Source organism: Mobula birostris, chromosome 6 (assembly GCF_030028105.1).
Source record: "Mobula birostris isolate sMobBir1 chromosome 6, sMobBir1.hap1, whole genome shotgun sequence".
Taxonomy (NCBI): domain Eukaryota; kingdom Metazoa; phylum Chordata; class Chondrichthyes; order Myliobatiformes; family Myliobatidae; genus Mobula; species Mobula birostris.
The window spans coordinates 9726577-9787618 of NC_092375.1; the positions used below are offsets into that span (position 1 = coordinate 9726577).

The following is a 61042-nucleotide window of genomic DNA, read 5'->3' on the forward strand; positions in this document are numbered from 1 at the left end:
ATTAATAGGACATTGGTGAGACCCAATTTCAAGTGTTGCGTGCAAATCTGGTCACCTATCTGCAGGAAAGATATCAATAAGCTTGAAAGGGTGCAGAGAAAATTTACAAGGATGTTGCTGGACTGGGGAGGGGTCCTGAATTATAAGGGAAGGTTGAATAGGTTAGGACTTTATTCCCTGGAGTATAGGAGAATGATAGGAAATTTGATAGAGTTGTACAAAATGATGAAGCGCATAGGTAGGTTAGACGCAAGCAGGCTTTTCCACTGAGGTTTGGTAGACTGGAACTAGAGGTCATGGGTTAAAGATGAAAGGTGAAATGTTTAAGGGGAATCTGAGGGGCATCTTCTTCACTCAGAGAGTGGTGAGAGTGTGGAACGAGCTGCCAGTGGAAGAGGTGGATGCAGGTTTCATTACACATTTAAGAGAAATTTGGGTAAGTACATGGATGGGAGGGGTATAGAGGGGTGTGGTCTGGCTGCATTGAAGGGAATAGGCAGAATAATAGTTTTGGAAGGACTAGGTGGGCCAAAGGCCTGCTTCTTTGCTGTAGTTTTCTATGATTCTATGACTCTGTGACTATGATCCACTGCTCTTTCCTAATCGAATTCCTTATTCTTCAGACCTTTACCTCTTCCACCTATCACCTCCCAGTTTCTACTTCATCACACTTCCCCTCCCCACCCACACACCATCCCCTCACCTGGTCTCACCTATCATCCTCCAGTTTGCACTCCTTCCCCTCCTCCCACCTTCTTATTCTGTCTTCAGCCAGCTTCGTATCCAGCCCTGATGAAGGGTGTTGACTTGAAACATCAGCTGTTTGTTCCCCTCCATCAATGCTGTTTGACTTGCTGAGTTCCATCAGCAATGTTTTATGCATTGCACGACAAGATTTCTATAGCATCTGCAGAAGCTCTTGTGTCTATCATAACCTGCTTTTTTTGAATCCAAGCTCTATGAATTGAAGAATTACTATCTGCACTTCACTTTCTCTGCAATAATAGTAATGATAACACTATATTCTGCATTTTATTATTGTTTTCACCTTTATACAAGCACAATGCTATAATGTTTGGAATGATCTGCCTAGGAGGTATACAAAATAAAAGCTTTTCAAACCTAATTGCATGAATATCGATTTCTCCTTCCAGTAAAAGAAATCCCTCCCCCTTCCTCTATTCCCCACTGGCCTTCTACTTCTTCTCACCTGCTTATCTCCTCCTCCTGGGTCTCATCCTCCTTTCCCTTTCACCTATGGTCAATTCTCCTCTCCTATCAGATTCCTTCCTCTCCAGCCCTTTACCTTCCTACCGTCCTGGCTTCACCTATCACCTTCAAATCTGGCCTCCTGCCCCTCCCCCACCCTTTTATTCAGTCATCTTCCACCTTCCTTCTCAGCACTGAAGAAGGGTCTTGGCCCGAAACGATGGCTTTCCGTTCATTTCCATTGTTGCTGTCTGACCTGCTGAATTCCTCCAGCATTTTGTGTGTGCGCTGCTTTGGATTTCTAGTGTCTGCAAAATCTCTAATTTTTTTAAGCTTTTCCTTGTACACGTGATTATACTAAAGCAATTACTACCTAAAAGGAATACAGAGGAGATTTGGAAGAATGTAACCGGGACTCGAGGGACCGAGGTATGGAGGGAGGTTGAGCAAGCTGGGGCTTTTCTCACTGGTGTGGGGGAGAATGAGGGGGTGATCATATAGAACAACACACAAAATGCTGGAGGGACTCAGCAGGTCAGGCAGCATCTATGGAGAGGAATAAACAGCCAATGTTTCAGGCTGAGACTTCATCAAGGTTACACAAAGGTGTATGAAATTATTAGGGGCATAAATAGGGGGATTACACACAGACCTTTTCTCTGAGATGAGATTCAGGATTATTATCACTGTAATTTATTTATTTATTGGGATACCATGTGGAATAGGTCCTTCCGGCCCTTTGAGCCACGCCGCCCAGAAATCCCCCGATTTAATTCTAGCCTAATCACAGGACAATTTACAATGAGAAATTAACCTACCAACTGGTACATCTTCAAACTGTGGGAGAAAATCTGAGCACTTGGAGGAAACCCACAGGACGTGCAAACTCCTTACAGGCAGCGGCGGGAATTGAACCCGTGTCGCCTGTACCGTGAAGTGTTGTGCTCACCACTGCACTACCATGTTGCCCTATTGTGAACTTTGTTGTTTTGTGTCAGCAGACTGTACAAGACATTAATGTAATTTGCAATAAATGTAAAGTATAAATAAATAATGTAAAAAGGCAGCAAAATAGTGTTCATGAATTCACGGACTGTTGAGAAATCTGATGGTGGAGAGGAAGAAGCTGTTTTAAAACGTTGAGCGTGTGCCTTCAGGCTCCTGTACCTCCTGAGGGTACTAATGAGAAGAGGCCACGTCCCGGCTGATGGGTGTCCTGAATGATGGATGCCTCCTTCTTCGGGCATCACCTTTTGAAAAAGCCCTCCATGTTGGGAGGCTGGTTCCCATCATGGAGCCGGCTGAGTTTGCAACTCTTTGTGGCTATTCTTCATCCTGCCCATTGTAGTCTTCATACCAGGTGACGATACAACCAGTCAGAATGCTCACCGTGGTTCTCCTCTAGAAACTTGGTTGAGCCCATTTTGACATTACCAAATCTCCTCAATCTCCAAATGAGTGCGATCGAGGAACGGTCGCAGCAGCAGGAGGAGGAGCGAGAGGCTTGGGAGAGCGCTGAGCACGGGAAGCAGCTCAAGTGAGTGTGCTTTAAAAAGGAGCGCGAAGGGCAACTGAAGGGTTAAACAGTGTTGATTAGTTGATTAGAGGGAGTGAGCACTTGAGATAATTGGCAGGGACAAATAAAAGGAGGCATAACTGAAGAGGAGTGGCCAGTGTGTGGGTGGCTTAGGGTAGGAGTGGAGCTTTGAGGCTGAGGCTGAGGCTGAGGCTGAGGCTGAGGCTGAGGCTGAGGCTGAGGCTGAGGCTGAGGCTGAGGCTGAGGCTGAGGCTGAGGCTGAGGCTGAGGCTGAGGCTGAGGCTGAGGCTGAGCTTGCTACCAGTGAGGTAAGGCCAGGTAAGTTCCTTTAATTAATCTAATATACTTAGGAGTAGGTAATGGAGGCAGCAGTTAGGGCAGTTGAGTGCTCCGTATGCAGTATGTGGAAAGTCAGGGCGAGCACAATCGTCCCTGATGACTACACCTGTGAAAGGTGCATCCAGCTGCAGCTCCTGACAAACCGAGTTAAGGAACTGGAGCTGGAGCTGGATGAACTTCGGATCATTCAGGAGGCAGAGGTAGCAATAGACAAGAGTTTCAGGGAGACAGTCACCCCTAAAAGTCAGGAGGCAGGTATCTGGGTCTCTGTCAGGAGGGGGAAGGAGAATAGACAGAATGAGCAGAGCATCCCTGTGGCTGTTCCCATCAATAATAAGTATACCGTTTTGGATACTGTTGATGGGGACGGCCTACCAGGGGCAAGTTACAGTGGTTGCGTCTCTGGCACCAAGACTGGACCCTCAGCTCAGAATGGAAGGAGGGAGAAGAGAAGAGCAGAAGTGATAGGGGATTTGATAGTTAGGGGGACAGATAAAAGGTTCTGTGGGAGAGATTGAGAATCCCGGATGGTCTGTTGCCTCCCTGGTGCCAAGGCCCGTGATATCTTGGATCAAGTTATCGGTATTCTCAGGAGGGAGGGTGAGCAGCCAGATGTCGTGGTCCATGTAGGGACCAATGATGTGGATAGGAAGGAGGAGGAGGTCCTGCAAAGAGAGTTTAGGGAGTTAGGTGCAAAGTTAAAGGACAGGACTTCCAGGGTTGCAATCTTAGGATTGCTACCCATGCCACGTGCTAGTGAGGCTAGATGTAGGAAGATAATGCAGCTAAATACGTGGCTAAGGAGTTGATACAGGACGGAGGGCTTCATCTTTCTAGACAAATGGGCTCCAAGAAATCTGGAGCAACACACACAAAATGCTGGAGGAACTCAGCAGGTGAGGTTGCATCTCTGTTGAGGGAAATAAACAGTCAATGTGGACCAAACCCAGGAAATTGGGACCTGTTTAGATGGAAGTATTGGTCCTCATGATCTGTGGTGTATGACTCCATGATTCTAGCAGTTACCTGGAGCAAACAAATCAGTCCTAGGGAGAATGTGGAAACTCCACACAGTGACAAAGGGCAGGACCGAACGAGGAGCTGTGAGGGACGAACTGCCGGAGCACCGTGTTACACAAATGGCCGGACAATCTGGATAGAACTCTCTTACTCTTCTCCAAAACATTGTCAGCCAATGCTCTACATCTACCTGCAGAATGAGTGTTGCCAGCTGAAATTCACTCAGTGTTCACTTTATTAAGCACCTCCTTTACCTAATAAAGCAGAATTGAATGAATGTTCATAGTCTTCTGCTGCTATAGCCCATCAGTTTCAAGGTTTGACATGTTCTGCTTCAGAGATGCTTTTCTGCACACCACTGATATAATGCCTGGTTATTTGAGTTACCGTCACCTTCCGGTCAGCTTAAACCAGTCAGGCCATTCTACTCTGACCTCTCTTATTAACAAGGCATTTTCACCCACAGAATTACTGCTCATGGGACGTTTTTTGTTTGTCACACCATTCTTTGTAAACTCTTAAGGTCTGTTGTTCATGAAATCCCAGGGGATCAGCAGTTTCTGAGATACTCAAACCACCCACAATCATTCCACCCACAATCATTCCACCAACAATCATTCCACCAACAATCATTCCACAGTCAAAGTTACTTAGATCACATTTCTTCCCCATTCTGATGTTTGCTCTGAACCTCCTGACCATGTCTGCATGCTTTTATGCAAAGAGTTGCTGCCACATGATTAGCTGATTTTATGTTTGCAATAACAAGCAGGTGTACACGTGTACCTAGTAAAGTGGCCAATGTGTGTAATTGACATGTGGTGATTTACCCAGCCTAAGGGATTGATTGGTCATTGGCTGTAAACAGGGACATTTAGAACTTTATTCCCTGGACTGTAGGAGCATGAGGGGAGATTTGATAGATGCATACAAAATGCAAGCAGGCTTTTTTAACTGAGGTTGGGTGGGACAAGAACTAGAGGTCATAAGTTTTGGAAGGTGAAACGTTCAAGGAGAACTTGAGGGGAAACTTCTTCACTCAGAGAGAGGCACCGGTGTGGAACAAGGCCTGGTTATCACAAGTCCTGGTTGTGTGACCATTGATAGCAAGCACGCAATCTTTGAAGAGTATTGATAATGGCTGTGGTCACCAATCTTGCAAAGACATTGCACAGAAGGAGGAAACGGAAAACCACTTCTGCTGAAAAATTTGCCCAGAATAATCATGGTCGCTATGATCACCCATATCATATACCACATGGCACATGATGATGATGATAATAATTGGACAGGTACATGGTTGGAAGGGGTATAGAGAGCTATGGTCCAGTTGCAGGTCAATGGGACTAAGCAGAATAATAGTTTGGCACAGACTAGATGGACTGAAGGGCCTGTTTCTGAGCTGTGGTACTCAATGACTGAGAAACCCTCAGTAAATATTAGAGCCCTGAATTCTGACTGTAGTGGAACTGAAAAGGCAAGAATGACATGTTTACTCTGTATATTAAACCAAATTGTCTCTTCTGATTCCAAATGTACTTAATCATCTGGAATCCACAGGGTTTCAAAATTGAAACCTCAATTTCAGTCTGCACGCTGCTTTATGAATATTCCTGTTCCTTAACGAGATATAATTACTGATCTTAAGACAGCACAGTGGCTCTGCTAATAGAGCTGTTGCCTCACAGCTGCAGAGACCCAGGTTCGATCGTGTTTTCTGGTGTTGTCTGTGTGGACCATAAGACATAGGAGCAGAATTCGGCCATTCGGCCCATCAAGTCTGATCCACCATTCCATCATGGCTGGTTTATTATCCCTCTCAACTCCATTGTCCTGCCCATAATCTTTGGCATCCTTACTAGTCAAGAACATCCACTTTAAATATACCCGCAACACATGTCAAAGTTGCTGGTGAACGCAGCAGGCCAGGCAGCATCTCTAGGAAGAGGTACAGTCGATGTTTCGGGCCGAGACCCTTCGTCAGGACTCACTGAAGGAAGAGCTAGTAAGAGATTTGAAAGTGGGAGGGGGAGATCCGAAATGATAGGAGAAGACAGGAGGGGGAGGGATGGAGCCAAGAGCTGGACAGGTGATTGGCAAAAGGGATATGAGAGGATCATGGGACAGGAGGCCCAGGGAGAAGGAAAAGAGAGGGTGGGGAACCCAGAGGGTGGGCAAGGGGTATAGTCAGAGGGACAGAGGGAGAAAAAGGAGAGAGAGAGAAAGGATGTGTGTATATAAATAACGGATGAGATACGAGGGGGAGGTGGGGCATTAGCGGAAGTTAGCGAAGTCAATGTTCATGCCATCAGGTTGGAGGCTACCCAGACGGAATATAAGGTGTTGTTCCTCCAACCTGAGCGTGGCTTCTTCTTGACAGTAGAGGAGGTCGTGGATAGACATATCAGAATGAGAATGGAATGTGGAATTAAAATGTGTGGCCATTGGGAGATCCTGCTTTCTCTGGGAGAAGTTTAAATATACCCAGTGACTTGGCTGAATAGCAATGAATTCCACTGATTCTCCACCCTCCGGCTAAAGAACTTCCTCCTCATCTCTGTTATAAAAGCATGAGATGCATTCTGAGGCTGTGTCCTCTAGTCCTAGATGCCCTCACTATAGGACACTTTCTCTATCCTCCACTCTAGGCCTTTCAATATTCAATTTTCAATGAGATCCCCACTCAGTCTTCTAATCTGAAGCAAATACAGGCCCAGAGCTGTCAAACACTCCTCATTCATTAAACCTTTCATTTCTGGGAACATTCTTGTCAGCCTCTTCGGGACCATCTTGATGCCAGCAAATGCCCGGAACTGTGTAGCTTCAATGTTCTGTTTCCTCCCACACTTCAGACATAGAGTGTTGAAAAGACAATTGGTCACTGTAAATTGCCCCTGTTGTGCAGCTGAGTGGTGGAATCCAGAGGAAATTGATGGGAATGTGGTATAATAAATCAGCCATGATGGAATGGCAGAGCAGACTCAATGGACTGAGTGGCCTAATTCTGCTCCTATGTCTTTTGGTCTTATAGTCTAATTTAATTAATTAATTAGTTAGTGGTATATGGACTATGTGTGGGCAAATGAGTTTAGATTAACTTAGATTGATATTTTGGGCTGTGGGGCCTGGTTCCATGCTGTATAACTTTATAATAGTCCTGATGGAGTGTCTCAGTCCGAAATGTCGGCTCTTCATTCCTCTCCATAGATGCTGCCTGACCTGCTGAATTCCCTCAGCATTTTGTACGTTTTGCTCCGGATTTCCAGCACCTGCAGAATCTCGTGTGTTTATGATTCGCTGTCTCTGCGATGTCCGATTGCCTGTACTTCTAAACTGCCAATTTCAAACTAGATTAAAGCAAAAACAACACAGACACTCAGTCCGTAACAAAGTGTCGCTGCTGGATAATTAAGTGTTGGGTCCTGATTGACAACTCCGAGCACAGGGGTTGTTTACTTGGCCTGAAGATTCATTTAGCAGATCAATACAGGTTCATCTGCGAGGAGGAGCTGCCACTGAGGAGCAATGTCGTCATCTCAAGCCAATTTCCTCATCTTTTCTTTTCTCAATTGGAGTGACAATTTTAGAGGGAATACTTCAGTCACATTTCCAGACCACTGCCAGGAAAACTATTCCTGTTTATTTCCTTTAGCAACATGACAGGGCAGAATCAGAATCAGGTTTAATATCAGGTTTGAAATGTGTTGTTTTGCAGCAGCAATACATGATAAAAACTAAAAATTCCAATGAGAAAACTATAAATTACAGTGAAGTAGAAAGAGTAAGCAATTTCAAGTTCCTGAGTGCCAATAACTGAGGTTTATCCTGGACCCAACATATCTATGCAGCTACAAAGAAGGCATGACAGTGGCTATATTTCATTAGAAGTTTGAGGAGACTCAGTATGTCACCAAAGACACTCGCAAACTTCTAAAGGTATACCGTGGAGAGCATTCTAACTGACTGCATCACTGTCTGGTATGGGTGGGGGCACTGAATAGGATCGAATTAAGCTGCAGAGAGTTGTAAACTTAGCATTATCATAGGCATTAGCCTCCCCAGCATTGTGAATATCTTCCTTAAAAACATTGCTCCTGTCCCTCCTCCCTGATGGTAGCAATGAGAAGAGGGCATGAGGCTGAGGAGAGACAATCAATGCGGTTAAACTTTTACAAAGATGTAGATGTATTAGAGAATTCAAGCAGGAGAGAGAAAAAGAGGTGGGCAACAATGAATTGTTAGTCATAGAATCATAGCAGTAGTACTCAGATCACTAGAGTTCTTAGGAACTCACAAGCCTTTCCACCAGGACAAGGTTATGAATCACAGAGAAGTTATAGAATCATAGTACTGTGTACTCTATGCCCAACCAGTCCACGTCAAAATGTTATTCTGCCTAATCCCATTGTTTCACCATTAGAATAGTTGGATTTTAGCCTGTGAGATTAGGGTAAGGGTTGAAACTGAGGCAGTGTGGTGGCTATCAGACCTTAGAGAGAGCAGCTCTCTGGTGAAATGATATCGTATTTGTAAGTAGGATGCCGTGCACAATTCTGATTTGATGGAGACAGACGTGAGAAGCACGGAGGAACATCTGGAGAAACTTCTGAAATGCCCGGTTCGCTGCCGCTGCTACTGTGCGATCGAGAATCTCCAGAGGGGAGGCCCCAAAATCCTTGGCTTTGCCTGATGCTGGCAGCCGGGGCTGGGGTCAAAGCGCTTGGCAGAGACAGTGCTCGGTGTCGGAGGCTCAAAGTTTTCGGACGAGTCAGAGTCGGACTGTGGTCGGGCATGGCAGGGAGAGTTTTCTTCCTTCTCCTGTCTGCGTAAGATGTGGGACTTTCGAGAGACTTTGAACAGTTTTTACTATGCCCATGGACTGTTCTTCATCACGTTATGGTATTGCTTACACTGTTGTAACTATATGTTATAATTATGTGGTTTTTGTCAGTTTTTCAGTCTTGGTCTGTCCAGTGTTTCTGTGATATCACACCTGAGGAATATTGTATCATTTCTAAATGACAATAAAAGAGGACTGCATGTCCTCATAATCTAATCTAATAGAAAAAATACTTGCTGATGATGGACACTGACGTTGTTGGGGTCTGCTGTAGCTGCACCTTGTCCCACAGTATCCAGTAAATGAAAGCAAGAATAATTGAATCCCAGAGGCAGCACTATGGCACAGTTAGTAAAGCCTTATGATGGGTGAAGAAGTCTGTGAGTTCGTGAGATCCCGAGAGGAATGCTGTGTGGAGTTTAGCCACCTGGCGTTTGGCCCCTGGTAGGGTCACTCATGGCGTTAAGGTCAAGGGGAAGATTCCAGACAAAGACCGATCCAACCAAGACCTCAACAATGGAGGTGGCAGGAGATGTTGGCACATCACAACAGCAGTGAAGGCGGAGGAAGGCAGCAGCAGTGAAGGTCCAATGCCATCTTGCATTCTGTGCCACTGCACCCTGACCCCAGGACCGCGTGGTGGCTGCCCGAGCATCAGCCTCCCCACATTAAACAAACTCACGCACAGGCATTCTCCAATAAGGGAATAACCCCTTCGGAGAACATCATACTCGACTCGAGTGATCGCTCTACATAGCTACTGTTTCACAATGCCTCATAATTTAAGACAAGGTTTGATAGATTTTTACATAGTCGGTTAATTAAGGGTTATGGGGAAAAGGCAGGTAGGTGGAGATGAGTCCATGGTCAGATCAGCCATGATCTTATTGAATGGCAGAGCAGATTCGACGGGCCAGATGGCCGACTCCTGTTCCTATTTCTTATGTTGTTATGCCAGAGACCCATGCTGAACCTGACTTCCATGCAGATCTATGCTTGAACCTTAGGGCTTCAGCTTCCGGACTTCCAATTAACCTTTAGGTTTACATCTATGATATTGACCCCTGGACTAGCCTCAAACTCTGGGCTTGATGACTCACAAGCCCTCGTACTTCCTGCTCACACACACCTGACGTGGTACCCACTGATCTGGAACAGCTTGACACCTACGGGTATCACTTTGTCACCCATCCACGTCTCTGGCCTTTAAGTGAGGAGGCCTGGACTCTGGCCTGATCTGTGACTCCTCAATGTCCCTGTCCCTAAACACTCATCTGATCTCTATCTACCAACATCCATATTCCTAAACCCCAAAATGACTTCTAACTCCTCTCTCTATCCTCAAAACCATCGCTAAAAATTTAAAAAACAACTAAATCTGAGCTCCGATCTCCATGGCAACTGCAATTCAGTACTGCCAACGAAGAAAAATGAATGAACTTATGGAGTGACCTCCATCTTGTTTTAACCGGGCCTTTCCATTACATCCAGAAAGCTTACAGCAAATAATAGGACCCAGAACAAATTTTTTTCTGCTTTGGGGTGAGTTTTTAAGGTCATCTGTGGGTCAAAGATGTGAGCAATGGTTAGAGGGATGGCAAAGATATAAATTACACTCAATCCAATGAAAATCTAATACATTATAATGAAGTGAGGTCATTGAAGATGCAGGTACGATAAGTTAATGACCCTGTGAGGGATACTCAGTGCAACAGGAGATGGCAAAGAACAGTGTCGCTATGCTTCATCCTGTGTCATCTATCTTGTTCTTGGGGATCAATTTCTCTGACAGGATAAGCACTGAGTCTGCACACATGGGAATAAAACACACCAGGGTTTCAATAAAGAAGTTTGTATTGACATAATCCCTTTCCGTTTTATCATGATCTGCTTATTGTGGTAATACACTCAGAGGCCACTTTATTAGGTATCTTCTGTGCCGAATAAAGTGGCCTCTCAGAGTATTTCTGTGCGTTTGTGGTCATCTGCTCCTGTAGCCCATCCACTTCAAGGTTTGGCTCTTCTGCACACCACAGGTAGAAATAATCCCATGAAATCTGCTGCTTGGCCCTCACCTATCCTTTATTCACAGTCTAATAGTCATAGTCATATTCATACTTTATTGATCCTGGGGGAAATTGGTTTTCATTACAATTACACCATAAATAAATAGTAATAAAACTATAAATAGTTAAATAGTAATATGTAAATTATACCAGGAAATAAGTCCAGGACCAGCCTATTGGCTCAGGGTGTCTGACCCTCCAAGGGAGGAGTTGTAAAGTTTGATGGCCACAGGCAGGAATGACTTCCTATGACGCTCTGTGTTGCATCTTGGTGGAATGAGTCTCTGGCTGAATGTACTCCTGTGCCCAACCAGTACATTATGTAGTGGATGGGAGACATTGTCCAAGATGGCATGCAACTTGGACAGCATCCTCTTTTCAGACACCACCGTCAGAGAGTCCGGTTCCATCTCCACAACATCACTGGCCTTACGAATGAGTTTGTTGATTCTGTTGGTGTCTGCCACCCTCAGCCTGCTGCCCCAGCACACAACAGCAAACATGATCGCACTGGCCACCACAGACTCGTAGGACATCCTCAGCATTGTCCGGCAGATGTTAAAGGACCTCAGTCTCCTCAGGAAATAGAGACTCCTCTGACCCTTCTTGTAGACAGCCTCAGTGTTCTTTGACCAGTCCAGTTTATTGTCAATTCGTATAGAGTACTGCTCTTTAATTCTCTTGGACAATAATAACTGTACCACTATAACATCTCTAACACTGAAATTTTTAATGTTTGGTGACTCCTGGCCTGTATTCGCTGGAGTTTAGAAGAATGAGAGGGGAATCTCATGAAACCTATCAACATGGCGAACCTTGAGGTGGGTGGGCTATGGCAGTGGAAGGACAGGAACATACACTCAGTGACCATTTCATTAGATACAAGAGGTACCAAATAAAGTGATCACTGAGTGTAGAAGGCTACAGGCAAATTGTTTGAAGCTGGAATTGGAAATGGTTTATTATTATCACATGTACTGAGATACAAGGAAAAGCTTGTCTTGCTTACTGTTCATATAGATCAATTCGTTACGCAGTGCATTAAGGTTGAACAAGGTAAAATAATAACAGAATGCAGAATGAAGTGTAACAGCTGCAGAGAAAGTGCAGTGCAGGTAAACAATGAAGTGCAAGATCGTAATAAGGTAGATTGTGAGGTTAAGAGTCCATCTTATCATAATAGTTTCATAACAGTGGGATGAAAGCTGTCCTTGAGCCTGGTGATATATGCTTTCAAGTTTTGTATCTTCTGCCTAATGGAACAGGGGGAAAAAAGAGGTTTTGTGCCAAGACCCTAATGAAGTTATTGATGAAGAGTCTCTGTCCAAAATGTTGATTCTTTATTCCTCTCCTTAGATGCTGCATGACCTGCTGAGTTCCTCCAGAATTTTGTGTGAGTTACACTGACTCAACACATCATTATAAGTAGAATACTTAAATTCTGCAGTTTAAAACCTCAGCTTCCCACCTTCAGATCAAGAATGTGACCCCTCTCAAACTTCTGACCTCCAATAATCATATACCCACCTCTCCGCTGTGGCCCTTCCACTGTGCCTCCATCCTCAGAAGTAATTTTGTCAGCGGAGGCACCGAGTCTGAAATAAGTCATTCCTGCTTTTTTAAAAGCAGCATTTGCTACTTGGGTTTAAGAGATCAATATTAAGTTGAACATTAAGTAATAGCAGCAGCTTCTCTCCAAATATAATGATCGTCTTTAATACTCATGATGGCAGTGGTTTAATTCACAGCGAGTCCTGGGAGCATTAGGCAATCATGCTGTCAATGTAATAACTATTGACGATGGGGGCAAAAGGTAGATCAATAAAATATTGACTTGGATGTTAACATTGCTTTTTGTGTGCAATGGGTTTCTATTCTAGTGCTGAGGTGAAATGAACCATCAGAAACAGTTGCAAACTGAGAGGTATCTGCCCTGATGCCGAGAATACAGAAACACTTTCACAATTTCTGCACCACTTCGATAAATCCATTTTGTACGCAGAGGTGCAATTTTGGCTTTTAAGCTTTCAGGGGGTGAGTGCTCTGTAAAGCAAGGAGGCAAATTGCAATGTGTACCACATTCAAAGTGTCTAATTCTCTGATTGATATATTGATTTGAAAATGGTGGCTTAACGTCAATAGCTCAGCTTTTAAACAGCAGCAGGAGGTTCAAAATGGACACTCTGCAAATTAGAGGTGATTGCCTTGTTGTCAAAGTGACTGAAGAGCTGGGATCCATACTGCTGCTGACAGCACCGTCTAACCGCTAAGTAGCAGGTCCGTGGGTTAGTCTTAATTTAGAGTCTTGAAGACAAAATCTATGGCTGACTTTGCAGAGTAATGCAGAAGGATTCTTGCGTTGTCCAATGTACCGTCCTTCAAGTTTCAAGAGATGATAGAAATAGACACAGAAAGAGAGAGGAGACAGACAGATGCAGAGGGTGTCAGGGAGAGAGACACACACACAGAATGAGATTCAGAGAGACAGCAAAGGAAAGAAAGACACAGAGGGATGATACAAATTGATGAAGAAAGAGAAAGACGCAAAGAGATGTGAGAGATAGAGTAAGGGAGGCAAACAGGCAGACAGAGAGAAATTGTTTCTGAAATAGAGTAGAATCATAGATAAGTACAACACAGAAGCTGGCTATTCAGCCCATCTAGTCTATGCCAAAAGCATTTAAACTGCCTAGTCCTATCGACCTGCACCGGGACCATAGCCCTCCATGCCTCTACTATCCATGTAGCTATCCAAATTTCTCTTGATCTTTGAAATTGAGCTTACATGCAGCACTTTTGCTGGTAGCTCATTCCACACTCTCACGACCCTCCTAAGATGTTTCCCCTCATGCTTCTCTCAAACATCTCACCTTTCACCCTTAAACCATGACCGCTGGTTGTAATCCCAACCAACCTCAGAGGAAAAAGCCTACTTGCATTTACCCTATCTATACCCCTCATAATTTTGTATACCTCTATCAAATCTCTTCTTGACCTCTACATTCTAAAGAATATAACCGTAACCTACTCAATCTTATAACTCAGGTCATCCAGACCCAGCAACATCCTTTTAAATTCACTCTGTACTCTTTCAACCTTTCCTGTAGGTAGGTGACGAAAACCGCACATAGTACTCCAAATTAGGCATCTCCAAGGTCTTGTACAACTTCAACATCTCCTGTACGCAATGATTTATGAAGGCCAATGCACCAAAAACTTTCTTTATGACCCGATCAACCTGTAATACCACTTTCAATGACATATGTACCTGTATTCTCAGATCTGTTTATTCTGCCACGCTCCTCAGTGCCCTGTTCACTATGTAAGATCTACCCTGGCAGGTCCTATCAGAGTGCAAAACCTCGCACTTGCCTGTATTAAATTCTATCTGCCATTTTTCAGCCTATTTTGCCAGCTCATGCAGATCCTGCTGCAAGTTATGATAACCTTCTTTGTTGTCTACTACCACAACCCCCCTCCTCATTCTTGGTGTCATTTGCAAAGTTGCTAGTTAACCACATTATCATCCAGATCATTGATATAGATGACAGCACCAATCTTTGTGGCACTGCACTAGTCAAAGGCCTCCAGTCAGAGAGACAACCCTTACAACCACTCTCTGGTTTCTCTCACAAAGCCAACGCCTAATCTAATTTATTACCTCATCCTGAATGCTGAGCAACCGAACCTTCCTGACCAGCCTCCTATGTGGAACCTTGTCATATGCCTTACTAATATCCATGTAAGTAACATCCACTGCTTTGCCTTCATCCACTTTCCTGGTAACTTCCTCAAAAATCTTGATAAGATTGGTTAGACATGACCTGCCTTGCATTTAGCCATGCAGACTAGCCTACTGCTCAGTCAACATCTATCCAAATACTGAGCAGTTTGGGGTGAATGTTTTAAAATGAGGATCTTGGACACAATAAACTCTTCTCAGGCTTCTAGCCAGGTATCATTTCGATGACAAAATCCGCCAGAATTTGGCAGAGTTTGTCAGCAAAGCGCCGATTAAAATTGATATTTGTACCCAGCCGGAAGCCAGAGAAGAGTTTCTTCATCATATACACTGGGAAAGCACTAGATCCTTTTTAATATTGGACACATATTGCTCTGTGATTTATGACTTATCTACCTTACCTGTGACCAGAGTAACTGTTCTTTCCATAGATACTGCCTGACCCACTGAATTCTTCTATCATTCTGTACGCTACATCTGCAGAATCTCTTCTATTTATCTATGACCATCCACCTTATCCATTCCCACCACAACTTTTTAAACCTCTGTAGGGTCTCTTTTTTAGCCTCCTTCACTCCAGAGAAAACAGTCCTAGCATATCCAGTCTCTTCTCATAGCTCAAACTCTGCAGTCCTGGCAATATCCCGGAACCTTTCCTGCCCTAAATTGGTTAGTCACATCCTGCCTATGGTATAGTGATCAGAACTGCATACAGTCTTAGATAGATAGATAGATAGACAGATGGATAGATATACTTTATTGATCCTGAGGGAAATTCGGTTTTGTTACAGCTGCACCAACCAAGAATAGAGCATAAATATAGCATTACAAAAACCACAAACAATCAAACAACAAAATGCAAACTATGCCAGATGGAAAATAAGTCCAGGACCAGTCTATTGGCTCAGGGTGTCTGACCCTCCATGTCCTGGTAATGCTGACCCAGAATGTATATTGATGCCTTTTTGAGGAGTTACCGTTTAAAGATGTGCTCAATAATGGGGAGGCCAGTGCTCATGACAGAGCTGGCCCCTGCGAGAAAGTCACGTGTGATTCCAGTTTGATAAATGAGAGCACACGGCACAGAGAGCACTGAGTTTCCTGACCAGCTATTTCCCAGGCATTCAACACAAGGCATCTCAAAGCCATTTGTACCATGTCCCCTTTGGCTCCTGGTCCTTGCTGTGAGCTCTGGATTGTCTCCTGTATCCCATCAGAGTGCTGACGTACAACAAATGACCAACTTTAGCTGAACAAATGGCAGAGGTTGGAAGCCATAAATCACAGAGTGATATGTGTCCAATATCCTCATTTTAAAACACTCACCCAGCCTGCCATTAGTTCAGAAACAATCTCTCTTTGTCTGCCCGTTTGTCTCCCTTTCTCCATCTCTGTGTCTTTTTCTTTCTGCCTCTCTCAATTTGAGTCATCCTTCAGTCTTTCATTGCTTCATTTTCTCTCTGAATCTCATTCCCTGAATGTGCCTGTGTGTCTCTGCCTCCCTTTGTATCTATCTCTATATCATCTCCCTTTCTGTTTCTCTCTCATCTCTATCTCTGTCTCCTTTCTGTTTAAATCCGTCTTCCTCTCCCTCTGTATAATCTCCCTTTGTGTCCTCTTTCTCTCACTCACACTCTCTCTCAGACACTCTCTCATGCTGTATCATTTATTTATGTTTGTCTGCCTGTTTGTCTTTTCCTCTTTAGTTCTGTATCTCCTGTTTTTCTCTCTCTGCACCATTTCTGCCTATCATAATCTTCATGTCTCTCTCACACATACATGCACATTCTCTATCTCTCACACACTCTCTCTTTCACACACACTCTCACCGTCTCTCACACACACTCACACACTCTCTCATTCACACACAGACTTGCTTTCCTCCCTTCCTCTCTCTCATTCTATTTGCCTGTTTATTACTCCATCCCATCTGTGTGTGTGTTTGTCTGTCATTCTCTCACTCTCCCTCTCTCACACACACGCGCTCACAAACACACTTTCACACACACAACTCTTTCTTTCCCCCTTTCTCTCTTACTCTCTCTCTCTAATTCTATTTGCCTGTTTATTACTCCATCCCACGCGCAACGCGTGATTCTCTGCTTCTCTCTGTTATCTCTCTTTCATCTACATTTCACCTCATTCTATGTTACCTCTCTCCATCTGCGAGTGCACATCTCTCTCAGTACAAGGCAGCATTCAGTAGATGGTGGCAGACTCAACGTCCAGATGATAAGGTTGTCCCACCATCACCACTCCCACTTATCTGGTCAGCTAGTCATCGCCATCGCTTTTCCTACCTACTCCTCTTCAATCATCCATGGTGTGAAGTTCTCATCCATTTCCTGACAGATGGTGCTGGATTAATGAGTGTGCAAGTTCATCAATGAACCAGAGGAATTTTCAGGGTCTACTTGGACAGACTTACAACTCCAACCAGCTGTACAACAATGGGGCAGCAATCTTCTGGAGGGACTCAAACAAGAGAGATTCTGCAGATGCTGGAAATCCAAAGTAACACATGTGAAATGCTGGAGGAGCTCAGCAGGTCAGGCAGCATCAATGGAGAGGAATAAAGAGTTGATGTGTTGGATTGAGACCCTTCATCAGGACTCAGGAAGGGTCTGGGCTCTAAACTGACTCTTTATTCCTCTGCATAGATGCTGCCTGGCCTCTTGAGTTCCTCCAGCATTTTACGTGTGTTTGACCGTGGGCACCACAGTAACGTCGCAGTCAGCAAGAACACTATCACAGCTCGGGGCAGAGTATGTAGTTCAGTCCCAGCGTCATCTGTAAGGAGTCTGTAACGTCTTCCAACGTGGAATGTGTGGGTTTTCCCCGGCTGCTTTGGTTTCCTCCCATACTCCAAAAATGTACTGGGTAGATTAATTGGTCACTGTAATTTATCCCATGATTAGGACAGGGTTAAATATGGGTTGTTGGGGATTTCAGGGCAGTGCAGCTCGAAGGGCTGGATAGGCCTAACCTGTGCTGTATCTCAATAAAATAATTCTGGAGGGACTCAACAGGTCAAGCAGCATCTGTGGGGGAGACAAATTATCAATATATTGGGGCAAAGTCCTGGGTCAGGGTGATGATGGAGTATTGGTGGGGGTGGGGTGGGGAAGCATTATAACACCAATATTTAAGCTACTGCTCAGGACTTAAAGAACTGTGCAAAAGTCTTAAGTACATACAGCAGCTATAAAAAGTATTCAACCTTTTGGAAGTTTTCATGTTTTACTGTTTTACAGCATTGACTTAAAGTGGATTTAATTTGACATTTTTTACACCGATCAACAGAGAAAGACTTGTTTGTGTCAAAGTGAAAACAGATCTCTACAAAGGGATCTAAATTAATTATAAATATAAAACAATAAATAATTGATTACATAATTACTCACCCCCTTCAAGTCAGTATTTATTAGATGCACCTTTGGCAGCAATTACAGCCTTGCGTCTGTGTGGATAGGTCCCTATCAGCTTTGCACATCGGACACTGCAATTTTTCCACATTCTTCTTTCAAGCGCTTTCAGATTGCATGGTGATCATGAGTGAACAGCCCTCTTCAAGTCCAACCATAAATTCTCAATTGGATTGAGGTCTGGACTCTGACTTGGCCACTCCAGGACATTAACTTTGTTGTTTTTAAGCCATTCCTGTGTAACTTTGGCTTTATTCTTGGGGTCATTGTCTTGTTGGGAAACAAATCTTCTCCTAAGTCACAGTTCTCTTGCAGATTGAATCAGGTTTTCCTCCAGGATTTCCCTGTATTTTGCTACATTCATTTTATCGTCTACCTTCACAAGTCTTCCAGGGCCTGCTGCAGTGAAGTATCCCACAGCATGATGCAGCCACCACAATGATTCACGGTAGGGATGATGTGTTTTTGATAATGCGCCGTGTTTGCCTTACACCAAACAGCATTTAGTCTATTGGTCAAAAGCTCAATTTTGGTTTCATTAGACCATAGAATTTTCTTCCAGTTGACTTCAGAGCCTCCCACATGCCTTCTGGCAAACTCTAGCTGAGATTTCATGTGCTTTTCTCAACAGTGGTTTTCTCTTTCCCACTCTCCCATAAAGCTGCGACTGGTGAAGCACTTGCACAACAGCTGTATGCGTGGTCTCACTCTTCTCAGCCATTGAAGCTTGTAACTCCTCCAGAGCAGTCAGAGGCCTTCCTCACTAGTCCCCTTCTTGCACGGTCACTCAGTTTTTGAAGGTGGGCCTGCCCCAGGCAGATTTACAGCGGTGCCATATCCTTTTCATTTCTTGATAATTGACTTAATTGTACTCCAAGGGATATTCAGTGACTTGGAAATGTTCTTGTATCCATCTCCTGACTTGTGCTTTTCAATAACCTTTTTTCAGCGTTGCTTAGACTGTTCTTTTGTCTTCATGGTGTAGTTTTTGCCAGGAGACTAACTCACCAGCAGCTAGACTTTCCAGATACAGGTGTATTTTTACTACCATCAGTTGAAACACCTTTACTGCACACAAGTCTCCAAAAACAGATCTCTATTTAACTAATTATGTGACTGCTAAAACCAATTGGTTACACCAGTATGTCATATTAAAGGAGAGGGGGGTGATTATTTATGCAATCAATTATTTTGTGTTTTATATTTGTAATTAATTTAAATCACTTTGTAAAGATATGTTTTCACTTTGACAAGAAAGTCATTTTCTGTTGATCAGTTTAAAAAATGTCAAATTAAATCACTATTAATCAATGTTGCAAATCAATAAAACATGAAAACTTCCAAGGGGGAGTGAATACTTCTCATAGGTACTGTATATATAGCCAGCGTGTCTAAGACTTTTGGACAGTACTGTTGTGATGTTATCTGTTGACCTGTACCGCTGCCAACCAAAAAACAAATTTCATGACATACGTGAGTGATGATTAACCTGATTCTAATATGGGTCTCTATTGTGGACTGAGAGTGGGAAGAGGGCAGGAATAGAAGAATCGTGGTTGGGAAAAGGGGAGGGGAGAGGGGAGGGAGTGGGAAGCACCAGAGAGACATTCTGTAATGATCAATAAACCAGTTGCATGGAATCAGTGACCTTGCCTGGTGTCCCAGGGCTGGGTGTGTCTGCACTAGCACCAATCCCCACTCCCGGTGTTCCTTCTCTGCACCTGTCCCCCACCCCTCCAGCGGCGTTCCACCCTCGCCATTCACAACATTCTTTGCTCCCGCCATGTTTACAGACTCACTCTTCGCTCCACATTGACAGATACAGTACTGTGCAAAAGCCTTAAGCAATTAAGCTATATACAGTATACATTATAGACTTCTGCACTGCACGTACATACACAATTACATGCTTTTGATATCACAATCCCATAGAGAGCTGTAATATTTGTTTATTTCTCTTTCGCAAGCATCATTGTTTAATAGCAAATGAGACATCTCCTACAAAGCCCCTTAGGAACTCAGCAGGCCAGGCAGCCTCTATGGAGAAGATGAAGAGTCAGCATTTCGGACCGAGACCCTTCATCAGGACTGGGAGGGAAGTGGGAAGAAGCCAGAAGAAGAAAGTGGATGAGGGAAAGAAGAACAAAGTGGCAGGTGATAGGTGAGACCACGGATGGAGCAGGGAGGCTGAAGTGAGAAGATGGAGGAGGTAAAGCGCTAAAGAAAAAGAAGGAATCTGATAGGAGAGAACAATGGATCACTGGTAAAAGGGAAGGAGGAGGAGGACACCAACTGGAGATGATGGGCAGGTGACGAGAAGGTTCCTCCTTCTTCAGCCCTTTACCTCCTTCACTTACTATTTCCCAGCTTCTTACTTTACCCCTTTCTCCCACCTATCCATCCAGCCCCTCACCCGGCCTCACAAATCACCTGCCAGCTGGTACACCTTCCACTCCCCCACCTTCTTATTCTGCCTTCTTCCCCTTTCCTTTCCAGTCCTGATGAGGGGTCTCAGCTTGGAATATCGATGTTTATTCCTTTCCACTGATGCTACCTGACCTGCTGATTTCCTGCAGCATTTTGTGTGCATTGCTTTGGATTTTCAGAATTTGCACAATTCCGTATGCTTATAAAACATAGAAACCTACAGCACATTACAGGCTCTTTGGCCCACAGTGTTGTGCTGACCATATAACCTACTCTAAAAACTGCCTGGAATTTCCCTACCGCATAGCCCTCTATTTTTCTACAAGCTCCATGTACCTATCTAATAGTCTCTTAAGTGACCCTATTGCATCCGCTTCCACCACCGTCACTGGCTGTGCATTCCACGCACCCACCACTCTCTGTGTGAAAACTTACCTCTGACATCCCCTCTGTACCTACTTCCAAGCGTCTTAAAACTATGTCCCCTCACATTAGCCATTTCAGCCCTGGGAAAAAGCCTCTGGCTATCCACACAATCAATGCTTCTCATCATCTTGTACACCTCTATCAGGTCACCTCTCATCCTCCGTCTCTCCAAGGAGAAAAGACAAAGTTCACTCAACCTATTCTCATAAGGCATGCTCCCCAATCCAGGCAACGTCCTTGTAAATCTCCTCTGCACCTTTTCTATAGTTTCCACGTCCTTCATGTAGTGAAGTGACTGGAACTGAGCACAGGACTCCAAGTGAGGTCTAACTAAGGTCTTATATAGCTGTAAGATGGAAGAGCTGTAAGAGGCATCGTCTTTTCCCAAGAGTTTGTGCATTGTGAGTAGACGTGAAATTAGATTAGATTAGAACAGTTTAGATTATGAAGACACTCAGTCCTCGTTTATTGTCATTTAGAAATGCATGCATTAAAAATGATTCAATGTTCCTCCAGAAAGATATCACAGAAACACAAGACAGACCAAGACTAAAACTGACAAAAACCACATAATTATAACATATAGTTACAACAGTGCAAAGCAATACCATAATTTGATAAGAGCAGACCATGGGCAGAGTAAAAAAAAGTCTCAAAGTCCCGATCGCCCCAACATCTCACGCAGATGGTAGAAGGAAGAAACTCTCCTTGCCATGAGCCTCCAGCGCCGCAAACTTGCCGATGCAGCATCCTGGAAGCACCCAACCACAGTCCAACTCTGAGTCCGTCCGAAAACCTCGAGCCTCCGACCAGACCTCCGACACCGAGCACCAAGCACCATCTCTGCCGAGCGCTTTGACCCCACCCCGGCCACCGAGCAACAAGCAATTCTGAGGATTCGAGGCCTTCCCCTCCGGAGATTCTGGATCGCACAGTAGTGGTGGCAGCGAAACAGGCATTTCAGAAGTTTCACCAGATGATCCTCCGTGCTCTCACGTCTGCCTCCATCAAATCAGAATTGTGCACGGCATCCTACTTGACAAATAAGAGATATTCATCACCGGAAAGGCTGCGTGCGCTGCATCGCGCTGCCGTCTTCTCTCCCTCCTGGATGATATATAATGAATAAAATAATGTTATCTATATCTAAATAATTTTGGAAGAAATGGAAGGAAGCTATGGAAGAAAACACTTCAGCAGAGGTGAGTATCAGGTGGACATGATTTACATGGAATTTCCAGTTACAGCAATTGATCACCACTGGTCAATCAGAATGGTCCAAGTTAATCAGAGACCATAAGACGTAGGTGCAGAATTTTGGGTATTTGGCCCATCAAGTCCGTTCCGCTTAAAGCAGATGCTTGGACAGTATAATGATGACTTTGATTTATTGACAGAAATGTACTTGTATTGGATTATTGATTACACCTAAACAGAGCCCTGCACTGCCCATCGCTAGACTACATTTCTGGACATAGAAAATAGGACCAGGAATTGGCCACTTGACCCTTCAAGCCTGTCCCATTATTCAATCAAATTTCAAAGTTCAAACTGAACTTACTATCAAAGTATTTATACCATATACAGCCTTGAGATTCATCTTCGTGCAGGCAGCCACAAAACAAAGAAACACAATAGAATCCACAGGAAAACCCACACAACAAAGATGGACAAACATCTAATGTGTGAATAAAAAAGTAAACAAATAACACACAGAACATGAACTGCAGATTCCCCGGAAGTGAGTTCACAGCTACGGAGCCAGGTCAGTGCTGGGGCGAGAGGAAGGGCAGGCCACAACTGCAGAGACTCGGGACCCAGACTGCCAGGTCCAGGAACAGTTCTTACTTCTCAACCATCAGGCTCTTGAACTATAGGAGGTAACTTCATTCAACTCCACTTTCCCCTTTATTGAAATGTTCCCTCAACCTATGGGCTCACTCTCAAGGACTCTTCACCCCATGTTCTCAATACTCACTGCTTTTTTTTGTATTTGCACAGTTTGCTGTCTTTGGCACATTGGTTGTTTGCCAATTCTATTTGATGTGGTCTTTCAATGATTCTATAGTGTTTCTTGGATTTATTGTGTATGCCCGCATGAAAACGAATCACAGGGTTGTACATGGTGACATGTATGTACTTTGATAGTAAATCTACTTTGAACTTTGTGTCTGTTCAGTGCTGAGTGAGTGAAGCCGGCTCAGGGGCCCATCAGATAATATGACCAGCATTTTTCCAAACCAAACCTTGAGGCCTCCTTTATGCCTGTTCCACAGTGTCAATCCCCCAGTCTTTCAAAACCCAGTAATACTACTGAAAAGAGAACATGTTCAAGGGTATTTATCCCACTGTAGAATGGTTCCCCAGTACAATAAATGGACACAACCTCATGATCTACCTCATAATGGCCTTACACCTTATTGTCTGCCTGTACTGCACCCTCTCTGTACCTGTAACACTTTACTCTGCACTTTGTTATTTCTTGTTGCTTGTACAACTTCAATGCACTGATGTGATGAAATGATCGGTACAGATGGCCAAGGTGCAAAGTTTTTCACTGTACCGTGGTACATGTGACAATTATAAGCCAATTTACCAATGTACACATTGCCTCAGATGAGTCGTCTTACACAGAAGAGATAAATTTTTAGAATAGACCAGTCAGAAAATGCACAGATGTTGATGGTGATGGACATTTAAGGCCACGTCCTGTTTCGAACCAACTTGATTTCCTCTTTCTCTGTCCCTGGTTCCATGAGTGGAGGTGAGGCCAACCTCAAAACTGAAGCAAAAACAGAAAATGCTGGGGTGGGGTGGAACTCTGCAGGCCAGGCAACACCTGTGGAAGGACTGGTTCTTTCTCCACAGATGCGGCCTGACTTGCTGAATGTTTCTCGGGTTTCCAGAATCTGCTGATTTTTGGACTGAGCTGTTCCACTGGCGGGTGAGCTTTCTTCTCCGAGGAAGGGTTTGCCCTGACTGGAGGCTGTTGACAATTTCATTTCATATTGGAAAGGTAGAGAAGGTTGAGGACCAAGTACTGGCAAAAAAACACTGACTTTGATAGTATTGGTTTACCATTGTCACATGTAAGAAGATACTGGTTCCTTAAGGTTGTTATAGCCAGGGCTAGTAGTGGGGATAAACTCCCACTACATATTAAATGTTCCCAATGGCATGCAGCTCAAATAGCTTCTGACAACCAAGTCCAGCTCCTGATCTTCACGTGTGGCTGAGTTAATAAGCCCAGGAGAACCCTTTCTACCGACAGGAGGTGGGGCAAAGGCGGGTTACTGTCGCCCTAAAGTGAGTCGCTTCTGGCAGATGGGGCTCATCAGCTGTGGTTGGCAGCTCATCTAGGAGAAGGAAAACTTTGATCTCAAATCTCCACACCTTGCATCTGTACCCACTCCTGGGAAAGGATTTGGAAATAAACCCAAAGGGAAAATTTGAAGCTAGTATCCGTAAGGCATCCCAGAGTGCTTAAGGAAGTAGCCCAAGAAATAGTGGATGCATTAGTGATAATTTTTCAAAACTCTATAGATTCTGGATTAGTTCCTGAGGATTGGAGGGTGGCTAATGTAACCCTGCTTTTTAAAAAAGGAGGGAGAGAGAAACCGGGGAATTATAGACCGGTTAGCCTGACATCGGTGGTGGGGAAAATGCTAGAGTCAGTTATCAAAGATTTGATAACAGCACATTTGGAAAGCGGTGAAATCATCAGACAAAGTTAGCATGGATTTGTGAAAGAAAAATCATGTCTGATGAATCTCATAGAATTTTTTGAGGATGTACCTAGTAGAGTGGATAGGGAAGAACCAGTGGATGTGGTATATTTGGATTTTCAAAAGGTTTTTGGCAAGGTCCCACACAGGAGATTAGTGTGCAAACTTAAAGCACACGGTATTGGGGGTATGGTATTGATGTGGATAGAGAATTGGTTGGCAGACAGGAAGCAAAGAGTGGGAATAAACGGGACCTTTTCAGAATGGCAGGCGGTGACTAGTGGGGTACCGCAAGGCTCAGTGCTGGGACCCCAGTTGTTTACAATATATATTAATGACTTGGATGAGGGAATTAAATGCAGCATCTCCAAGTTTGCGGATGACACGAAGCTGGGTGGCAGTGTTAGCTGTGAGGAGGATGCTAAGAGGATGCAGGGTGACTTGGATAGAGTTGGGTGAGTGGGCAAATTCATGGCAGATGCAATTTAATGTGGATAAATGTGAGGTTATCTACTTTGGTGGCAAAAACAGGAAAACGGATTATTATTTGAATGGTGGCCAATTAGGAAAAGGGGAGGTGCAACGAGACCTGGGTGTCATTATACACCAGTCATTGAAAGTGGGCATGCAGGTACAGCAGGCAGTGAAAAAGGCGAATGGTATGCTGGCATTTATAGTGAGAGGATTCAAGTACAGGAGCAGGGAGGTACTACTGCAGTTGTACAAGGCCTTGGTGAGACCACACCTGGAGTATTGTGTGCAGTTTTGGTCCCCTAATCTGAGGAAAGACATTCTTGCCATAGAGGGAGTACAAAGAAGGTTCACCAGATTGATTCCTGGGATGGCAGGACTTTCATATGATGAAAGACTGGATCGACTAGGCTTATACTCGCTGGAATTTAGGAGATTGAGGAGGGATCTTATTGAAACGTATAAAATTCTAAAGGGATTGGACAGGCTAGATGCAGGAAGATTGTTCCCGATGTTGAGAAAGTCCAGAACGAGGGGTCACAGTTTAAGAATAAAGGGGAAGTGTTTTGGGACTGAGATGAGGAAAACTTCTTCACACTGAGAGTGGTGAATCTGTGGAATTCTCTGCCACAGGAAACAGTTGAGGCCAGTTCATTGGCTATATTTAAGAGGGAGTTAGATATGGCCCTTGTGGCTAAAGGGATCGGGGGTATGGAGAGAAGGCAGGTACAGGGTTCTGAGTTGGATGATCAGCCATGATCATACTGAATGGCAGTGCAGGCTCGAAGAGCCGAATGGCCTACTCCTGCACCTATTTTCTATGTTTCTATGTTTCTATGCAGTCCTACATTGAGATCAACACTGACTGGCAACTCTTGCGATGCCTTTGGAGCCAATCTGCATCCGTCTTTGCCATTCCTTTGGATTCATCAGATGCGTGGAGAGGGGGAATCCTGCGACATGGGCAATAGCTTGCTCTCTACAATGTACTCCCTAGACTTGAATATCGAGACTGCTATGTCACAACAGCCATGATCGACCCTGGCTGATGGTAGCCTCAGCTCAACAACCAAAAAACTGTGAAAAGCGCATCTTGCATACCGTTTATACAGATCAAACCATTACACCGTACACTGGAGTGTTACCATGGTTCCAAAGTAAAATTATAAGGATCGGTTAAATAAACCGGACTGCAAAAATAGAGAGTATGAGGTGGTTTGGCTAGGATCACTGAAGTTGTAGAGAGAGTTGATAGAGTAGAGATAGGGTAGACATGCCTGTAACATGGGAAGATAAACTTGCGCCTGAACGTTCAGCAAAGATTAAGAAAACATTATTGTTGGTATCAGTTTATTACTGATACACTTGCCAAGATACAGTGAAGGTCTTGAGTCATGAAATTTGTTATTTTGTGGCAACAGTACATTGCAATGCATAATAATAACAACCATAAATTATCATATATAAAATAAAGAAAATTAGATTAAATAAATAGTGCAAAAAGAGATGGAAAAATACTAAGGTAGTATTCATGGGTTCATTGTCCATTCAAAATCTGATGGCAGAGGAGAAGAAGCTGTTTTCTGAAACATCGTGTGCATGTCTTCTGGCTCCTCTACCTCCTACTTCCTTATGAGTTTGCAAAGATATGGGATGGCATCTAATACTTTGACAAACTTCTACAGATGTGTAGTGAAGAGTATATTGACAGGCTGCTTCACAGCCTGGTATGGAAACACCAACGCCCTTGAATGGAAAATCTGACAAAAAGTAGTGGATATGGGCCAAACCATCAGGGGTAAAACCCTCCCCACCATTGAGCACATCTACATAAAGTGTTACCTTCTTGTTGTTGCGATCAGGAAGAAGGTACAAGAGCCTCAGAAACTCACACCACAAGTTCAGGAACAGTTACTACCCCTCAACCATCAGACTCTAGAACTAAAGGGGATAACTTCACTCAACATCAAGTTGTTCCCACAACCTTCGGACTCACTTTCAAGGACTCTTCACCTCAAGTTCTCAATAGTTATTGCTTATTTTTTTTTGTTATTAAAAGAGCTTTGACCAGTGGCCAAGTCAGATATTGGAGGTTTTGAGAGGAGGGCAATTCAATCAAGTGCACTGCCTCAGGATAAAGGCAGCGGTGGATCAGTACAGCAAAAAAGAGCTCTGACGGGCAGCCAACCTGGACATCAGAAGGTTTGAGAGGGGGGTCTTCATTCAGAACCACTGCCCACGGAAAAAAGGCAGCAGCATGTTGCAGCAGCATAACAGAATATTGACCAGTGGCCAATTAGTGTCCGAGAATGATTAGTAAGATTAGTAAGAGCAAATCAAAGGAAGCCAGGAGCAAGTGCAGCAGACATCGTCTGAGTGGACATAGTCAGAGTGGTGATCTTGAGGATTTAGCTCTTCGAGGCTGCAGTGAACAGAGGATTCATCCAGAGAAACCAAAAGAAAGAAAGTTTTTTCATTCTCTTCTTTACATCTGCACAGTTAGGACAGTGGAGATGCCAGGCAGGGTAGTGAAATGTTCCTCTTGCAATTTGTGGGAAGGCAGGGAGAAATCCATGCTCCCTGACTGCATCCAGCTGCAGCTTCTAACAAACCACATTAAGGTGTTGGAGCTGGAAATGGATAAACTCCAGATCATTCGGGAGGCTGACGGAGTGATAGATAGGACAAATAGAGAGGTAGTTACACCCAAGGTGCAGGAAATGAGAAACTCAGTGACAGTCAGGAAGCAGAAAGGGGTTAAGGACCTCAACAACATGCGTATCACTTTAGATACTGTTGGGGGGGGGGGGAATGGGAGGACCTAACAGAGGAAAGTCATCGTGGGTAAGTCTCTGGCACTGAGTCTGCCTTGGTAACTCAAAGGGCAGAGGGAGAAGAGGCGTGCTGTGGAGATAGGGGATTAATTAGTTGGGGGAACAGACAAGGGGCTCTGTGGGCGAAAACAAGATTTCCAATTGGTATGTGCCTTTCGAGTACTAGGGTCCGGGATATCTCCAATCAAGTCCTCAGCATTCTTAAGTGGCAGGGTGAACAGCTGGAAATCGTGGTCCATGCAGGTAATATGACATGGGTAAGATGAGTGATGAGGTTCTGCACAGGGAGTTCATGGGGTTAGGTGCTAAGTTAAAGGGCAGGACCTCCAGGGTTGTGATCTCAGGAATGCTACTCATGCCACGTGCTAGTGAGGCCAGAACTAGGAAGATTATACAGTTTAATATGTGGCTAAGGAGTTGGCATAGGGGGGAGGGCATAAGATTTTTAGATCATTAGGCTCTCTTCCAGGGAAGGTGGGACCAGTACAGAGGGGAGGGCTTGCACCTGAACTGGAGGGGGACTAATATCATAGTGGGAAGATATGTTAATGCTGCATGGTAGGGTTTAAACTAGAGCTACAGTGGGGTGGGAACCAGAGTGCCAGAACAGCTAGTGGAGAGGTTGTGGGGACAGATGTTGCTAAGACCACAGACAAAGTTAGGAATCAAAAAGTTGAGCATGGTGTGACTAGTGTCCTGAGCGGCCTATACTTCACTGCAAGAAGTATTGTAGGAAAGGCAGATCATAGTGCTGAAGATGAGGTAGCTGGTTTACAAATGGTGAGGAGAGGCTGTTGAAAGGGGAAAATTGCGGCCAACAGGATGAGTTGCAATGTTAAAGCAGGACAAAATCAAAAATCGAAATACAGGGCAGAAGGTATTGTATTTGAACGCATGCAGTATATGGAATAAGGTAGGTGAACTTGTAGCACAGTTACAGATTGGCAGGAATGATGATGTAGGCATCATTGATTCATGGCTGAAAGATGATTATAGTTGGGAGCTTAATATCCAGGATACACATTTTATCAAGAGTACAGGCAGGAAGGCAGAGGGGGCAGCATTGCTCTGTCAGTAAAAAATGAAATGAAGTCATGACTTAGAGGTGACAGAAGGTGTTGAATCATTGTGGATAGAGCTAAGAAAAAGAGCAGAAAGACCCTGATGGGCGTTACATACAGACCTCCAAAAAGTAGGAAGAATGTGACCTACAAATTAAAATGGGAGATAAAAAATGCATGCCAAAAAGGCAATGTTACAATAGTCATGGGAGACCTCAATATGCAGGTAGATTGGGAAAATCAGGTTGGTGCTGAATTATAGGAGAGAGAACTTCTAGAGTGCCTATAAAATGGTATTTTAGAGCAGCTCATTGTTGAGCCTGCAAGAGGATCAGCTATTCTGGATTGGGGGTTTGGCAATGAACCAGAATGAATTAGAGAGCTTCAGGTAAAAAAATCCCGTAGGGGCAAGTGATGATAATGTGATCAAATTCACCCTGAGATTTGAGAAGGAGAAGCTAAAGTCAATATTACAGTGGAGTAAACAGAATTACAGAGGCATGAGAGAAGAGCTGGCCAGAACTGATTGGGAAAGAACACTGGCAGGGATGACGGCATATCAGCAATGGCTGGTGTCTCTGGAATCAATTTGGAAGGCACAGGATATATACATCCTAAAGAGGAAGAAGTATCCTGAAGGCAAGATAACATAAATGTGGCTGGCAAGAGAAATCAAAGCCAACATAAAGGCTAAAAAGAAGGCATACAATAGAGCAAAAATTAATGGGAAGTTACAGGATTGGGAAGCTTTTAAAAATCACCAGAAGGCAACTAAAAAGTCAATAATAAGGAAAAATTGGAATATGAAAATAAGCTTCCAATAATATTAAAGAAGAGATCAAAAGTTTCTTCAGATATATAAAGTGTGAAAAAGAGGTGAGAGTGGATATTGGGCTGCTGGAAAATGACGCTGGAGAGGTAGCAATGGGGGACAATTAAATGGTGGACGAACTGGATTAGTATTTTTCATCAGTCTTCATGGTGGAAGACTATAACAGTATGGTGGACGTGTCTGGTGTAAGAGGTCAGGAAGTATTTGAAGTTACCATAACTAGAGAGAAAGTTCTTGGGAAACTGAATGGTCTGAATGTACATAAATCACCTGGACCAGAGTTCTGTAAGAGGCAGCTGAAGAGATCGTGGAGGCATTAGTAATGATCTTTCAAGAAACAGATTCTGGAATGGTTTTAGAAGACTGGAAAAATGCAAATGTCACTCCACTCTTCAAGAAGTAAGAGAGGCAGAAGAAAGGAATCTATAGGTCAGATATTCCGACATCAGTGTTTGGGAAGATGTTGGAGTCGATTATTCAGGATGAGGTTTCAGGGGTCTTGGACGCACATGATAACATTTGCTGTAGTCAGCATGGTTTCTTCAAGGGAAAATTTTGCCTGACAAATCTGTTGGAATTCTTTGATGAAATAACAAGCAGGATAGACAAAGGAGATTCAATTGTGTACTGGGATTTTCAGAAGTCTTTTGACATGGGGCTGCTTAACAAGTTATGAGTCGATGGGATTGCAGGAAAGATTCTAGCATGGATAAAGCAGTGGTTGATGGGCAGGAGGTAAAGAGTGGAAATAAATAGAGCTTTTTCTGGCTAGCTGCTGGTGACTAGTGGTGATCCACAGAGGACCAATTCCTTTTATGTTATATGTTGATGATTTGGATGATGGAATTACAAACAGGAGAAACTCTACAGATGCCAGAAATCCAAGCAACAAACACAAAATGCTGGAGGAATTCAGCAGGCCAGGCAGGCAACATCTATAGATAAAAGTACAAGGGTCTTGAACTGAAATGTTGACTATACTATTTTCCATAGATGCTGTGTGGCCTGCTGAGTTCCTCCACCAGTTTGTGTGTGTTGCTTGGATTTCTAACATCTGCAGATTTTCTCTTGTGTGTGGATGATGGAATTGATGGCTTTGTTGCAAAGTTTGCAGATGATATGAAGATAGGTGGAGGGGCAGGTAGATTTGAGGAAGTAGAGAGGCTACAGAAGGTCTTAGACAAATTAGGAAAATGGACAAAGAAATAGCAGATGGAACGCAGTTTTGGAAAGTGTATGGTCGTGCACTTTGATAGAAGAAATGAAAGGGTTAACTATTACTAAATGCAGAGAAAACACAAAAAAAAAACTGAGTTGCAATCAGACTTGGGAGTTCTTGTGCAAGACTTCCTAAAGGTTAATTTGCAGGTTGAGCCTTTGGTGAGAAAGGCAAATGTAACATTAGCATTCATTTCAAGAGGACTCAAATATAAAAGCAAGGATGTAATATTGAGACATTATAAAGCACTGGTGAGGCTTCACTTGGAGTATTGAGAGCAGTTTTTTGTCCCTTACCTTACAATGGATGTGCTGAAACTGGAGATGGTTCAAAGGAGTTTCATGAATATGATTCCAGGATTGAATGGCTTGTCATATGAAGAGTGTTTGATGGCTATGGGCCTGTATTTGCTGGGATTCAGAAGACTGAGGGGTGACCTCATTGAAACCTATCAATGGTAAAAGGCCCTGATCAAGTGGATGTAGTGAGGTTGTTTTCTATGGTGGGAGAATCTAAGACCAGAAGACACAGCCTCAGAACAGAGGTCATCTTTTAGAATGGAGCTAAGGAGAAATTTCATTAGCCAGAGAGTTGTGGATATGTGGAATGCTTCGCCAGAGGCAGTGGTGGAGGCCAAGTCTTTGTGTAAATTTAAGGCAGAGGTTGATATATTCTTGATTGGTCGGGTCATGAAGGGAAACTGGGAGAGGGCAGGAGATTGGGGCTAAGAGGAAAATTGAATCAGCCATGAAGTGGTGGAGCAGACTCGATGGGCCAAATGGCCCAATTCTGCTCCTATATCTTATGGTCTTATTATTATTTATTTATCTGCAGGTTTCTTTTGTCTTTCGCACACTTCTTGATCACCCAAGTTGGTGCGGTCTTTCATTAATTATGTTATGGTTATTATTCTATTATGGATTTGTTTTTGATGCCCACAAGGGGATGAATCTTAGGGTTGTATATTGTGATATGTATGTACTTTAATAATAAACTTACTTCGAACTTTGATGAGAAGAGGGCATGGTGATGGGATCCTTAATTCAGGCAACCCATTTTGGTTTCAATGTCTCTCATGGCCTAAATGATATGCAACTCATTCATTCATCCATTTATTTATTTACTTATCTATCAATCAATCAATTAATTAATATATTGATGTAGAGTACAGAATATGCCCTTACAGCCCTTCAAGACACGGCGCCCAGCAATCTCCCGATTTAATCCTAGCCTAATTATGGGACAATTTACACTAACCATATAATCTACTAACTGGGATGTTCTTGGACTGTGAGAGGAAACCAGAGCACTCAGAGGAAACCCACGCAGTCATAAGGAGAACGTATAAACTCCTTACAGGCAGCGGTGAAAACTGATGAGCACCAGACGTAATGAAGCATTGACTCTTTCTGCACAGATGCTGTCTGACCCACTGAGCATTTCTAACACATTCTGTTTTTATGCTTGATGTGAAACTCTGTCATCAAACCTCTGACACTTCAGCCTATTCCTCCTGAGGTGACTACCTGTCCTGCTGGGACAGCCTAATCAACAACAATCTAATCTTCATTCCAGGTTGAAAAAATTCTGGTGTAAAACACAGCACACGTGGTCTCCATTTTTTCTGACTCAGGTACTGTATTTACTTCAGAGTGCTTAGGCAAGCACATAGCTTGGGATCTGCAGTCAGAAGCTGCTTTGGACGTCCAAAATAAATTCAGACTTGCCGCTGTGCAATCCTCTCAGTGGAATCCTTCAAAACAAGCCAAAAAAAACCCCACTCAAGTCCCACCTTGGCCAGCTGCCAAAGCTGCCAAATACCTAAAACACTCTGAATACTCCCCAGATACTAAAAATAGGCAAGATTTTAATTAGCAAATAAACTAAGAACTTGATACCTTTAAAAAGTCACCAGGCAGTTTTAAAATGTAAGTTGATAATCCACAAGAGTTTTTTTTAATGCTTTGAAAAACTAATGAATTATTTTTACATTAGAAATTGAAAATTAAAAAACAAGAATTTGCAGATGAATTTTGAGAATATTGTCAAGACCTGAGGGCCTGAATTTCAGGGAGAGGCTGGGTAAGCTATCACTTTATTTCTTGGAGTTGTCGAAAATCATGCGGGAAATTGATTAGGTGAATGCATGCAGTCTTTTTCTCAAGGAAATGGAATCAAAAACTGGAGGGTATAGATTTTAGGTTGGAGGAGAAAGATTTGAAAGAGATCCTTTGTGTACAAAGGATGTAAAAAACCTAGTTAAGAAGAAAAGGAAAGCTTATGAAAGGTTCAAGAAACTAGGTACTGTTAGAGCTCTAGAAAATTACAAGGTTGTCAGGAAGAAGCTTAAGAATGGAATTAAGAGAGCCAGAAGGAGCCATGAGAAGGCCTTGGTGAGCAGGATTAAGGACAACCCAAAACATTCTACCTATGTGAAGAGCAAGAGGATGAGCTGTGTGAGAATTGGACTAATCAGGTGCGATAGTGGAAACGTGTGCATGGAGTTGGAGGAGGTAGCAGAAGTACTTAATGAATACTTTGCTTCACTATTCAGCAGAGAAAAAGACCTTGGCAATTGTGGGGATGACTTACAGCAGACTGAAACATTTGAGCATATAGACATTAAGAAAGTGGATGTGCTGGAGCTTTTAAAGAACATTAAGTTAGATAAGTCACCAGGACCGGATGAAATATACCCCAGACTACTGTGGGAAGTGAGGGGTGAGATTGCTGAGTCTCTTGCAATGATCTTTGCATCAACAATAGGGATGGGAGAAGTACCGGAGGATTAAAGGGTTGCAAATGCTTTTCCCTTGTTCAAGAAAGGCAGTAGAGATAACCCAAGAAATTATAGACCAGTGACTCTTACTTCAGTGGTGGGCAAGTTGTTGGAGAGGATCCTGAGAAGCAGGATTTATGAGCATTTGGAGAGACTTAATCTGATTAGGGACAGTCAGCAATGGCTTTGTCAAGGGCAGGTTGTGCATTATGAGCCTGATGGAATTCTTTGAGGATGTAACAAAACACATTGATGAAGGTAGAGCAGTGGATGTTGTGTATATGGATTTCAGTAAGACATTTAATAAGGTTTCCCATGCAAGGCTCCTTCAGAAAGTAAAGAGGCATGGGATCCAAGGAGACCTTGCTTTTTGGATCCAGAATTTGCTTGCCCACAGACGGTAAACTGTGGTTATAGATAGTTCATATTCTGCATGGAGATCAGTATTCTGCAGGGATCTGTTCTGGGACCCCTCCTCTTTGTGATTTTTATAAATGACCTGGATGAAGAAGTAAAAGGGTTGGTTAGTAAATTTGCTGATGACACAAAGGTTGAGTGTGTCGTGGATAATCGGGAGGGTTGTCAGAGGTTACAGCAGGATATTGATAAGATGCAGAACTGGGCTGAGAAGTGGCAGATGGAGTTTAACCCAGATAAGTGTGAAGTGGTTCATTTTAGTAGGTCAAATCTGAAGACAGAATATAATATTAATGGTAAGACTTGGCAGTTTGGAGGATCTGAGAGATCTTGGGGTTTGTGTCTATAGGACACTCAAAGCAGTTGTGCAGGTTGACAGTGTTGTTAAGAAGGCATATGGTGTGTTGGCAGTCATCAACCGTGGGATTGAGTTCAAGATCCATGAGGTAATGTTACAGCTATATAATACCTTGGTCAGACCCCACTCGGAGTATTGTGTTCAGTTCTGGTCACCTCACTACAGGAAGGATGTGGATACCATAGAGACAGTGCAGAGGAGATTTACAAGGATATTGCCTGGATTGGAGGGCGTACCTTATGAGAATAGATTGAGTGAACTTGGCCTTTTCTTCTTGAAGCGACGGAGGATGAGAGGTGACCTGATAGAGGTGCTTAAGATGATGAGGGACATTGATCGTGCGGATAGCCAAAGGCTTTTTCCCAGGGCTAAAATGGCTAATGTGAGGGGGCATAGTTTTAAGGTGCTTGGAAGTAGGTATTGAGGGAATGTCAGAGGTAGGTTTTTCACACAGAGAGTCGTCGATCCGCAGAATGCACTGCTGGAGGCAGTGGTGGAAGCAGACACAATAGGGTCTTTTAAGAGCTTAGGAAAATAGAAGGCTATGAGGTAAGGAAATTCTAGGCAGTGTCTAGAGTAGGTTACATGGTCAACACAACATTGTGGGCCGAAGGGCCTGTAATGTACTGTAGATTTCTATGTTCTATGTTCTATGTTCTAGACCCAAGGGGTGGTGACTATATTGAACCATCTGCCAGAGGAAGTTTTTAATATTAAATGACATTTGGATAGGCACATTGAAGACAAATTTGGGCAAATAGGAGTGTTAGATGGCCTTCTTGGTCAGAATGAACCAGATAAGTCCATGGCCTCCTCTACAGCCACAATGAAGCTACTCTCAGGTTGGAGGAGTAACACCTCATTTTCAGTCTGGCTAGCCTCCAAATCCATTTCTCTAACTTCTGGTAATTGTCCCCCTTCCCTTTTCTCTTTGACCTTTCACCTTATCGACATTCCTAAACCTGGATAAGGTCACCCCTCATCCTCCTTTGTTCCAGGGAAAACACAGGAGATTCTACAGATGCTGGACATCTTAAACACATAATGCTGGAGGAACTCAGCATGTCAGGCAGCATCTATGGAGAGGAATAAACCCTACATATTTCAGGCATCTCTTCATTAGGACTCCCAATTCAATCTAATCGCTCTTTATAACTCAAGCTCTCAGGTCCCCATAACCTCCCTGAGGAATCTTTTCTGCACCCTCTCCAGCATTCTGACATCGTTCCTATAGATGGGCGATCAGAACATGTGCGAAGAGGTTAAGATGCTGGGGAGTGTTCCCGCATCCTTCCTGACTAGTTCAGCCACTCGCCGCTCTATACGCGAATCCCTTGAGAAGTTTCCCTCCGTTCGGTCCGTAGTGAGAGCAGCAGCGATGGGGGAGGAGGGTGGTGCTTGCAGGAGGGGCGATGATTTTCAGGGGTGGGAGGGTTGGAGTTAGAGTGTGGGGAGGGGGTGGATAGCAGGGTCTGATATGCTGTCTGTCACGGCTCGGCTATAAAACACAGCGCCCCAGATACATAGGTTTTTGTGCTCGCATGGTGGAGGAAGGCGGCGCGACAGTGGCCCAGCGACGAGGGGTGCGAGGGGAAGTCACCCACCAGTGAGACCGCACCGAGACCCATTTCTCTGTTCCCCGGAGCTGGGGCGCTTTCTCGCCGGCGGCAGCTACTCCTTAGCTCGATCTGCTCTCGCTCTCACAGGGACCGCCAGCTCTAAATTAGATATATTTTTAAAAATAGTAACTTTAACGTAACATTTCATTGTCTTTGGGCGAACTCTGAATTCCGTGCCGTGTCTGTGCATAAGTTTATTGCGCTTGGTTTGGGAAAATTGCGTTGCCTTGTCTTTTCTTTAAACGGAATTCCTAAATTGTATTAATATTTGTTTTGCTGAATTCTCTGGTTTGCATTGCATCCTCTTTGCGGAATTATCCGGTTTAGGTTTTTTTTGCCCTTTTTTGCGGATTTCAATAGTTGGCATTACGCCTCTTTAACGAAATCTCCAGCTTGCCTTGTTAGCCTTTATGACCATTACCTGATTTTGCATAGCCCCATTATTTTTTTTGCGTAGAAATCTCGGATTGACCATTTTTTTGTGGATTTTTTTCTGATTTGTTTTGCCTCCTATTGTTGCGGGGTTCTCTGATTTGCATCGAGCCCGCTTTTTTCGTGCCTCCACGCGGTGGTTCGATGCTTCCTATCCGGTCGCTGGCCAGTGCAATGCTGGTGCTGAATGTGATTGTGAGCGGGATTCTGGGCAGCGGCTCCGCAAATCGGGTGCTGAGCGGTGAGTACACTCCCCTGTCTGTACCGTGTGTGTGTGTGTCTGTCCGTCCTGTGGGCACCTTTGAGACTGCACAAAATTACAAAAACACGGGATAGTCACATATTCGTAGAGTACTCCAGCACAGAAACAGGCCCTTCGGCCCATCTAGTTTATGCTAAACCTTATGCTTCCTCGTCTCATCTGCCCGCACCTGGACCATAGCCCATCCATACCCACCGCATCCGTGCAGCTATTCAATCTTTCCGCGTCTACCGATCTCACCAGCCTCCGAGTGAAGAGGGTTCCCTCATGTTCCCCGAAAACATTTCTTCTCTAACCCTTAACCCATGACTTCTAGTTCTAGGCTTACCCAAACCCAGAGGAAAAAGCCTGCTTGCATTTACCAAATCTATACCCTTCATAATTTTGCATGCCTCTACCAAATTTCCTCTCAGTTTCCTGCACTCCTAAGTCCTAACCTATTCAACTTTTCTCTGTAACTCAGGGTCCCAAGTCTTAACTCTGGTCCTTGTGTTGCCTAGAGGGAGATGTCACTTTTACTTCCCTGTTCATATCAGGGTTAGATATTCAGACAATCATGTCTGTGCCTGTCTATGAAGAGTTGCCAAGGTAGGTGCCACCCCCCCCCCCCCAGATGTAGGTCAGGAGTGTCCTTATCCTCTGCCAGGTAATATATATAGATATATGGGAGAGGTTTCTGTCTCTGTCACTCATCCAGAGAGAGTGGTGATATATATGTACTTTGATAATAAATTTAATATGAACTTTGTACTTTGATATGCCCGCTCTATTAAAGAAAGCAGCCGTCCTTACTGAGTTAGTCAACCCTTGGTAATTGTGAATTCCTGGTGCTGTCTGTGTGAAGTTTGCAAGCTCTCCGTATGGCTGCATGAGTGCTTGGGCTTCCTCCCACTTGTTAGGATGGGACTGGTTTGTAAATTTGCCTCCCAGTGTGTAGAGTGGGGTAATGTGAAATGTGAGGGAATTATATGGGATTAATGTAGAGTGAATGGTTAATGGTCAGTACAGACTCATTGCATCAAAGGGACTGTCTCCAAGTGGTGTGACTCTAAATCTCCCTTTAGTCGGCTCCACCACAAAGAACACTACACCCTCGCTGACTTTCAGATTTTTAAAATTTTCGCACTTAATAACTGCCTCATAATCGCCCGTGTTGCCGCCAGTATGACCTGACCCACAAAAGGGTAAATGTCAGTTGTGTAGTGTATCATATGTTATTTGTGTTCACATGTTTGTATTTTTGCCTGTGTGACTTACTGCAGGGAGGGTCCCAGTCAGTACAGGAAACTCAAAACCCACCCTCAATCATTTAGAAACAGCTTCGTCCCCTCCACCATCAGATTTCAGAACGATCCACGAACACACAAACATTATCTTGCTATTCCTTTTTATTTTAACTATTTATTTTGTAATTTTATCTCTTTGCACTGTACTGCTGCCACAAAACAGCAGATCTTGTATAATAGAAGTCAGTGGTAATAAACCTGATTCTGAATTTTGTGCTGATGCCCGCAGCAAACTGGGTGACCCTCTCACTTCACGCCAATATGAGGGGGCATAATTTTAAGGTGGGGCAGCATGGTAACGTAGTGGTTAGCTTAACACTTTACAGTACCAGTGACCTGGGTTACATTTCCGCCACTGTCCGTAAGGAATTTGTATGTTGTCCCCGTGTCTGCATGAGGTTTCCTCCCCGTCCTCAGGTTTTTTTCCCCACACTCCAAAGACATACCAGTTGGTGGGTTAATTAGTCATAGTAAATTGCTCCCGATTATGCTTGGATTAAACAGGTGGGTTGCTGGGTGAAGGGCCAAAACAGCTGTATCTCAATAAATAAATAAATATATGAATATTGGAGGAATGTGTAGGCAGGATGTCAGGGGTAAGTTTTTTACCAGAGAGTTGGTGGTGCCTGGGTGCCCTGCCAGGGGTGGTGGTAAAGGTAAATGCATTAGAGGCATTTAAGAAACTCTTAGATAGGCACATCGATGAAAGAAAGTGGAGGAGGAAGGGTTAGGTTGATAGGTTGAAAGGCTAGCACAACATCGTGGGCCGAAGGGCCTGCACTGTGCTATGTTCTAAGGTTTAAGCCTTGTTCTGGAGCTTTTTTCCTGTTTGACACCAGTGGTGGCTGCGGGTTCGATTCCGACATTTATGAGAAATTTAGCTAGGTACATGGATGGGAGGGGTACGGAGTGTGCTGAGTGAGTTCTGCACAGTGACGCTGGCTTTCAACTGGGCTGTTAAACAACAGTGTGGTCAGATGTGAATGTCCTGTAGGTGGTTTTGGAAGAAGAGGTGAGCTCCACTCAATGTCTTGGGAATTACTGTAGATAGAGTGATAGAGTCATAGAATTCCACAGCACAGAAGCAGACCCTTTGGCCCATCTAGTCCATGCCAAACTCTTAAACTGAAAACACGAGGAAATCTGCAGATGCTGGAATTTCAAGCAACACACATCAAAGTTGCTACAGCACCAGGCAGCATCTCTAGGAAGAGGTACAATCGACGTTTCGGGCCGAGACCCTGTGTCAGGACTGCCTAGTCACATTGATATACACCCGGACCATAGCCCTCCACACCCTTCCATCCATATACCTATCCAAATTTCTCTTAAATATTGAAATTGAACCCACAACCACTACTTCTGCTGGCAGCTCATAGTACACTCTCATCACCCTCTGAGTGAGTGAAGAAGTTCCCATTTATGTTCCCCTTAAATATTTCACTCTTAACCCACAACCTCTGATTGTAGTCTTACCTAACCTCAGTGGGAAAACTTGCTTGCACACCCTATCTGTACCCCTCATAATTTTTTAAACCTCTATCAAGTCTCCTCACAATCTTCTGCACTCTGGAAAATAAAGTCTGGAGCTATTCAGCCTTTCGCTATAACTCAGGGAATTACCTATTCCCCAGTCGGCATCACCCAGCCATGCTGTCACAGAGAATGTTCACCGTGTGCAAATTGCTGCTGCCTTCTGTAAATTACAATGGTGGCTGCAGCTTGAAATTCACTGTGAATTGCTGGGGTAGCAAAAAGGATTGGATGTATGAGAGTTCTTACATTAATGTTCCAAAGTTATTGCTGAGGCATCAAAACTCACTGGTTAAGTCAATTAGAAACCTGCAGGCAGATAATTGTTCCCTGTAAAACCCTGTGTGTATCATATATATGTATGTGAATAATACCATGTGTGTGTTTATGCCTAAATATATATGCAAGTATATAAAGAAAATTTTCTGTATCTACAACTTGGGTGTAAATGTGTGTGTGTAATGTGTGTATATTATTTATGAGTGATTTCAACTTTTAAGAGAAATTTGGATAAATTCATGGATGTGAGGGGTATGGAGGGCTCTGGTCCTGGTGCACGTTGATGGAACCAGGCAGAATCAAAGTTTGGCATGGAGTAAATGAGCTGCAGCGCCTGTTTCTGTGTCGTAGTGATCTATGATTCTATCACTATATAATGTGGGCAAGTGTGAGAGAGAGTGACGTTTCTCTGTCTCACCTTCTGTAAAGGCATCCGCTAGTCTTGCAAGACCATGGATCTGCGCCTGCAAAGTCTTCACCTTCTATGTCATTCCTTTAATCTGTGTCTCCCACTTACTATTTGTGAGGATGTATCTGTTACTGTCTGAATATGTGCATTGACAAATACAGGGGTATGTAAATATGTGGGTATTTCTATCTTAGCCTCTCTCTCTCTCTCTCTCTCTCTCTCTCTCTCTCTCTCTCTCTCTCTCTCTCTCTCTCTCTCTCTCTATATATATATATATATATATATATAAAACACAGTGCATATATTTGTTCCTGGCTGTATGTGGGTATTTCTAGCTTTTATCAAATATAAATATCTAAGAGCCCTTATTTATATAATTTGCTGAGCCCCCTCTCCTCTCTCTCTTTCTCTCCCCCATTCTCTCTATCTCTTCCTCCTCTCTCTCCCCCATTCTCTCTATCTCTTCCTCCCTCTCTCTCTATCTCTCTCTCCCTCTCTCTCTCTCTCCTGTCCCTTCTCACTCTCTCCCTCTCTCCCTATCCCCCCTCTCTCTCTCTCGCTCTCTCCCCTTCCACTCCCTCTCTCTCTCCCTCTATGTCTATCTGTCTCTCTCTCCCTCTCCCTCTCTCCCTCTTTCTCCCTTTCTCTCCCCCCCGCCCCTCCTGTAATGTAGAGAATGCTTTGAGTCTCCCATTCCCAAGTCGTAGTCATCTGGCATGGAAACAGGCCCTTTGTCCCAACACATTCATGCTGACCATTGTCAACTAACCTAGTCCCATTTCTCTGTGTTTGGCCCATAATCTCCCCTACACCTCTCCTGTCTATGGAACTGTCCAAATGTTCTTTAAACCTTGTAATTGTTTCCATGTCGACAGCTCATTCCATATGTCCATTACCCTCAATGTGAAAAAGGTTTCCCCTCAGGCCCCCTTTAAATCTAACTTCTCTCGAGTTAAACCCTTGCTTTCTAGTTTTAGATGTCCCTACCCTCTCACCTTACCTACAACCTTGTCTAGCCCCACACCTTTTGAGAAACATCCACAGTTTCATTAGCTCTTGCTCGTTTAGACTGAAATGAGGAGAAATTTGCTTTGACCCAGTGGAATTTTCTAGCACAGAGGGCCGGCTCACTGATTCCATTAAAGAATGAAGTGGATAGATTTCTAGACACTTAGAGGGTATGGGAAGAGAGAAAATGATGCAATGGAAGATCAGCCAGGACAATATGGAAAGGCAGAACAGAATGGAAGGGCTGAGCAGTGTACTCAGGTTAATTTTTATGTGTCTTTGCTTTGGGAATAGTAGGATGCTCTGCGAAGATTCCCAGGCTGCACCTCCGCCCCACATCTCTATTCTCAGACCTTTAAAAGGTTCTAACAACTCATGTTCTTGGTGTTATTTATTTATTTATTACTTACACAATTTATCTTCTTGGTTGTTTATCGGTCTTTATTTATGTGTAGTTTTCGTTACTTATATTGCATTTCTTTAATCTCCTGCGAATGGCTGAAAGAAAATGAATCTACACTTAGTATATGGTGACATGTACTGTATGTACTTTGATAACCCTACAGCCAGCAGGCTCCTGAACATTCATGGATAACTTCACTCACCTCAACTCTGAAATGATTCCATAGCCTTCAAACTGACTCTCGAGGACTCTACAACTCACATTCTCAGTATGATTCATATTTTATTTGTCTTCTTTTGCACACTGGTTTTTGTGCATGGTTTTCATAAATTCTATCGTATTTCTTTATTTTCCTGGAAATACCTGCACAAAAATGAATGTCAAGGTACTGTATAGTGACTTTGATAATAAATTTACTTTGATGGGGAACAGATGACACTTGGATTAGAACGTCTGAGGGGCGACCACAGAGTGGGTACTTACATTCCTGTCCATTAGAAACCAACGGTGCACTAAGATTGACAAGAAAATAAATATGTTCCCAGCTGTCAGTGTGACTTGGGGGCAAAATAATTTTGGCTTTAAAGTTTTGTAATCTGACGCAAGTTCATTTCTAGCTGTGCTACTTTGTGCTGGCAACAATCTTATCACTGCCCAAGGCTCTTTAACAATCTGACATTTATATCGCAGGATTTCTGACTCCACAGTGCTTCCCTGGCTGGTTTTGTGTGCAAACGCAATAGTAATGAGGTTGGCTGTGGTACATAAAGTAATTAATTGGGAAATAAGGCACGTCATATTTGCCAGTAATGGGATGTTAAAGAGCTGGGCCAGAACAACACAGGGTGATAATACAAGAGATTGCAGAAGCTGGAATCCACAGCAAAGGAAAAACAAACAAGATACTGGAGGAACTCAGAGTGTAGGGCAGCATTTGTGGAGGCAAATGGACAGTCAATGTTTCAAGCCTGAGAAATAGGGTTTTGCATCTCCTGCCTGATGGGAGAAGAGAAGAAAAGAGACACTCCGGGGTGGTGTGGGTATTGATTATGCTGGCTGCTTTACTGAGGCAGTGAGAAGTCTAGACAGAGTCCATGGAGGGGAGGTTGATTTCCGTTATATTCTAAGCCGAGCCCAAAACTCTCTGGAGTTTCTTGCGGTCATGGGCAGATCAGTTGCCATGGCAAATGTGATAAAAACTGGGAAGAGTTACGGGGACATGCCACATTTCTGTAGTGTCTGGAAGAAGTAAACGTGCTGGTGAACTTTCTTGGTCATTACATCAGATCATGCTATTGGTCATGTTAAATCCTTAGAACGTGAAACACTCAACCCTCTTGAGCTCAGCACTGATCTTTTAAAAATTAAGCTATAAGATATAGGAGCAGCATTAGGCCATTCAGCCCATGAAGTCTGCTCCATGATCAATCATGGCTGAATTTTTCTTTCAACACCATTCACACACCTTCTTGTCGTAGCTCGTGACTGCCTTATTAATCAAGAACCTATCATCCTCTGCTTTAAATATCCCCAATGACTTGGCCTCCACAACCACATATGGTAATGAATTTCACAGATTCACTACCCTCTAGTTAAAGAAATTCCTCCTCATCCTAGTTCTAAAAGGGCTGAGGCTGTGCCCTCAGATCCTAGACTCTCCTAATGGAAACAGCCTCTCCATGTCCATTCTATCCGGGCCTTTCAGTATCAAGTAGATTTCAATTAGATCACTCCCCTCATCCTTCTAAACTCCAGTGAGTACAGGCCCAGAGACATCAAATACTCCTCATACGTTAACGCTTTCATTCCCGGGATCATTCCCGTGAATCTCCTCTGGACTCTCTCCAATGCCAGTACATTCTTCCTAACAAGCCCAAAACTGCTCACAATACTCCAAGTACAGTCTGACCAATGCTTTATAAAACCCCAGCAAGAAAATAGTCTATGTCTTTATTTCTTCTACCAAAGTACATGACTATAGGCTTCCCTACACTATATTCCATCTGCTTCTTCTTTGCCCATTTCCCCAATATATATAAGTCCTTCTGCAGACACTCTGCTCACTCAACACTACCTGCCCCTTCACCTATCTTCATATCATCTGCAAACTTGGAGGCATAGCCATGATTTCCGTCATCCAAATCATTGGCATATAACATGAAGAGAAACTAACCTAATGCGGACTCTTGTGGAACATCATTACTCACTGGCAGCCAACCAGAAAAGGCCCCCATTATTTCCACTCTTTGCTTCCTGCCAGTCAGCCAATCTTCCATCCATGCTAATACTTTTCTTGTAGTACCAGGGGCTCTAATCTTGTTAGGCAGCCTCATGAAGAACGCTTTGTCTGAAAATCCAGGTAAACGCCATCTGCTAACTCTCTTTTGTCTATCCTGCCTGTTATTTCCTCAATGAATTTTGACAGATTTGTCAGGAAAGAGTTCCTCTTTAGGAAACAACTCCTTTTCGGGTCAGACTAGAAGGGTCGAGATGGCCTGTTTCCGTGCTGTAATTGTTATGTGGTTATACGGTTTTTATCTCTGTTCTGTAGAGACATCTTTGTGTTGTAAGACTCGCCCTTTGGTACTTTGGCCCTCTGTAAGACTGTGCACATTGATTGGTCTGCAGGTCAGACGGTTTGTTATGGGGGCGCGGAGCACCCCTGCTACAAGATTGCCTACTTCCAAGACCTGAGCAGGCGCATTGGCTTCAAGGAGGCGAGCCAGGCATGTGAGATGGACCGGGGAGCACTGCTCAGCATCAGGTCTCCCGACGAGCAGAAGCTGATTGAGAACCTCCTGCAGGACCTCACCAAGTCCGGCTCTGCCCTCTCGGATGGAGATTTCTGGATTGGCCTGAGACGCAATGGGGAGGGACAGACTCACAACACCTTCAGTGCGTGCCCTGACCTTTACGAGTGGACAGATGGCAGTCCTGAAAAGTACAGGTAAATGCAGCAGCTTTGAACTGGAATTGGAGTTGGACTGGTTTACAGTGCCTGTAAAAGTATTCACCCCCTTGGAAGTAATCATGTTTTATTATTTTACAACATTGAATCACAGTGAATTTAATTTGGCTTTTTTTGACACTGATCAGCAAAAAAAAGACTCTTCCCTGTCAAAGTGAAAACAAATCTCTACAAAGAAATCTAAATTAATTACAAATATAAAACACAAAATAATTGATTGCATAAGTATTCACCCCTTTTAATATGACACACCAAATCATCACTGATTCAGCCAATTAGTTAAATGGAGTCAAGATGTTTCAATTGATTGTAATTGGGGTAGTGGAGGTATAATTTGTCCATCAGTGCTAATCACCCCATCCTTGACCAAGCTGTTCCACCGTGAACACGATCTGTTATGAGTCAACATGATGCTTTCAGATCAGGTCATGCATAGTACATACCTCTGCCGCACCGCTCAGGTGTGTTTCTGGGGTACAGAGGCTAGCGACCCTTGTGCCTGTTTTGTGTTCTATTGCTGAGCAGCAGTGAACCATCTGATTGGCCTATCAGAGCTCTCTTTGGGAACCAGTTGACTTGATCAGCATTTCTGACCTGGCTATTGTTCACCATTGCACTTAACAAAAAAAAAATTGGAAGGTCCTACTGGTGGTGAGTCAGTATCCTGGCTAAAACTGCACTGTGAAGACAAAAGAACACTCCAAGCAACTCCGTAAAAAATTTATTGAAAAACACATCAGGAGATGGATACTAGAACAGTTCCAAGTCACTGACTATCCCTTTAAGTACAGTCAAGTCAATCATTAAGAAATGGAAGGAATATGGTACAGCTCTAAGTCTGCCTAGAGCAGGCAGTCCTCAAAAACTGAGTGGCCATGCAAGAAGGGGACTAGTGAGGGGACCACCAAGAGACCTACGGCAGCTCTAGAGGAGTTACAAGCTTCAGTGGCTGAGATGGGAGAGATTACACATACAACTGTTGCCCGGGTGTTTCACCATTTGCTGCTTTATGGGTAACTGAACATAGGACATAGAACATAGAAATTTACAGCATATTACAGGCCCTTCGGCCCACAATGTTGTGCCAACCTACTCTAGAAACAGCCTATAATTTTCCTAGTGCATAACCCTCTATTTTCCTAAGCTTCATGTACCTATCTAAGGAGCTGTTAAAAGACTCTATTGTATCCACTTCTACCACCACCTCTGGCAGTGCATTCCATGCACCGACCGCTCTCTGTGTGAAAAACTTACCCCTGACATCCCCTCGGTACCTGTATCCAAGCACCATGAAACTATGCCCCCTCGTGTTAGCTATTTCAGTCCTGGGAAAAAGCCCCTGGCTATCCACACGATCAATGCCCCTCTGTCAGGTTACCTCTCATCTTCCGTCACTCCAAGGAGAAAAATTCACGTTCACTCAGCCTATTCTTGTAAGGTACGCCCTCCAATCCAAGCAACATCCTTGTAAATCTCCTCTGTACTATCTCTATTGTATCCACATCCTTCCTGTAGTGAGGTGAACAGAGTGGTGAAGAGAAAGCCCAGATCTCAGCTAGAGTTTGCCAAAAGGCCTGCGGGAGACTCCAAAGTCAGCTGGAAGAAAGTTCTGTGGTCTGATGACACCAAAATTGAGCTTTTTGGCCATCAGGCTAAGTGCTATGTTTGGCGTAAGTGAAACACTGCACATCATCAAAAACACACCATCCCTACCGTGAAGCATCATGATGGCTGCATCGTGCTGTGGGGATGTTTCACTGCAGCAGGCCCTGGAAGGCTTGTGAAGGTAGAGGGTAAAATGAATGCAGCAAAATACAGGGAAATCCTGGAGGAAAACCTGATGCAGTGTGCAAGAGAACTATACCTTGGGAGAAGATTTGTTTTCCAGCAAGGCAATGACCCCAAGCATAAAGCCAAAGCTATACAGAGTTAATGTCCTGGAGTGGCCAAGTCAGAGTCCAGACCTCAATCCAATTGAGAATTTTTGGCTGGACTTGAAAAGTCCTGTTCACTCACGATCCCCATGCAATCTGACAGAGCTTGAGCAGTCCTGTAAAGAGGAATGGGGAAGAATTGCAGTGTCCAGATGTGCAAAGCTGATAGACCTATCCACACAGACTCAAGGCTGTAATTGCTGCTAAAGGTGCATCTACTAAATACTGACTTGAAGGAGGTGAATACTTATGCAATCAATTATTTTGTGTTTTATATTTGTAATTTATTTAGATCATTTTATAGAGATCTGTTTTCACTTTGACACAAAAGAGTCTTTTTCTGTTGATCAGTGTCAAAAAAGCCAAATTAAATCCACTGTGATTCAGTGCTGCAAAACAATAAAACATGAAAACTTCCATGTGGAGTATATAGTTTTTATAGGCATTGTATATCTATCTTATTGACACTTCCTGATGGTAGTAGGTCAGAGATTGTGGGTTTGGTGGCAGGGATCCTCAACAATGCGTTTGCCCTTTGCGATATTCCTGGTAAATGTTACAAATAGTGAGGAGAGAGACTTCGGTGATCCTCCCGGTGGGAGGAAATATTAATTCCCTTAAACCATTCTGATTTGAGCCAACTTGTCAAACCCTAATCACTGAAGTTTAGCAACACTTTGGCCACTTCCTTCACTTTGTAGTCCAGAGACTTTGGTATGGATTATCGATACTTTAGATTCATCTCTGATCTTCCCTCGTTGCTAGGAACTGGTATGCAGATGAGCCGTCATGTGGCAGTGAAGCATGCGTGGTGATGTACCACCAGCTGACTGCTCAGCCCGGCCTGGGTGGACCGTACCTCTACCAGTGGAATGATGACAGGTGTAACATGAAGCACAACTTCATCTGCAAGTATGCAGCAGGTATGTACAGCTGAACTTTGAGGTGGGTTTTCCCATCACTGAACGCGTTAACTTAAGGCTCTCCTTTTACACTTTCTCCTCTCCACACCTGCCTACCACCTGATGTGTCTCCTTCCCTTTCTCCCATGGTCCACTCTCCACTCCTGTCAGATTCCTTCTTCTTCAGCCTTTTATCTTTTCCACCTATTGCCTGCCAACTTTTCACTTCATCCTCTCCTCCCCCATCCAGCTACATTCCCCCTCACACAGCTTCAGTTGTCACCTTCCTGCTTGTCTTCCTTCCCATTCAAGTGTAATTGTCATTCAACTGTACACAAATACCATGAATACAGCCAAACGAAAAAGCTTTACACCAGGGCTAAGGTTCAAAACACAGTACTGATAATCATATACAGCACAAGGCTCTCTCCTGTTCAGCTGTAAACAGCACCATGGCTTGAGGCTCAGTCCTCGCTACGACTGAGGCCCACGCACCATCTAACTCTATATTCTGCTCCCTTCATTTCCAGGGTCTTGGCCTGAAACCTCGAATCTTTATTGCTCTCCATAGATGCTGCAAGACCTGCTGAGTTCCCCAGTATTTTGAATGCATTGTTTGTCTACATCTACTGTGCGGGGTGCTGCAATCTGATTCCTGCTAAATAATTAGAAGCCTCTATTATCAGTATTCTTTGTAGTGAATGTTTGGTGAGATGGCAGTGCGTTCAGCGCAGCAGCCCCTTGGGGGCCAACCAAAGCTGTATTTGTCTTTTGTAAATGTCTTTTTTACGATTGCAAGACAATACAGGACATTGAGAACTTCAAGTACTGCAGGTCTGCTCTATCAGTGAGCTGCTCATTGGCAGAGGAGCTGGACTTAGTGTAGACTGTGCTACAGGAAAGTATCGGAGTTGGTGTGTGAGGGTGGCATGCAGGCTAACAGCGGGTGATTTTCTTTGACATTTCTCTTGTGTTTGCAAGACCCTGTTGGGTATTGATAATGTAAAATGCTGCAAGTCCACTTCCCTTTTTTATTGCTGTGACCGATGGTAGAGGAGCTGCGTGTCTTCAGGTGTAGCGCGGATTAGGCCTCCAGCTGCAGGCTTGCCTGTTGCTGTACTCCAGGAAAGGAGAGACCAGAAGCAGTGCAGCACATCACCCATGCTTGGTCAGGGGCTGACCTTTGCCATTGGTGCTTCCCTCCAGAGTTTCATCAGTGGAATGGCAAGCTGAATTGTTGCACACATGTCTACATCCATCTGTGGACTGTCAGGATGGCTTTATCCTTCATAATAGCACCATCAATTTATAGGACCTGTCATTCAGGGACTTGGGCTACCATGTTCCTCCAGTTGTCAGCATTTGGCTCATAACCTTCCAAGCTGTTCCCATTCCAAGACAGTTATCTCTCAAGATAGGTTTCTCAGTGAAAATTGTGATTGGTTATCCTGTATTAATAAACAATTAACAAAATGTACATGATTAATCATATCTTGTTTGACAGTACTGCCTTGGGTTCATATTTGCATGAAAATTTATAAATGCAAGGTATTCATCATTTTGTTTCTCTGATGACAGGAAGCACCCAAACGAATGAATTACTGGACCGCTCTGGGTTAGATTACGGTAAACAAATTAACAATATATTTGCATTACAATATCCTGCATGATTGGCAGTTCTCGGTCTGTGGTGTGATAGTGTACAACCTATGGAGAGCTCAGAGACACAACTAGTACAGCCACTGTTCCTCAGTGACAGAGACCCCGTTTCAGTCCCTTGTGGAGTTTACTTGCTCTCTCTCTCTTTGACCATATGTTTGCCCTGGATGCTCTGGTTCCTCCCACATCCCACAGATGTACGAGTGGGTAGGTTTCACACCATTGTTAACTGTCTCTAATGTCTAAGTCAAAGAATCCATGGGGAATTGATCAGAATTTGTGGAGAATGAGACTAATGTAACATTAGTGTAAATGAGAACGTGGGATGTAATGTCCTTAAAAGAGAGTCTGTAGGTTGTGAATCAGGTCAGAGTTGAGGTAAGTGAAGTTATTAACGTTGGTTCCAGTGCCTGTAGGATCATAACTTTTCCTGAGCCTGGTGATGTGTGAGCTAAGGCTCCAGGTAGTGAGAAGAGTGCATGGCTTGGATGGAGGGAGTCCTTGATGATGGATGCTTGTTTCTTGTGGCAGCGCTCCGTGTAAATGTGCTCGCTGGTGGGGAGGGCTTTGTCTGTGATGGACTGAACTGTATCCGTCACTTTCTGTAGGCTTTTCCATTCCTGGGCATTGGTGTTTCCAAACCTGGCTGTGGTGCAACCTGTCAGGATGCTCTCCACTGTACATCTATAGAAATTCGTCAGCGTTTAAGATGACATGCCAATCTAAGCAAACTTCTAGAGGTGCTGGTGTGCCTTCTTTGTCATGCCACTTACAGTATGTGCTGGTCCCAAGACAGATCCTCTGGTATAATAATGTCAAGGCATTCAAAGTTACTGATCCTCTCCATCTCCAATCCCCTAATGAGGGCTGGCCCTTCCTCCTCCTGTATCGTTTTTTTTCAAAAATTCTATTGTATTGCTTTATTTTTCTTTAACTGCCTGAAAGAAAGTGAATCTCAAGGTAGTATATGGTGGCATATACATACATTGATAATAAACTTATCTTGACATTGAATATTTCAATGTGCATGTGACAAGTAAAGATAATTTAATCTAAGGTTTTGCCCCGTAGAATATCAGTGAACAGATTGTTTTTTCTTGTCATCATTACTGAGATTAATTGCTTCTCCTTGAAAACTTAAACTGATTTAAATTCAATAGACGAAGTGACTGGATTTGAGATCAAGTCCTTAGACAGTTAGAACAAGCCTAAGATTACCAGTCCAGTTATGAATGAACTAATTTAATGTACCTGTGACAACTAAAGTAAATCTTCCTTTCCACTCTATCAGAAATGCACACAGGAAACAAAATGGTAGATGAGACCTCATTTCCATCAGGAGAGAAATACCTTCAATGCCATAGATCTGCTCCCTCCCTCAGCTCATTTGTGCACATTCATCTGCAGAGTGAGGTACAATAAAAACTTGTGCATTCCAATTACTCACAGAAACCCACATCCCTAATTGCAGTTCCGTTAACTTTGAACATCTTCCTAGAGGCTTCATCTCATGGCTTCACACCTCCGATCAGGGACTGTTGACTCATCTCACCTTTAAACCCTTGCTTACCTAATTGGGCCCTGCTCGGTGGTTCTTTTCCCCAAAATTTAACACCTGTAAACCCAATCTGCCTGTTAATTTTCTCTTTAATGCTTCTATGATTGTTATTGAGTCGTGACCTGAACGGTTTTTAGAAGACAAAGGTTTATTTGTCACATTTATTTGTCATTCGTCAAGTTCGGGTTTATTGACATTCACCCGTATACATGTATGCCGTCAAATGCTTTGCTGTTGCTTGTGCGTGGGAGGGGCGTGTAGGGGAGCGAGCTTTGGGGTTCTAATGTTTTTGCTGTCATTCATTCTTTGGGGCACTTCTGTTTTTGTGGATATCTGCAAAGAACAAGAAATTCATGTTGTATATTGTATACATTTCTCTGATTAAATGAAACTATCAAACTGTTGAAATAAAATGACGTTCGTTGGGACCAAGTGCACAACACAGTACATACAGCTCTCACATAAAAACACATGTAACTCTCGGTTCAGCGAGCAGCTTAATTTAGGGGAAGATAGCCCCTGGCCTGGCCAAACTTAAGGACCCTTGTCTGGGTGGATGCTGTGCAATGTGTCACCTGTTACAAATCAGTACCATGAAATAAACAGTACACAATATGCGATTAAACGGTTGAGCTTTATAATTCTTAATTTGACTATATGGTTAATAAAGAAAACAAAAAAAGAAAAGGGCCCATTTTCATGAAACAGTCTAATGCGCAACGTTGGAGCTCACTGATAAGCCATTCGTCACCATCGACTTTCTCGAGCGTCGCTGACCTTCGGACCCTCGCTCCAAGTCCACTCCGTATGGCAGTGTACCAACTCTCTCCATTTGCATCTTCTCTCCTCATCTTTCCCAGCAAAAGACCGCAAAGTCCCTGCTCCCAGACCCACAAGAAAGAACAACATCCCTCTCATTGGATAGCCCACATTCCAAAGCCCCGTTATCTCTAGTCATAACCCAAACATTGCTACTCCAGAGAAACCATCACATTAGCAGTGAAACCTTACAGCGCGTTACACACATAAAGTAATATTACTGCAAATAAATTAACTAATATTAAAATATATTGCATAAGATTGACCTTTAGCATAGGGTGTATTTATGGCACAAGTTAAAAAGTGAACAGTATAACGTTACTGGTTCTTCATGTGTGATGAGACCTGGGCAGTGGCAGGGAGTTCAGAAGTCTATTTCAATATGTACATTGAGACATACAGTGCAATGTGCCATTTATGGCAATGACCAACACAGTCCAAGGGATATGCTGGGTTCAGCTTGCATGTGATGCCAAGCTTCTAGCACCAACATAATATGCCCACGATCTACTAAGCCTAACCCTGTCTTTAGAGGTAGGAGGAAACTAAGCACACAGTCACGGGGGAATGTACAATTTCTTTACCGAAGAGAACTTAACCCTAATCACTGGTGCTGTAATGATGTTACACTAACCACGACACTACTGTACTGCTCCTAGATTGCTTTTAGGCAACTGGGAGTATTTGCTTGGAACTCAGATGAATGGAATGAAAGCTTGCATGATTCTTATCTTGACCAGTTTCAGAAAACGCCTCCACGGAGCCAGAAGTCAAAGTTCGTGCTCCCAGTAATTCAGCTGATGGCCAGAAAGTGATTGTGACAGAGTCATCAGGTAACTTATTCCATCTTTAATAAAGATCAGCACACAAAATGGCGTAATAACTTGGCAGGTCAGACAGGTCCTCTTGAAGGGTTTTGGCCTGAAACTTTAACTATTTATTCCTTTCCATAGATCAGAATCAGAATCAGGTTTATTATCACCGGCATGTGACGTGAAATTTGTTAACTTAGTAGCAGCAATTCAATGCAATACATAATCTAGCAGAGAGAAAAAAATAATAAATAAAATAAAACATAAAAATAAACAAGTAAATCAATTATGTATATTGAATAGATTTAAAAGAATGTGCAAAAACAGAAATACTGTATATTTAAAAAAAGTGAGGTAGTGTCCAAAGCTTCAATGTTCATTTAGGAATCGGATGGCAGAGGGGAAGAAGCTGTTCCTGAATCACTGAGTGTGTGCCTTCAGGCTTCTGTATCTCCTACCTGATGGTAACAATGAGAAAAGGGCATGCCCTGGGTGCTGGAGGTCCTTAATAATGGATGCTACCTGACTTACTGTGTTCCTCTAGCATTTTGTGTGTGTTACTCTGCATTTCTAGCATCTGCAGAATCTCTTATGCTTTATGAAAATAGCTTTCTCCCCCTCTCCCTTAAGATTAGCTTTTGATGTGACTACATTTCTGTAGCACCATTGAATGATGTCACAATGCCTCTCAGCCAATTGTCTTTCTTGAAGCATGGATACTGCTGTAATGTTGAAATAAGGCAAGTAATTGACCCTCATTAACCAATAACCAATTACTTCCGTGGTACTGAGAAGTTATTATTAGTCAGGTCACCATGGAGAGTGCTCCTCCAAATTGCATTGACCAAAGTGAACATCTGAGACCTTTTACCTTACTCATGAGAAACCATCACTGACAAGATTCCCTAAGTTCCTGATGTGAATCATGTTTATTATCACTAACTTAGAGACATAGTCATAGGAAAGCACGACACAGAAATAGTACTTTCGGCCCATCTAATCCATGTCAAACAATTTAAAATGGCTACACCTATTGACCTGCACCTGGATCATAGCCCTCCATACTACTCCTGTCCATGTACCGATCTAAACTTCTCAAGTATTGAAATCAAGCTCACATGCACCACTTGTGCTGCCAGCTCGTTCCACACTCTCACGACCCTCAGAGTGAAGAAGTTTCCCCTATGATCCCCTTCAACTTTTCACCTTTCACCCTTAACCCATGACCTATAGTTGCAGCTCCAAGCAATCTCAGCTTGCATTAACCCTATCTATACACCTCAATTTTGTATATCTGTATCAAATCTCATCTCAATCTTCTACATTCCAAGGAATAAAGTCCTAACCTATTCAATGCTTCCTTCTAACTCGGGTCCTCCAGGCTCAGCAACATCCTTGTAAATTTTCTCTGTAATTGTTCAACCTTATTTACATCTGTAGGTTGGTGATCGATACTCCAAGTTAGAGCTCACCACTTATTTTGTTTATTGATTTATTGATTTAGCGATATGAGGACCTTGCAGTCCAATGAGACCTTGCCACCCAATTCCACCCATGTGACCAATTAACCTGCTAGTTTGTCCATTTTTGGACTGTGGGAGGAAACTGGTGCACCAGTAGGAAACTTGCATGGTCACGGGGGGAATTGTACAATTTCCTTACTGACAGCAGTGGGAGTGGAACCCTGGTACTGGTGCTATAATGACGTTATGCTAACTGCTACACTTCCATGCCACCCTTATTTCATGACTTATAGGACATGAAATTTATTGTTTTGTAACAGCAGTATAGCACAAAAACATAATTTGCTGTACTTTACAAAATAAGTAGTGCAAAAGAAGGAATAACAGTAAGGTAGTGTTCAGGAGTTTGTGAACTGCTGAGATATCTGATGTTGGAGGGGAAGAAGCTTTTTCTGAATTACTAGAGCGTCAGGTTCCTGTACCTCCTCCCTGATGGTAACAATGAGAAGAGGGCATGTCTATGATGGTCTTAGTGATGGATGCCACCTTCTTAAGCTGCTGCCTCTTGAAGATGACGTCGATGTTGTGGAGGGTTATGCTCATGTTGGAATGGGCTGAGTCCTCCCACAGTCCAAAGGCATACCAGTTGCTAGGTTAATTGGTCATTGTAAATTGTCCCATGATTAGGCAAGGGTTAAATCAGGAGATTGCTGGGCAGTGTGACTCAAAGGACTAAAAGGGCCTGTTCCACACTTTATCTCAATAAAATAAAAAAAAATAAAATAATCCTCAGTGTAGACTACCGTGTACACTCTCTGCAGCAGAGCTTAAATCTCCCCATTCAGAAGTGAGAACACACGCAAAGGAGATGCTATATTGGAGAGTTAGTACAAAATTCATCAGAACTTGTCATTATACCCTGGCCTGACTCCTAACTCCCCTCTCTGTCCCCAGACTTAAAAAATACTAAATCTGAGCCATGAGCTTATTGGAGACTGCAGCTCAGCATCATCTTGACCAGAGTGCAGCTCCAATATTTTCTGTTTTTATTTCAAGACTAGCCCTGAACCACTTGTTCTCTACAGGTAAGCAATTTTTCTCCAAGCTCAGCAGGTGAAACCAGATTTCAAGTGAGTTTGATGATGATTTTTGTACGTTCTCTCAGCTGTGGCCATCGATGGAGATTAGCGGGGAGTGAGAGGTTGTGTCAGTTCCACTGCAGTGGTCCAAAGGAAGTTATTGACCTTGTGTTCTTGTTTTTTTTCCAGGGATAATGCCCAATGTGGTTTACGTCATCATTCCCACAATCCCCCTGCTGCTGTTGCTGATCGTTGCCATGGCAACTTGCTGCATCCAGATGCTGAGCAGAAGGTACATAAGGTGCGTTGAATTCAGAAACAGAAACAAAAAAGATAACAGGCAGACAAGTTGTCAGGGCGCAGTGGGCTACATTTAAGATTTCTAAAAGGAAAGGCTGCAGAGATGATGGCTGAAACTTCTGTCCAAAGTCACTGGATTCCTGGAAGGGTATCATAAGGTGAAGGAGACAAAAAAGCAGTCCATGGTGGAAGATACTGAAAATATCCAAAAGAAAACATATAAAATAGCTTCAATTAGCATGGTAGAAAACTTGTGATAATCTCTATCATTAGAGCTAAGGTAATGGAAGAGCTACTGTGATTAATGTGTCAGGATAGGAGTGGAAATTTGAATTGAAATGGGTGACGTAGATTGGGAGACCGCTTTGCTGAGCTGAGCACCTATGCTCATCTGCCAGAGAAAGCAGGATTTTCCAGTAGCCACCCATTTTAATTCAACTTCCCATTCCCATTCCAACATGTCAGTCCATGGCCTCCTCCACTGCTTCAATGAGGCCACACTCAGATTGGAGGAAAAACACCTTGTATTCAATTTGGGTAGCCTCAAACCTGATAGCACGAACATTGATTTCTCAAACTTCCAGTAATTGCCCCCCACATTTCACCATTATCCATTCCTGTTTCCCTTTCTCACCTTATCTCCTTACCTCCCCACCACCTCCCCCCAGTGCTCCTCCTCCTTCCCTTTCTTCCATGCTCTTCTACCTACTCCTTTCAGATTCCATCTTCTCCAGTCCTTCATCTCTTTCACCAATCAACTTCCCAGCTCTTTTCTTCACCCCTTCCCCCTTCCAATTTCACTTATCAACTACCACCTGGTACTTCTTCCTCCCCTCTCCCACCTTGTTCCTTTGACCTCTCACCTTTTTTTCAGTCCTGATGAAGTGTCTTGGCCCAAAACTTCAACTGTTTATTCCTTTCCATAGATATTGCCTGACCTGCTGAGTTCCTCCAGCATTTTGTGTGGCTAGTTGTGAGAAGATGTCATGACCCAGATGATGGGAATCTCTGTTGATGAAAGTTGCTTTCTTGAGATAGCAGCACCTGTAGATACTGCCAATGGTGGGGAAGAATGTATCCATGATATATTGGGCAGAGTCCACTCATCTCTGCAGCTTCTTGCATTCTTATACATTTGAATTGAAATATTAGACAATGATACAATCAGTCAGGACACAGTAGACCAGGGGTTCCCAACCTTTTTAATGCCATGGATCAAATACCATTAGGCAAAGAATCCGTCGATCCCAGGTAAGATAGACTTGTGCAATCTGACTACTGAAGGCTTTGCTGTTTCTCATTGTTTCCAGTAAAGACCGATCAAAGACGAGCCCCAATGAGTCAACGCTCTGGATATCTCCAGCTCCGAAGAAGGATGATCAGGCTGATGTTTAGAATCACACAGGCTGGACTCAGCCATTGGATGGAGGCAAGGAGTGACCATCGTACCGTTCAGCCAATCCCAATTCATCCAACAAGGTCCCAGAGAACATCAAGCCAAGCTTGTCCTGGGGAGTAAGGAACAATCACCCAGCCCTCCAAAGAAAATGGACAGAACCATCTCCTTCCTTCCTACTGATGTTCCTTTTTGTTTCAAATTTAGGAATACATTGAGGAAACGATGGAAGAGATATAGTCATTGACCCACACCACTGGGAGTGGGCGGGGAGCAACGAAAACTCGCAGATTTTATATACATATTGCACTGACTAAGGAAAGACCTAAGTTCAGGACTGATAGTTTTGGCAGAGCACACACCCTGAGAAGTTTGTATGAAGGGCGGTTGTGGGGATGGGGGAAGAAATGTGTTCTAAAGGCATGGCTGTGGATGGCTTTCGAAAGAGCATGTATGTGCACCTTGGGAGTATTTCCATATCCAGCCCCCGGTGACCATGTTGTTAGTGACCTTCACCACAAGAAACAACAGTGACCTGTAGAAAGATATGAGCAGAGGTCTGAATGCCTACTCTATGAGGAAAAACTGTCCTCACAGGATGTGTTAGAACAGGCCATTCAACCCTTGAAACCTGATCCACCATTCAATGAGATTACGGTTCATGTTACTTCATATACCCATCTTCACCCAAATATTTTAATTAATGAGATTTATAAATCTGAGATTTAATAGTAATAATAATTGTGATCTGGGGAAGACACTTTCAAACTTCCAGCATCTTGGGTGTGCACAAGTGTTTCCAAGCCCCACTTCAGAAAAGATTATCTGAAATTTGTAGACTCGGCCTTTTAGGGCAGCAGGTTCCATAGTGGTTAGCACAGCGCTTTACAGTACCACCAGCCTGGGTACAATTCCCATCGCTGCCTCTAAGGAGTTCTTATGTTCTCTCCATGGCAGTTGGCTTTCCTCACAGAGCTCCAGTTTTCAACCAAATTGAAAACTTTAATTCTATTATCCTCAAAATTTATAAATTTTAATTTGATAAAATTATTTTATTATTGTCACATGTACTGAGGTACATTAAAACACTTGGCTTGACAAACTGTTCATACAAATCAATTCATTAAGAGTGCATTGAAGAAATGCAAGCAAGAACAGTAACAGATTGCAGAATGAAGTGTTACAGAAAGTGCAGCGCATGTAGGTAATAAGGTGCAAGGCCAAAACAAGGTAGACAGTGAGGTCAAGAGTCCACCTTTTTGTACTAGGGCAGGGGTCCCCAACCTTTTTTGCACCGAGGACCGGTTTAATACTAACAATATTCTTGTGGACCGGCTGACTTGGTGGGGGGGAGCTGTGTTCAAGTGGGGTTAAACTTACCTCAACATGTCTCTTACAGTTAGGGTTGCCGACTTTCTCACTCCCAAATAAGGGACAAAAGTAGCAGTCAAACCCTGGGACACTTTACCCCCAAGAAACACTACCATGACCATGAAGCCTTGCACGGGCACCTGTGTGCGCATGCGTGACGTGCGCATGTGATGGGCGCATGCGCGTATGTGCCGTTTTTTTTCACCCACAAATTGCTTTTGCCTTCGTCTTTCTGACTATACTGTACATACATTATTTCTACTTTATATAGGCTGTGTATTTATCATATCATTCCTGCTTTAACTATATGTTAGTGTTATTTTTGGTTTTATGTGTTATTTGGTATGATTTGTTAGGTTAATTTTTGGGTCTGGGAACACTCAAAAATGTTTCCCATATAAATTAATGGTAATTGCTTCTTCGCTTCACGCCATTTCAGCATGAACGGTTTCATAGGAACGTTCTACCTTAGCAGGGAAAATACAGGACAAACCAATTTAGCCCAATATACGGGATGTCCTGGCAAATACGGGACAGTTGGCAACCCTATGTTCAAGTTCAACATTGCGTGACAGGGAATGAGGAAAGGTGCAGCTGACTCATATCGTTTCCTCACAGCCCGGTACCGGTCTGCAGTCCGGTGGTTGGGGACCGCTGTACTAGGGGACTGTTCAATAGTCTTATAACAATGGGTTAGAAGCTGTCCTTCAGCCGGGTGGTACATGCTTTCAGGGTTTTGTATCTTGCCTGATGTGAGGATGAAGAGAGAATGACTGGGGTGGATGAGGTTTTTGATTATGCTGGTTGTTTTACCAAAGCACGGGCATCTACAGTCAAAGAGTACTACAGCACAGAAACAAGCCCTTCAGCCCATCTAGTCTGTGTCAAACTGTTATTCTGCCTAGTCTCATTGACTTACACCTGGATCACAGACTTCCATACACCTTCCATCCACGTACTTATCCAAACTTCTCTTAAATGTTGAGATTGAACCCATATTCACCACTGGCTGCTCGTTGCAGATTGTACCACACCTCCTAAGGGATGCAATACCTCAATTTTCCCAGACCTGATGAAGGGTGTTGGCTTGAAACGTTGACTGTTTATTTATTTCCATAGATGCTGACTGGCCTGCTGAGTTCCTCCTGCATTTTGTGTGTGTGTTGCTCTGGATTTCCACAATCAACAGAATCCCCTGGATTTTCAATTTTCCTTGGCTAGGGTGCTTTAATTTTACTCTATTTGTCATTCCTTTCTTGTGCCAGATTTCCCCTTATGGTAATTGGGAAAAAAAGGACAAAAATAAAATGACTTGTTTGCCTTGTCAGTCTCCTTGGGAGGAGCAGTGGACAAGATGATGTGGGCTGTGGTTAAGGGCTTGACAGGTCTCCGGAAGTTCTTAACCAATTACTCACCTAATCCCACTGAGTGATCTGATTCCAGGCATAGGCAGCTCTGTTGCAGTCTCAGGCAAAGCTGTGGTGATCAATCATCTAAATTAGTTAAGTAGCCTTCTTGCATTCCCTTAGGACTGAGCATGACTTAACTGATCAGTAATTGTTCCTGAGGTTTCTGTGTACCTTGAGATAGGACAAGGTAGCGATGGGGCGGCGTAGCAGTATACCAGTTAGCGTAATGCTATTGTGGTTCAATTTCCACTGCTATCTGTTCTCCCCATGACAGTGTGGGTTTCCTCCGGATGGTCCGGGTTCCTCCCACATTCCAAAGACGAACGCGTTAGAAGGTTACTTAGTCACAGAGTATAATTGGGTGTAATCTCATTGGGATGGAAGGGTCTATTACTGTGCTGTATCTCTAAAAAATTAAAGTTAAAAGAGATGTTAATGAGAGAATTTTAAACAAAGTTCTGTGAAGGATTTTAAAAGTATAAGGAGTGTGATGAAAAGGTTAAGGGTGGTATTGGGTTTTGTTGGATTGGGAATTATTTTAGGAAAACTGGAGGAAGAGAAGAATTGGAGCAATGATATGGAGATTTGAGGTGGTGAGACTGGAGACGATTATGGAGATAGGGAAGGGGAGCGAGGACAAGCAGTCGGGTAATTATGAAAGGAGTAGTTTTAACTGTGAAGTCTTGGTGGTTTAGGAAGCAGAATTGGCATTGAGTGCAGCACAGTGGTAGTGGGGGGTGGAGGAGGATAGAGGAGCATTGGAACAGGTAGGTGTTGAAGATGGTGTCACAAGCAAATAGAGCGAGGCTGACATAGGGGGAGCATGTCTACACATGGAGAGAACTGGGACCTGGGATGAACTGAAGCGGAGAAGTTGTGGGCATTCTGAGAAGGGTCTCGGCCCGAAACCTCAACTATCTATTCATATCCATAGATGCTGCCTGACCTGTTGAGTGCCTCTAGCATTTTGTGTTAGTTGCTTTTGATTTTGTAGACTTTCTTCTTTCTTATGTTTATTGTCTGAGTAGTGGCCTTGGATTGGAAAAGTGTTCTTGGGAAGGGTGTGGACCACCCAACATTGGGACTGGTCTTCTTGATTTCATTGGGGTTCATCGGTTGAATGAGTAGTTTCCTTGTCCAGAGGCAGTAGATGGACCATCCAGGTCTTATCAGTGCACATCTGAGAGGTGGCCTCATGGAACAGCATGGGAGGGGGGTAGGTTCTTCCAAGAATCCAGATGGAGATAATCTGACCAGTAATCAGAGTAGGAATGGAGCCAAGCAATAGTTACAGAAGTGTGTTGGAGCACCACAAAATGTTGGGGTAGTAGTTACATCCTGTAGAATCAGTAAAGAATTCTATAGCCTGCTCACACCTTTCCATCCTGCTTATTTTCTTCTCCTTATGTTTCTA

At 43.5% G+C, this 61042-nt stretch overlaps 1 protein-coding gene across 1 annotated transcript; it reads left to right on the forward strand.

Annotated features, from left to right (window-relative positions):
- The first annotated feature begins 36952 nt into the window (after nucleotides 1–36952).
- chodl (chondrolectin) lies at nucleotides 36953–56889 on the forward strand. Its single transcript, XM_072262177.1, has 6 exons — nucleotides 36953–37019; nucleotides 44587–44905; nucleotides 47626–47783; nucleotides 52539–52631; nucleotides 55342–55444; nucleotides 56763–56889. The coding sequence occupies exons 1-6, from the start codon at nucleotides 36953–36955 to the stop codon at nucleotides 56845–56847; spliced, it is 825 nt and encodes a 274-aa protein (XP_072118278.1). The 3' UTR covers nucleotides 56848–56889.
- Nucleotides 56890–61042: the final 4153 nt, after the last annotated feature.

What these genes read in the sequence shown, in the direction of transcription:
- chodl (XM_072262177.1), top strand. Translation starts at nt 36,953, where the DNA reads ATGCTGGTGCTGAATGTGATTGTGAGCGGGATTCTGGGCAGCGGCTCC. An exon ending in GGCAGTCCTGAAAAGTACAG is followed by an intron (nt 44,906 to 47,625) that starts GTAAATGCAGCA and finishes CCTCGTTGCTAG; the next exon opens with GAACTGGTATGCAGATGAGC. An exon ending in ATCCAGATGCTGAGCAGAAG is followed by an intron (nt 55,445 to 56,762) that starts GTACATAAGGTG and finishes CATTGTTTCCAG; the next exon opens with TAAAGACCGATCAAAGACGA.